The sequence below is a fragment of the Caretta caretta genome, chromosome 18 (assembly GCF_965140235.1).
Source record: "Caretta caretta isolate rCarCar2 chromosome 18, rCarCar1.hap1, whole genome shotgun sequence".
Taxonomy (NCBI): domain Eukaryota; kingdom Metazoa; phylum Chordata; order Testudines; family Cheloniidae; genus Caretta; species Caretta caretta.
In genome coordinates this window covers 20,838,763-20,910,851 of record NC_134223.1, presented here as the reverse complement: position 1 = coordinate 20,910,851, position 72,089 = coordinate 20,838,763, and the positions used below count along the sequence as shown (strand labels likewise).

Genomic DNA, 72,089 nt, shown 5'->3' with positions numbered 1-72,089 from the left:
CTGACCTTGTTTTCAGAATGAAAGCTGAGATTCCCAAGTAATCACAGGGCTCTAGGAGCCAGGGCTTCAAGAATATCATCCAACGACTCATGCTGAAATCATGAGAGTTAGTTGGCAACACTGGCTACAGTCAGTGTGGGGTGTCCTGGTCAGCTACAGATAGGACAATGGCATGATCCATAGGGCCATGCACATTCTGTGTTTGCACTCGGGCCTTATTCCTGGAGACCAAGGCTCAGAGCTCAAGTGAAATGAGTTTGGGGAGGTCTTGGCCTTACCTCTCTTTGTCCATATCTGAAACCCACCCCACCATTTTGTCCAGGGGGAAGAGATTGGAAGAGCTGGGGGTGCTGCATGTCTACAGTAAGGCTAAGAAAGAGCCTGAGCCGGGGCCAGCCGGGGCACTGTAGGTCTGGATTGCAGCAGAGCTAGGGAGGCCCAAGCCTGAAAGAGCAATGAGCGCTGGGCATCAGTAACAGTCAGGTCAGCTGGATTAAATAGCCAGCATTTCCTTGCCTGTCCCGTCTCCGTGTTCTTCTCTTTTTCCCTCCCATTTTACTCAACCAATAAACATCGAGCATCACGGCTTCCGTGCATCTGACTCGCCTTCCCGCACAGGCAGGAAGAGAACCCCTGTGTCTTTAAGGTTGGTGGGCAGGGCTTTAGTCCAGGAGAAGCCATAGCACGGTGTCTCAGAAAAGCCCCTGGAGTGTGCCTGCAGCGGGGAGCTCTGTCAGCTTCTTCTTAGTTTCTGCAAGTTCTCATCTCACAATCTTGAAACAGCGCTCCCCTGGAGTGGCCTTCTGAGTGCTGCTCAAAAGTCCTGTACAAATGGTACTAGACTGCATCCATCAGTCACAAAGCTCACGGCCGCTGTCCTTCAGTGAAGGATGCAGTCATTATTTTCTCATCAAACACCAGAGATCGGCTGTTTTATTTCAAGAACTGTGATACATCAGACAGAGGATGTCTTAGTGATAATAGGTATTATTCTTCCAACTGCCTGGATCACACGGAGTTGCATGTACACAGGCACACAAGTGCAGACTGGCTGCACAAATACAGTCCTGGTCTTTTGAAAGCCCAGGCAATGGACTGGCCATCGGAGTTTAATTCCAGCCTCTGCAGCTTCTTGTGTGACCTTGGGCAAGACACTTAAGCTCTTTGTGCTCTGATTCTGTGCCTGTAAAACAGTGGTAATGGTATTTCCCCTCCCACAGAGCTCTTGTGAGGATCGATTCACTAACCTGTGTGCTCAAAGGTACTATTGTGATAGGGGTCAGAGAAAAGACTAGTAATTTTGTAGCTTGGCAGCTCCTTGAGGCAGGGACCGTCCTTCTGTTCTGTGTTGGTGCAGCTCCAAGCACACTGGGCTCCTGGTCCAGGACTGGGGCTCCTATGTGCTACCCCAATACAAATAAACAATCATATTAATAAACGAATACCTGTCCTGCGAATAAATTCCATTAATAACACTAAGTTCTTCTAAAAAGGGCACTCTACTCCTGCAGGAACTTTAAAGGGCTTCTGTAAGTGGCAGGACTCTGTACAGAATACCCAGCCAGAGATGCATGTGTATATGAGATTTCTATAACTGAAACTTAAAACACTTTTCAGCTGTTGTTGTGAAACTCTGTCCAGGAAGAAAAAAAAACCTCAACAGCAGGGACCTTTAAACACTTCTTTTTAAACACCCTCTGAAGTGAATGTTCCCATGTCATATGAAGACTATCTCATTCTATGTATATGGAAGAGCATGACATGATACACTACTGTATTTTAATAAAAACAATGAGGAATCCTTGTGGCACCTTAGAGACCAACAAATTTATTTGGGCATAAGCTTTCGTGGGCTAGAACCCACTTCATCAGATGCATGGAGTGGAAAATACAGTAGCAGGTATATACATACATAGTACATGAAAAGATGGGAGTTGCCTTACCAAGTTGGGGGGGGGGTAAGGCAACTCCCATCTTTTCATGTACTATGTATGTATATACCTGCTACTGTATTTTCCACTCCATGCATCTGATGAAGTGGGTTCTAGCCCACGAAAGCTTATGCCCAAATAAATGTGTTGGTCTCTAAGGCATCACAAGGACTCCGCGTTGTTTCTGCTGATACAGACTAACACGGCTACCCCTCTGAAACCTGTATTTTAATAGACACTCACTATATGCAAATATTAGTGACAACCCCTTTGCTCTGATTCTGTTTTGAATGAGAAGGGTGGAATTCTTTCTGATAGGATAAGAGCAGAACCAGATTTTGGCACCAATGTCCAAAATGAACCCCAAATATTTTTGAGGTGGGAAAAAGTATGTAGAACTTTTCTGTTTGGGTTCTTTTAATATTTTGTTTGGTTATTTATTTTGTATTGCTTATGAGGTCTTGATTTCAGCCAGGATAGGAAGTGGAATTATTGAAAATTTCATGGAGTCCCTCACGGCAATTCGTGACCAGAGACATGCAGAGTAATATGTAAACATTTGGATGCTTGTCCTAACTGAAGCACTGAACATTTTCAATTTCACCCAGGGCTAATAACCGTAAAGCTTTATTCCCAAAAAATAAAAATGCAACAGGCTAGAGGAGAGAGTGAGTAATGGAAAGAAAATTATTCTTTTGTCTTCTCCTATTTCTAGTTGTAATCTTCTTTTCACAGTACTGGGTGGGACATAGTTCTTGGCACGGTGTGAACATGAAGACAATCAGACTTTCAGATCTTTGCATAGACGCTGCAAACTTCAACCCCCTCAGCAGCAGAATGACTTCCATTTGGCATTTCCTATTCACTGAGCTTGACATGTGCACTCATGGTCCCCTGGAGGGAAGGCTTGTCCACAATCCACTTCATCACGTTTTTTTTCTGCCAGTGAAGTGCAGTTCAATTAATTATCTGTCACGGGTAGATCCAACCAACCAATGCAATGTATCCAGCCAAAGACCAGACACCGAGCTTTTCCTTTTGGTATCATGAAGGTATTCATTCTTCCAGCAGAGATGGCACTTGCATTATAAATATTTGTTAGGGATTACTGGCCCAAAGCCATCCCCAGGCTTTGAAAGATGCTGTCTCTGGACCAGTGTCATGTTCCTTCCCTGGCCTGAGCTCAGATGTTACTGAGATGGAATGTTCGACGTGATACTCAAAGACTCAGTGTAGCTTCTACAAGGAGCTATGTGTTGTGAGATTGGGGAAAACAAGGGTAGCAGCAGAGTACAGAATACAGACTTCACACAATAGTCAATAAAAAGTATCCCATCTGGTTTTTATGGTGCTAGTGTTTACTAGACTTACCCCTCAGATAGCACCCTCGCTGTACACACTTCTCTACAGAACTCCACCATCAGTTTGCACTGGGGCTGGTCTGAAGGAGCTGAGAATTTAATTTGAATGACTACGATAAAGACAGTTAAAAGGATGAGGCATGCGGGTCCTAGTCAATGCGTGATGGGAGCTGGGTGAAAGAGGGAGTGTGTTTTAAGGAGACGGGTAGGAGATGGAAATGGGGAAGTATTGGATGCTGGATGGGGAGGCTGGTCAAGGTGTTGGGGCTTGCTTGAAAACAGTGCAGTACACTGAGATCTGGCATCTAAAGTACAAATACATATATTTTATAGTTCATATATGGACTGTCAGCTCTTTGGGCAGGGAGTGTCTTTTCTCTTTGTTTGTACAGCACCTGGCACAATGGGGTCCTGGCCCATGACTAGGACTCCTAGACAGCATGGTAATACAAATCATAATACATATACAGTTTACACCCATGCCTTTAAAATGTCACCAGACTACATCTACAATTGAAACTGCACACAGACCACATGTGGACTGTGTGACAAAAACAACCAGATAGGAGGAAGGAAAATCTAATAGATAACTGGTAGCAGACATCTCTCATTACACAGACACAGTAAGTAGCTTTAAGAAATTCATTGCAACAGCACCCTTGCTGTGCCTTATTAGTTGAAGTCTAGTTGCACATTTCACCATGGAAGTCAAGTTTTCTCGTAGAGGTATGTAAACTGTTCTCCCAAAATTAGTGTGCATGAAAACCATGCACACGACAAGAGTGGAAATACACAGTTGTGCAGTTTCTGTGTGCAACAGTTGAGCACACACATTTCCCGAGTGCAACTAAGACATTACTCTGCAAATTTGTCCTGTAAAAGTCTCTATCTATCAGTTTCAGTTGGAGCTGGGGATTTTGATTTAAGGCGCTTCTCCTCTCTATCCCGTTAATCTCTGTCTCTTTTTCAGAATAAAAATAATTTGAAAAATAATGCTACAGGATCAACACATTGCTTTCATATTGTAGGACTCTTGAAGGGAAAGTGACCTTAAAGCTGCGGGGCCTTTAAGAGAGAATGAGGTTTGGTTGCTGTTGGAATATGAGCTGCAGCCATTCAGAATCTGCTGCGGGCAAGCTCATTCTCATCAACTCTTATTTTCCTGCCTGCGTGTTCTATTGGTTTATTGCACAAATATCCCCTCCCGCTGTCTAATTTCTACATGTTTTTGTCTGTTAAGGTTCTGTCATGAGCCATCCTAGGAAGCGTTAATTCTCTGGCTTTAAAAAGGTATTGGATTTATACCAGCTGAAATACCAGATTTTATTATACTTCTTGGTCCAGTCCCTTTTCTCTCAAAAGGGATTTCTTTAAAAAACAACAACAACTTGGAATGCTACCAAGCCGACAAGTGCAAAAACAAAATAAAGCCAGGAGACAATGGGATGAGATGCATATAGTATTGGCTAGAGACCCAGATGGCGACTGAACAGACTAGGAGCGTCCCATATTGAATTCTGCACATGTTTTAGCTGTGAAGATGGGCAAGCAGGAAGTGCAAGCTGGCTGTGTCCCAGACACATACGTACTGCTTTGGTCTGGATATGAGGAGGAAAATTGCACACAAATTGGCTTTGCAATAACATTTCCACTTCTTTCTGGGCTAGCCTGGAGCAGGAGAAGAAGGAAACTTGCCCTGATGCTCCTGTTCTGTGGGTACATAAAGGACCTTTTACCAGAGCTAAGCTGACTCACAGTAGAACTGTCTGAAGACGGAAAGCACACACAGCTCCCCTGTTGCGGGGCTTCATTCGTGTATCACATCTCCACGCAGGTTCTCTGAGAGATGAACACATCTTTTCCTGCGAACTGTGGGTCAGTTTCCAAACCTTGTGGTTTCCACAGTCCCAGTGTACTGAAACCCCAGGGCTGTACGTCCCCAGAAGCTAAGTTAGAAAGAGGGTGAGGCCTCGTGAAGGGACTTGCTCCCTTTCACCCAGCTCTTCCAGAAGGAATACATAAAGAAGGGATGGGAGGCAAAGAAAAAGGAAAACTGGTGCCATGATATGGTGCAATGTGAGATTAGAGAGCCAGATTCTCCTCCTGCTGGCGCTGTTCTGCTGGCATGGTGAAGGGGTTGGAAAGCCAGCATAACCTGCCAGATGCAGCTGTCCCTCACACGAATAGTTCTCAGTCTTTTCCCCACCAAGATCCCCTTTTCCATACTGGGATCGCCCTCCCAGCTAGACAGGTTCGAGCCCATTTCCGGGTTTGTGTGATGGGAACCCAGGCCTTAAACCTCCTGATACTTGTCTTTCTCCAACACAGGGGGCATGTCCGGGGTTTGCTGGTGGGATAGGATGTGCTGGAGCATTACAGCTGTTCCTCGGCTGGCACAGAAACTCCTCCAGACCCGAGAATTCGGGCCATAGGACATGCGACATACGAAATAATTAGAGCTCTGGTCAACATTGTTATTTACAAATGTCTTTTGGGGTTAAACTTTGTTCAATTAAAAAGTATTTTCCATTGACAGGTAAGTAGTCCATTAAACATACATGTTAAATATGCAAGCAGGCATTCCCTTTGTAGCTATGGTATGTTATGTACAGATAAGAACAAAGGTACTTGGTGCAGCATAGATAGACCCACTATCTAATGCTGAATTCCTGGGACAAGCATCCAGTCTAAACTAGAGCCATGTTTGGAACAAATTGGCCACCCAGTACTAACTGTGATATCTCAGTGTCCTTTTCAAGTAGGGTTAAAATAGTTCGGCATTCACCCGCCTCATCGTTGTCCCATTTACTGAAAGCTGGGGCAGAAGGCGAAGAGGAGGCCAGCAAGGCTGGAGATGTAATGAACAATCATGTGGCAGAGCAGCCATCTCAATCCGCATTGCTTTAGATCAATCAGCTGGGAGATTACTGCCTGTTGCCAGACTGTACACACAGAGGATTAAGATAATCGCCTGTAGGGAAGTGACACAGGAATGCAAATCCCACAGCTTTTCTTGGACTCTTCAGCAGCTTTCTCTACAGATTCTGAGATTTAATTCAGAGACATATTTGGAAAGAGGGAGAGGGCAGGTGAAAGGAAATTAGCTGTTGTTAATCTGCTAATAAACACAGCTCTTGATCTCTGTGGCCTAATGCAGGGATGTGCTCCAAAGAGCTGTTATTTTATTTTGTGCCATATTAATGCAATTTATTATCTCTCACATGCCTAACACCAAACACAAAATCTGACACTAATAGGATTAATGGCCAGAGAATAGAAACAGCTCCATTAAATTGGGAGAATTGGGTATATCAGGGAGCAGCCAGGATGTAATTTGGTCCATTTGTTAAAATGATATAAAAAACAGTCTAAAGTGAGCTAATTCCAAAGGACCAGAGAAGACAAATAAGAAGGATGATCCCGATCTTCAGATGCTATATTTTTTCATTAACTAGCTGGAAAGAGACCTAACGGAGAAAAAGAGAGCTTGATCATCAAGCTTATTAGCACAGTGTTGAATCTGGAAATGTCGGAAGCTTTAAAGCATGAATTGGCAACCTAGCTCAAATAAAAATAGAAACCAACTAATCTGCAAACTTTGTTTAAGGTCCCTTCACTTCTTTTTCCATATTCATCAGCCTCTGAACTTCTGGGTTCCATAGAGAACTAACGGTAGAAATGTCAGTGTTCTACAAGTGCTTTAAAAGCAACCTGTAGTCACTAAAGATCTCAGGGCACATTTCACAAGAACTGGATGTTCCTCCGAGTTTAAAAAGTGGGCAGTTGTATTCTGCCTCACCAAATGCCAGGGGAAAGGCAAGAAAATGCCAATTGTTCTGGATTCTTTTGATACTGTGTAAGTTTGTTCTGTGCTTAGATCCCAAGGCATGACAGTCAGAGAAAGAGTCCCCCACTAAGATCATGGGAAATATGAGAAATTGTAACCTCATGTTCTCTGCCCTTCCCTCCAACACACCCCTTCATCGGTTTTGCCACAAATCAAAATCTCATCAATTTAATCAATGAGGCAAATGTTTTCTCCCAGCCCTAATCCACCTACAGCTCAGGAATCTTAACCTACCCTGCAGACACCAGCAGGGAGAACCGATTGAACCTGCCACACTCCTACCCGTGTTACCAGCAGATCTTCATCTCCCTTTGTTGTTCTTTGTTAAAACTCTCAGCTCCATTGCCCAGCAAATGCCCTCCCCTACCTGCCCCAACCCATCAGTACTGGCATTTCCATGTTACCGTCTTGCCCTTAAGTCCTATACCATCCATTAAAAGAATGTGCAGTCATTTCTTGCTTGGTCACTTTTGCTAGCGCTTGTCAGCTTCTCTCCCTAATTTTCTTGGCAATAAAGTCATCCAGACCAATTTCGTGTCTTTTAGACATCTTCTACGGGATCTGACCCTTTTGCCTCCTAATTATAAGTTCTATTCCTTGATACTTCACAAGGTCATTCTCTCCCAAAAGTCTAATTATGGCCCTGGGCTTTCCGTATTCTTTGGCTAGCCCAGCTCATCCGTCCCTGCTTTCCCTGCCTCATCTTCTAATCTCGATCATCATTACTGTCATCACCTCAATGTGCACAAAATATCTATGGATAATGAACAACTAGAGTCCCTTGCAATACGCATGACTGTGGGTCACTGGCAGGAATTTAACCAAGGGGAAAGGGGAGGGGGGAGTTCATAATAACAGGACGTTGTATTCATGGTAATAGGATGCTGTATTCTGTGTCTGTGTGTGTTTGTGTGGTGGAGAGCGTGAGCCTGCGTGAGACAGAAAGTTCAGGGTGTGGAGACCCCAGGGTGAGAAGAGCAGGTTTCTGACGTGATGCTGACCACTGGTTTTGCTTGTGCACCCATTGCTGACACCCCGTGACAACAATGACGTAGTTTTCAGAGTGGCGAGGAGGCTATCAGCTGGCTGTGGTGTGGGCAGGGCTAGGATAGGCATGCAGGGAAAGATGGGAAAGCAGGGCAGCTCCTGTAGTGCTGCGGGGTGGGTCTGAGCAGGGCACGGGGCAGAGGTAAAGCAGGAGCAGTCTGGTTACCCTAGAGAGCCAGGCTCTGCAGCACAAGGGATGCAAGGAGCAGAGAGTCATGAGATGGCGCTTGCAGTGTGGATATTCCTCTCTCCTTCCCTCTCTCCCCCTGTGTCTTTTGAGTTCACACTTTAAATCTTGGTTTCTTCTTCAAGAGAATCAGTGAGCAACTTTTATTTGTTTGACATTGGGTGCAAATTGCCGGAGTTCTGTCCCTTCTCCCTCTGAGCACATGCTTATTCTTGCCTGTGCTTCCTCTTGGCCTTGTTAGTCAATATTGCTAGCACATAAAAGCTCTGTCCTAAAGTGGAACATGGCACATGCTTCCTAAGAGTATGGGAGACCTCCTGCCCTCTCACTGGCTTTCCTCTTCTCCTAGACATGTCCAGTGAGGCTGTGTACAGAGGTCTTTGTGATATATAGATACAAATCCAGTGTTTCCTGGAAAACTGCAGCTTTTGGAGATGACTACAAGTATTCCTAAAGGGATCTGTGTGTTCTACTGCACTGAGCTCTCACGCAAGGATCTCTTTCTCTCTCCCAGTCATGCCTTTCGGGGCCTTTCGGGGACTCAGGTTCAGTGATGGTCAGAATCAGGAACTGTGTTGTCTGGAGGAATCTCAGAGAAAACACCAGATCTGGGCAAGTCAGAAAGAGTCGAGAATTTACTGTCTCTTGGGAAAGCAGGGTTCCATCCATGCCCATTCCAATCCGAGGCAAAGGTCTATTTAAATTGCTACGAGTCTACTTCATCTGGAAAAATTGCTGTCATGCCATCAGTTCTGTCTTGTCAGGAAAATTGGGCTGTCAGACTCCAGTTCCTCTGAATGATTGTACGGTTCCTTTTACTCCCAAGCATCTGACTGTCCGAAAGCTGAGTGATGCAAGGAACAGCAATTGCAGTTTACTGTATAGGAGACAGAAAACTGTACTTCATTTCTTCTCCTGGCTCTGTGAAGGTCTCTGTTGTGCAATGCTCCACTAGAGGGCTCAAGTTCATGCAGACAAAGTTCAGCACTACCAGGGAAATGGACAGGTCAGAATGTTGCAGATTATTAGGTGCTGAAAATGAGCTTAACCATGAAGGTCATGGTGTTTGCTTAAGGAGTCCTGCTGCCCCCAGATGCCTGTTTAATTAAAGCTCCATTTACTCTCAGGCAATTCTCCCCATTCCCATCTCCAGGGTTGTAGATTCTCAAGGTCTTTGTGGGTAACATTCCCCTTCAGAACCAGCCCCCACTCTCCCGCCCCGATTCTTTCCGCAATGGTGCAGTGACACCATGATTCCACGCCATGGGAGGGACTGTCAAGCCACAGACCGGTAAATTAGAACACAGAGCTGATCAAAACAAGCACACACATTACAGCCTGAAGTTCTCACGGAACAGGTGGGGGTCAAAGAGGTGGCAAGGGGTGGGTTGTAGCACACAACAGGCTGTGGCAGGCATACAAGGCAACAGGACAGCCCTGGCTGGGATGATTTAACTGGGAATTGGTCCTGCTTCGAGCAGGGGGTTGGACTAGATGACCTTCTGGGGTCCCTTCCAACCCTTATATTCTATGATTCTATGATTCTATGACAGAAAGCAGAAAGTCTAGGATGGGGGCACAGGAAGCAAAGGGACTGGCTGAAAAGGAAGCATAGGCAGACTTCATACTACAGATCCGCTTCACCATTGCCCTGCACCACTCACTCACACCAGTGCAATGGGCTTGCAAAGTGGCTGTAAAAGCTCACTGCTCTGATCTGACTGTGTTTCACACTCGCTTTGCCCATACTATGGGCAAGCCAAAGGTGAGCCTGGCCCTTTGGACAGAGATGTGGTACCAGGTGTGATGGGTCATTGGGTGTGAGTGACAGCAATGCGCAGGCTAACGATGGCTTGTTTCCCTTTAGTCAAAGCCATCAGGTATCTGGCTTTTCCAGCTCTCAAGTGCACCTTGCTGCATTTCAGCTTGATTTCCCTTCTCTCATTGCACATTTCTGTGCACGTATATCTTTCCCGAGCATACGGCCGGCCAGCATCGGTTATCCTGGGAAGTGCGAACTCTAACCACATCATTGGATCACGTAGCTAAAGGGCAACAGCTGGCATGGAATGAAAGGTGCTAGTCACCAGCGTGTGAAAGCAAAGGAGCACCGAAGGGACTTCAGTGAACTGGCAAGTGAGTGGTTCTGGCGTCCACGGAAAAGGGACAGGGGTCAGGAGTCTCCTGAATTCTCCTCACTCCTGAGGCCTTTCAGTGGCCTCCATCTGGGTCACTTGCACCCTGCCCGAGGGTCATTATCTGAAGTGTGGAGTAGTTGTCCCTGAGACACAGACAGCTGGAAGAAAACGCCCTGGAGTTACTCCTGCTGCCCCAGCCTCACTCCAGCTTTTAACGGGCGAGTGCCTCTGATCGGCTACATGATCCAGGGAATCCGCTTGTGTCCACACACTGTCTCTCCACCACCACCAGTGGGGTGCACAGCAAGCCAGCTCAGGGGCCAGGGCGCAGGTGTGGTGGCCAGCTGCCGGTATGCTCCTCTGAGCCCACTGGTCTGTTTCAGCAGCCAGGGAAGGCCAGCAATTCGGGACAGCCGGCCACGTCCCCTCCCTGTGCCTGTGGCTGAGAGACACTGCAGCAGCTCTAGACCAGCTGGGGATCCTTTATGCAAGCCAAGCAGGCTTTAGGGAAGTTTTCTGCCCCTCCCACTCCTCCACCCCGGGGGCTGCACATTGGGACCCTCAGCCCTTTCCATCATGGGAGCTGGGCTTGGTGACCCCTCGAGTCCCTGCCAGCCCGACATTTCTCTGATTCAATGCACTTTCTGGTCCCATGGTCGCTATCTGTGGCTGCAACGGAGCTGCCCACAGGCACATAGTAAGAGACCGCCCCTGCCCCCGTGGACATGACACAGAGTGGGGTGAGAAACAGAAGCGCAGAAAGGGGAAGTGACCGCCGTGGGCCATGGTAGAGCTGGGAACAGAGCCCAGGTCTCTGCCCCCCACTCCTGTGCCTGACCCACGGCATTCTACTGCGGGCAGCATGCCGTTTAGCTCACAACAAGGCAGGAACTGAATGCGAATTCCCAGAGCGAATGCCTCTCCCCATTCCCCATGCCACCCGATCCCTGCTGATGCCCGAGACGTTTTGATCAGGCTCTTGTTGTCTAGGCACACAGTACAAAACTCCTTCCCCTGCGCTGAGCGAACAAGATGTTGAAATGCCATTTCCTGTGATAACCGAAAGCGGAGGAAATTCCGCCTGTAATTCTTGTCAAGCAGAGGGATCTCTTTGTAGTTCAGTGAATAATTGTATAGCCTAGGTTAATTTAAAAACAAACAAACTGAGATGAATACATTTAACGCTGGAATTATTTCCAGTACATTTCAGCCTCTCTTTTTTTAACAGTGCTACTTTAACAATCTGAGATTCAGAAGTGGGGGTTGGAAAACTGTCCCTGCCTGGGTTCTAGGCTGCAGCTCTGTCTCTCACCCACGCCACCGATGGTTTTGCTGCTCACCAGTTACAGTCCAGGGGCCAGTTCCTCATGGCTCCATTGATTTCAGTAGACCTCTGCTGATTTATACCAGCTGAGGATCTGGCCCGAATCGTAGAATATCAGGGTTGGAAGGGACCTCAGGAGGTCATCTAGTCCAACCCCCTGTTCAAAGCAGGACCAATCCCCAATTTTTGCCCCAGATCCCTAAAAGTCCTGCCATCTCTGCTGATCTTAAGGCCTGGGACACTCCTGGGGCTGGTAACAGGATGTGCAGCCTTTTGTCCGTGCGAACGTGGCTCAAGCCAGCAGTAACCAAGGGTCATGGCTGAGGATGGATCAGGGGCCTAAGTGTGAAATGTCCCAGCGCAGGCCCATCACTGCACACCCCCCCCCATCATGGGGCTGATTGGCACCCTCAGGGGCTGTGTCAGGGGCTACGTTGCAATGGGATCCCTAGAAGTGAGCCCTGTAGCAGAGCAGGCAGCCCAGGGGAGAGGCTGCACTGGCCTGTGCCTCACCTGGGGTGGGGCTGGAGCGAGCGGCCGGTTCCAGGGCTATCTGTCTAGCGCTTCACAGCTGCGGCCTATTCAATTAAAAAGAACAAGCCAGAGCTACGCTGAGATTTCTGGGGAAGAGTCGCTCTCCTTTCTCTCCCAGCAGGAGCAATCTTAAACACTGCTATGAGGCCTTTACACATCTCATAAAACAACCACTGAGCCTTGTCCAGTCCCTGGGGGCTCTGGCAAACCAGAGCGTCGCAGAGAAACAAGAGCGCTCTTCTCCCTCCCCTCCCCTTACGCAAAGCCCAAGAGCCTGTCAGTCCAAGTGCAGTGCTGTCCTCACCGATCTGCACCTGGTTCTTTCCTCTGAGCCCCAGGGCCCCGTAGAACTTCAGCAAGAGAGGGAGAGGCATGTGTTTGCAAGGGAGGGCACAAGCCTTTCAGAACCCGGGGTGCTCCCAAATCCCAGAAGCTTTAAGAAAGAATCACAGTCACTGCTCTGTCTCATGGCCCACTGAGTTCTGGCAGCCAGGGGCAGGTGTCTCCTGCACCCCAGAGAAGGGTCCTAGGCTGGCAGCATGTTATTTAAGCTGCAGATTAAGCCTGCTGGCTAGCACACCCAACGGAACAACATTTCCAGCCTAACCCCTGGGTTTGGAGGGCAGGGTAGAGTTTCGCTTCCCCACTTCTTGGAGATTTCCGATCGGAGCGGGTTTCCAGGAAGGCTGCGCAAGAGACAGGGCAGGTGGCCTGGTGAACAGGTGTGTGGAGGGTGCCCCAGGCAGGGGGCGGCACAGGGATTGCGAGGGGGTTGCGGTGGAACGAAATGACATGGGGCATGGGGCGTGGGCTGTGACAGCAAGGACAAGGAGTCTGAATGAGGTGTGATGTGGGGGGGGATCCAAGGCTGACTGGCAAGTGAGAGAGAGAGGGGATTCTGGTGGTGCATTTTGGATGAAATACAGGAGGCTGGTATAAAAAAAAGATACCAATAAGTTTCCTTCCACTTTACCTGGCATCACAGTACAGCCGTTGTCAGGGGGTAGTTTCAGGGTAGTTTTCTCCATCATATAATAAGCCAGATCCTCAACTGGTGTAAACAGAAATAACTCCATTGACGTCCACAGACGGAAGCTGATTTACGCCACCTGAGGATGTGGCCCAGCATTTTTGGCCTCACACACGTTCAGAGACACTCCCTGCCTGGACGTCCGGGTGGGGAATAGGAAAAACCTGAGACTCTGTTTTGCAACATTTTGTATTGAGTCAAAATTTTCATTGTCATCCAAATGTTCCCACCAGTTCTAGTGCTGTGATCCAGCCGACTGCAGCGTGTGCTTTCATATCCCCACATGCAAAGCAACCCCAGAACTCCTGCAGTCAGAGGTGGGGGCTCTTTCTCCCTTCTACCTGTCTGGACAGAAAGCTTGACAGAAAGATAAATTATATTGAATGCAGCAGCTGCTTCTCCATCCGAACTAAATAAACAACATGTGCTGAATTAAATACCTAGCAAAAAGGACTGATAGGAAAACAGTAAATCCCTGATCCATATTCAAGCCTAAATACATTCAGACCTGGTATTCCCCCATTAACAAGACAGATAATAACAGGACCTGTGGATAACTGGCCTAAGGATGACACTACTTTCAGAATTGTACTGTTTAAATGAATTGCTCGTGATAGAGATACTTTCTGTTCCTTTAGTAATAGCATCACGACCATTGTAATGAACAGATATTTGTGGGTGTGCACGCATGTGTGGGAAGAAGAATCAAGATGATGTTTGTGAGACCACCCCTGGTTCCTCTCTTCTGTGTAGCTGTGAGACGGAATATAGTAGCAAATATGCACCCAACTGGATATGGAGTTTCCACGGCAAGAGCAGTTGCTGGACCCAAATCAGACATTTTCGACTCACAGTGAACTGTCCAATGCGCACACTGTAAGGTGATTTCTTATCAGTGTGCAACAGAAAATCTTTAATCATCTTCCAGGAAATTTACTAAATTAAAAAGAAAGTTCCATCTTTGTCCAGTCTGAATGCTGTAATGGTAACAGCCAAGTGAGAGCCCAGAAAGGAAGTCAAGATGCTTCATTGTGTTTTGTTGCCAAGTCTGTTGCCCCTTGTGGTCTCACAACATACATAGAACAGTTTCCATTTTAGAGAAACTGCCCATTTCAGTTTTGCCAGCAGGTGGTTGCTTGTCCACTTGGTAGAGCTGCTGCCTTCATGACCTGCTGGTTCTAGTTTGAGTCAATTGGAGTGATGTTCATGATGGGCCTCTGGCTGTGAGATGAGTGATGGTCCCGATTCTGCTACTGTTAAAGTAGTACCTTATTCATCAGAGTCCTGTTAACCACAGTGGGATTAGTCATGGAGTAAGGTATTTGTGAGGGTGACCGAACCTGGACAAGTCCATTTGCATTGACAGACTGAGGTTAATTTGAGGACAATAACATAATGTTTCTTGAATGTTATATTGTGTGATCCCCACAATTCACTGCAGTGGATTATGATATGGATTGTGATTAATGAATCAGACAACAGGAATTGGCTGACGACACTAGAATTTTTCCTTGAAGAAAAATGTCTTGGTAAGTCATGCCTGACCAACCTGATTGTCTTCTATGATAAGATAACTGGCTCTTTGGATATGAGGAAAGCGGTGGACATGATATATCTTGACTTGAGCAAAGTTTTTGATATGGGCACCCACAGTATTCTTGCCAGCAAGTTAAAAAAGTATGGATTGGATGAATGGATTATATGGTGGATAGAAAGCTGGCTAGATTGTTGGGCTCATCAGGTACTGATCAACGACTCGATGTCTAGTTGGCAGCCGGTATCAGGCGGAGTGCCCCAGGGGTCGATCCTGGGGCCGGTTTTGTTTAACATCTTTATTAATGATCTGTTTGATGGGATGGATTGCACCCTTAGCAAGTTCACAGATGACACTAAGCTGTGGTAGATACACTGGAGGGTAGGGATAGGGTCCAGAGTGACCTAGACAAATTGGAGGATTGGGCCAAAAGAAATCTGATGAAGTTCAACAAGGACAAGTGCAGAGTCCTGCACTTAGGACGGAAGAATCCCATGCACCGCTACAGGCTGGGGACCGACTGGCTAAGCAGCTGCAGAAAAGGACCTGGGGATTACAGAGGAGAAGCTGGATATGAGTTAGCAGTGTGCCCTTGTTGCCAAGAAGGCTAACGGCATATTGTGCTGCATCAGTAGGAGCATTGCCAGCAGATTGAGGGAAGTGATTATTCCCCTCTATTCAGCATTCGTGAGGCCACATCTGGAGTATTGCATCCAGTTTTGGGCCCCCCACTACAAAAAGGATGTGGACAAATTGGAGAGAGTCCAGTGGATGGCAACGAAAATGATCAGGGGCTGGGGCACATGACTTACCAGGAGAGGATGAGGGAACTGGGCTTGTTTAGTCTGCAGAAAAAAAGAGTGAGGGGTGATCTGATAGCAGCCTTCAACTACCTGAAGAGGGGTTCCAAAGAGGATGGAGCTCGGCTGTTCTCAGTGGTGGCAGATGACAGAACAAGGAGCAATGGTCTCAAATTGCAGTGGGGGAGGTCTAGGTTGGATATTAGGAAACACTATTTCACTAGGAGGGTGGTGAAGCACTGGGTTACCTAGGGAGGTGGTGGAATCTCCATCCTTAGAGGTTTTTAAGGTTGGCTTGACAAAGCCCTGGCTGGGATGATTTAGTTGGGTTGGTCCTGCTTTGAGGAGGGGGTTGGACTAGATGACCTCCTGAGGTCTCTCCAACCCCAATCTTCCATGATTCTACTATGATTCTATGAAGAGTCAATGGTTGTAAAGGATATATTGAGGAAAGAGCATGGCAATCAGATGGTGGTTTAGTTAGTGCAGGGCAAATCTCCAAAGGTTTGAGTTTCAGTTGAGATAAAAGTTCAGGTCCCAGACTAATGGAATTGGACACATAAGGTAGAATATAGTCATAGGTGCAAATCTGTACACCTGATTTTGTTTGTGTGTGCATTACTGTGACAGTCTGTGCAGTCATGATAAGTGTGCACATAACTGATGAATAAAAGATTTAACCAACCCTCTCCACAGGTACCTGTGATAACTAGGCATGCAAATTAGTGCATTCAGGTCTGAAAATGCCCACACACTTTTGCATGTGCAGATGCAGATGTGCATTTCTGAAAATCTGGGCCCAGATATTTATCCAAACATATTGAGTCTGCAAAATTGGTCTGGAAAGCTCCTGGAAACCAGTCCCCCTCCCCCCCTCGGTCCCCCATGAATTTCAGTTCCAGAAATACAGCAGCTTGACAGCAATTTGGCTTCCAATAACAGCTGGAAGCCAGAAGTGAAGAAATTAACAATAATGATAAATAATAGGTGGGAAAGTCATTGAAACTTTTTTTGAAATCCCAACAAGATTCCATTCGGGATCTGATCTGAATTTGAGTGAAGGTTCAGGTCAGTTCTCCCGTTATATTAACCAGTTCACCAATTCCGTGTCCTCTGTAAGGTGTGCCTGCGTGTGGCAGGGTCTCTGGGAACGATACAAAGAAGCTTATTTCGATGCACGTTTGTAAGTGTAAAAGAGCATCAAGGCAGCTCTTCTCTCATGGTTCCCCATGCCCTTTGCGTAGCGCTGATAAGAAAATTGAAAATACACAGCAGACTAAGATATGTGCTTTCCATTCTGATAACCATTATCTGATCTAAATTAGACGCAGTGGGCCCAGCCATGATGAACTGGCTCCTGCCTCCTCTGTTCTGTTCACTTTTATCTTACAGTGGTTGGCCTACTGTATCTCTAATCCTCCCATCTTTTCATTTTACACTTCCTCTTTCCATTAAAAGCTTTACCTCCGCAAAGCCCCGGATGGCAGGAATTCAGAATTAACTCCGGATGTTTCCCGGTGTAAGCCACTGCTGCTTAAACCTGACCCCCACTTCTGACAGGCCTGCAAAGCCTGATAAACCTGTGGTAGGAGGTGCAAATGTAGAGCCCTGCCTCGGTAATGGGTTGGAGGCATGGGAGGGGCGGGGGGGGGCAGCGGGAGCTGTTTGTGGGAGGGCAGAAAAATTCTTTGATAACCATATGGCAATGCAAGAGAATGTCACACTGGGAGCTCTGGGGTTAGCCAGAGTGATGGCCTCTTATTGAGCCCGACAGTCCTTCATTTAACGCCCGTGTCCAACTGGCATGAGAGGAAAATCATGACCATTGGAGATTTCAGGACCTTACCTTCCGAAAAGAGACGCTCCAGTGGGTATTTCTCACCTACAGATGATCCTCCTCCAAGCAAAATGGAATGATTGCTCGTGCTGTGGAGTGTTGTCCCTCTCCAGACACACAGAGCAAAGAGACGCTCCCTGCCTGATTTCAAATTAGGAATTTTTAAGGTACCTAGGTGCCTAAAGATGTGGCGAGGCCCCTGTGCCGCTTGATGTCACTTTGGTTTCAATGGCAGATGCTTAACCTGCTTAGGCACTTTTGAAAACCCCACAAAGTGCCTACCCTCATTTTTGGGTGCCTAAATATCTTTGAAAAGCAGGTCCCAAGAATGAGAAAGAATGAAAGCAAAGACTACATGAGACAGCAGACAGTGTTTATGGCTCCTCTGACAACTTTCAGTCATTTGAACACAAAATGGCTGCCCTTCTCTGCAGACAGCTGAGTCCTTGGAGGTTTAAAGGTACAAAATACAGACAGCAAAGGCATCACAGTTGCATGACTAAATATGCCACAGGGGAGATCTCAGACAGTTAGATGTTTAGTTTGCACAAGCATGTGAAAGTTTGGATGTTTCTCCAAGCCTTTTCCCAACTTCCTGGGCTTACAAATTCAGATTGGAAGCCTGATGTCCATATTCTTTCTTGTGAGACATCTGGAAGGCCCAGCTTCCCGTCAGGCGGGAGGAACTTACCCTGAGTATGGGCTTTCTTGTGTTGTCTTAGTACCTCCTCCTTCCAGTTCCAGCCATGACAAGGAAGTACAGGGACAGCTGGGAAAAATGACAAAGGACAAACAAAATGGTAATTAGACTTGTATTGGGTGGAAAAGATTCAGGTTCACATTGGACTTGGCTGTCAGGGAAAGGATGGGGGAATCTAACTTTGGACCTTGAGCCCGGTGGCCAAATGCTAAGATTGCAGCAAGCACTCTCTGTGGAGTACTAAAATGTCCTTGCATCTTTAGGTTCTTCCCCCTAACTCTCTTCCTGCCCTTCCGTGACTCATACGGTTCTATCAACACCCTTCCCCTACCCCCTCAGCATAAATAAAGGAATATAAGATCTTCTCTCTGTTTCTTCCCACCCCACGATGTAAACATATGCCAGGACAGCCCCTTTGCTCTCCCAGTGGAGGTTGCCAGAGTGATTCCTAAGAAGAAAGCCCAGTGCTCTTTGCCTCTAGGCACAGTGGGGAGATCTATGGTCAATCCACTGAGCCAGTGGTAGCCCCCACAGCCCCATACGTATTAGAGTTTCCCCCTGCTCTCTCATTTACCAAGGTGGCTGACATGTGGCTGTGTGAAGAAAGAGTTAAAACTTCCTCTTGAGAAACAGGATCTGCAAACATTAACATTGTTCCACCTGAAAAGCACAAGAATAAATCAGAAAAGGGGCGACGTGCATGCAGAGAATGAATAGTAATAAAAGTGATGTGCAAATGTGCCACAGAAAGGTAATTACTTTTCCCTTCATGGCTTACCCATTAAAATCTCTTCTTGGGAGTTTGGGAAACGGGATTAGAATGAGGAATTTGTTTTATCTGGAGTGTAAACTTGAGCTGGGAGGTAACTGCCCTCCGTTTGTAGTCATCTGCTTTGGCTCCTCGGCCAATGAAAGCCATTAACCTTCCTGCTACACCTGTGAAATGAGCCTGCAGGAAGCTGTGGGGAAAGTGATAGATAGCACACACGTCACCCAGCACATCTGCTGTCACCAGGACCGTGTGGGTGCAATTTGCAGACCTCCCCGCACAGAAGGAAAGGATCGGGGCTGCCAGGGGCTGCCTTTGCTGATGGATTATTTTGTCACATGAATCACATTGTTGGTGGAATCAGCCACAGCTGCATGAAAACCAACCAGCTCGCTGCTGTCCTATCCCACCTGGGTCTCGCAGAGGCTGAGGGCGAGCAATATGAATGACATTGCAAAGTGATGCTCTTTCTTTTAGAGAGGAGAACTCCTTGGGTCCTTGTATCACCTCTCCCCCCCCACACCCCTCCCTTCAGAGGGCCCCATATCAGAGCCACTACAGCTATGGTTCAGAGTGTTGTTGGAAACAGGATGCTACAGGAGGCGGACTCCTGGTCTGATTCAATATGGCAAGTCGTACGTGTCAGCGTCCCTAGGATGGCAAAGCACCCAGTAGAAGAGAAGCCCTGTGTGTTAGCTCTCAGTGTTAGCATACGTCTGTGAGGTATGTTGCACTGAACTAAAGCACTAACTTACTTTTAGGATCATGTTCACACATTCAGTCCCATCAAGTATCTCTGTAGAATTTGTAAGAAGAAAAGAAAACTATCTAAAGCAAATGAGTTTTTAAACTGCTGATGAATCTAACTGAAGTGACTTCAAAATTATTTTTCACTGTGAGAGGAAGGAGATCTTTGTGAAATGACTAGGACAAGAAAATTTCAACTTAAAACTTTTGGAATGATAGCAAAACAGTATATCTATTATGTCCTTACATCTGTACAGAAACAAATAGACGTATAGTATTACTGAAGAGAATCAACACAGTGAGATGCTTTGTCATCAAAAGCAACCTCTTGCTGACAAGCTAAATGAATGTTATTCAGATGACAAAATCAATTCTGCTCTCTATTTAAAAGCCTTTAAACCCAAGAAAGGTGATCTGTCTTCTTTATCGTAGCTGCGGGTTGAAAGGAATGGTGCCATATTAAAAAAAATCTGCGGTGGAAATCTAAGGGCCATTTTCATAACATCAACATAACTTTTTGTGTATGTAGGAAAAGAGTGAGGAGAGGAGCATGGCCTTGACTGACCTCTGAAGTTATATTAATCTTCTGGAAAGTAAAAGGTTTTGATTAACCCTTACAGCGAACTTAAAACAATTGGTTAAGTAGCATCTTCATCCCTGGCAACAAAAGTCCTCTAGTCATGCACAGCAGGAGCAGAAATGGTGCAGGATTCCCTCCACCAGTCTGCTCCCATCTTAGCTGGGAGCAGCCACCTGTAGGAATGAATATTGCAGCTCAGTCTCTGTGGCCCATCTAGTCTTCAGCATCTTTGCTGAGGTAGCCAAAGGAGGAGGGAGGGATGTCTGTTAAGTGCAGTTGAAAATGACACAGGAGTTCACGGAGTTGGAATTTTCTGAATCTTTTTTAAATGATGTTTAATATTTCAGCATGTTAATTTTGGCTAATATCTGCGAAGAGTTTTTAGTAGCACTGTATGTGAACACACCGACTCGTTATGACTTGTATGGAACACTTCTGTGTCCCCATTGTGGTAAAAATTGTCATTGCAACTAGAGCTGAGCAAATCATGGAAAAAAAAATCTGACTGTTCTTTAGAACTGAAAAGTGAATTAGAGACTGGACATATTTGCAACCCTTTTGTGAGCACTTTCCAAGAATATTTAAGTGCCGGAGCTTTATTAGCCAGAATGCTTGCAAAAAACAAATTTTAAGCTTGAATGCCTGAATATTTCTTGACAGCAAATGTTGCTTTGTACATTCAGCTGTAAAATACATGATTTGTGCTGTTACATAAGCCATCCCATCAGGAAACATAAAGAACAGTTTGTGACTTATGGAACCAACCAACACAGTGTGAAGTATGAATATTACAAAGCAACACACCTTTGGAATTCACTTGCTGTTGGTTAGTCACATGGACTGTTTCTCTTCATTGATTGTTTGACACATTTAACTAACCAGAGCAGCCTTTATATACAATGATGTTGGTGGGTAAGTAGAAGATGATCCAGTAAGAGAACAGAAGCATGGAATTACCAGACAGTACACATTGTAATGTTCCCTGGAGAAATTAGGAAACAGTTATGAACCCATTTGAGAATTTCACTGTCTGTTCACAGGCTTTTCACAAACAAAGACAAAATGAACTGTTTAAATGTTTCCCCCTAATGATCTGTTCAGGTCTAACTGAAACCATCCAAGAACTGTGTCGTAGGCACAATAACATCCTATGTTCTATACCAGCATCTCGTAGCTCAAGGAATATTTTTTTCCTTGCTGAACTTTCAAGTTCCAGGGTGTAGGAATACAAGATACAACGTTAGTTTGGTGTGAGCAGCAGGAAAGTCAGAATCTGTTCTCTCTAAAAGAGAACTGGAAAAATTCATGGAGGTTAAGTCCATTAAAGGCTATTAGCCAGGATGGGTAAGGAATGGTGTTCTTAGCCTCTGTTTGTCAGAGGGTTGAGATGGATGGCAGGAGAGAGATCACTTGATCATTACCTGTTAGGTTCACTCCCTCTGGCAGCTGGCATTGGCCACTGTCGGCAGACAGGACACTGGGCTGGATGGACCTTTGGTCTGACCCAGTATGGCCGTTCTTACATTCTCAAATCTCCCACTGATATCAATGGGAAGTATGCAAGGCCGTGCACAGGCTTCTTATTCTGCATACCTGATCATTTGCTTTGGAGGGCCAGACCTTGCAGTCAAAGTGCCTCAGTCGGCATATCGGTATTTCTGGGTTCCGTACATCTACCAAGTTTATAGCAATTCATCCTTGAGTTTTCTGCTTCAGCATGTTGCCAGGAGAGACACTGACAGATAAGAGAGAACAATTGCACATAACCTCAATTACCCAAGGATAACAAGGCCCAGTAAACCTTTAAGATATTGGTAATATTTGTATCTATTCAGCTTTTTCAGGGCTAAAGGCAACAATTTGTATCCATTAAGAGTAGACAGTTGGATGTAAAGTTGAGTCCTGGCATGCACCTCAGCACTAGTTGCTTCTTGATGAGTGCCATATATCAAGCCATACATACTCAAGGATTTTGCCTGCTGCTCATATGAACATTTAGTCTCAGAAATGTCATTACACTCTAACGAGCTGCTTTGAAGCACCAGCTCTTCAACCTGCCCAGCTGCTTCTAGGGCCTTTATTGTTTCACTGGAAAACCATAAACACACCGAAATTCCTGAATTGAACTGAAACTCTGGCCTGCAGATGATGCAGCCTGGTATTCTGCGGCTGACTGATTAAATGGGGAAGGTCACTTTAACAATATAACATCTTGAGGTGACAGGCTGATCATTGAGTCATATCCTTAAATCTCTTCAGTTAATTTCTTTGCAGCACTCTTCAAGATTTGAAAATCAAAACCAAACTCAAACCCTGATGGATTTATCCCCTGGAGTGTTCAGCGTTTTCTGGGTTTCCCTCCCACTGTGCTAAGATGTCACACACCATGGCCACGACTTGAATAAAGCATCCCTTTTTAGGACAGTAATTAAGTGCTGTCCTGAATTAGGAATGGATTTAAGCACATACTTAAGTGCTTTCCTGGATTGGGGCCCATTCAAGTATTGTAGCAATTAAGCACATGCACCAACGTTCCTGAGCAGGATGTATTGTTGCTCTGTGTCTGAGTGCAGTAGATGACTTTCCCTGGAGTATGAGGTTAAAGTGACACTGTCAAGGCCCCAGATTGAGGTTTGTAAAAAATAAAGCCAAGGGTTTAACGAAAGTTAATTTGAAACGTAATATTTCCACAACTGCTTTTAACGTCTGTGAAAGTAGCTTGATGTAATTTAACCAATGCCGTGCAGTGCCTTTTAAGGGGTGGCAGCGGCCTAATCTGTTTCGGTGTTTTTGTCAATCTCACCAGGTGCCTATTTGCATCTCTTAGACGTCAAAATTCCTTTGGGAATCTGGCCTTCTCTCACAACACATTTTTGTTTAGTATAGTTCCAGTTTGAATAAAGAAGGCAATAGGTATTGGGTAGCCCACAAGAACCAAGAAATGAAACAGACCAGTTTGGTTTCCTCATCTCAGATGAGTGAAATGTAAGAAGTAAGGCATAATTCAGTAGATTACATTTGTCGGATTATCTCATTAATTATCAGAGATTCTACTAAGAGAATGGATAAGGTAAATCCTTTGAATTTGTTCATCTTAATTTTGTCTCTTTAATTCGTACATTCTTATAAATTTTCTTCTGGCTCTTGCTAGTTTCCCAGATGCCACTAGATTTCTGATCAGAAGTTGTAATGCTTCCTTTGAGACATTATACATACCTTGCCTTTTGGATGAATATTTGGCAGGTATATGGCATTAACATCAGTCTCGTATCTATCACATTGCAGATAGGTAAAGCCTCAGTTCATAGCTTTAACTTTATTATTATTTATTATTCTTATAGCAGCATAAGTGTTCTGTCAAAGACAGCTCTCTATCCCAAAGTGTTTTCAGACTAATAATAAAAATAATTATTAATAATTAGCTCTTCCATCTCTAGAATTCAAACATCCTTGCTAAGATAAGTAAGTATCATAGTGAATAATACCTACATACCTGGTTCTTCATCCCTAGATGTCAAAGCGCTTTGCCAAGGTGATCAATGTCATTATCCCCATTTAAAGATGGGGAAACTGAGGCACAGGGTGGTGAAATCACTTGCTCAGGATCACACGCAGGTCAGTGGCAGAGCCAGGAGTGACACCTCGATCTCCTGACTCCCAGTCCACTTGCCAATCCACTAGGCCATGCTGCCTTCCCTTACAGCTGATCCGCTGTGATGATGGTACAGTTTTGCTCTTGTGGATTACCTGAGTTTGTTCACCTCACTGGGCAAGTGTGAGGCTAACCACTTCTCATGTTTTTCCTAGGGGAGCCAGTAGGAGGCATCATATAAACTGATTTGAAATATGAGACTCTTAACATTGCCATTAGTTAGCAAATCATTGTTATTATTATTGTTGTTAGAATTAGAGAAGCATCTACAGACTTCAGCACCATACTGCTAAGGAAAGGTATACACACATAACTCAGTGGCAGTCCCTGCACGGAAGAGCACAACACAACAAGAAGACAATGACAAAGCATGATAAGCAGCAGTCAGGGCACTGTTGTCAAGTGCTGTGTAGGGACCAAGGCAGGGTTAGTTTTAAGGTGGGATTTGTAGGGAGACAATGTAGGTGGCTTTGTAGATGTTTCTGTGGAGCTCCTCCTTTGCCTAAGGATCAGCAAGGGAGAAAGTAGAAACGAGCTTTTTAGGAAATTTTGCAAATGTAAATCTATTATGCAATCTTCTTTTGAGTGAGTTAATCCCACCACAATAATTAGGGAGCAAGACAGTCTGTGCTATCGGCACATCTGTATCCCTGCTCAGAGAGAAATCACTAATGCTTTTATATTCTTTTCGACGAGAAGGACAGGGACCAGATGGCTTTGGGAATGAGGTCTCCGCATATAGTTGGGAATTTTGCCTCCTTCCCCTTTGGAATACACAGATTCTTGCCTGAAGCCTCCTCATCTTGGCATCTGATTTTACATCCTCTGAAGGTTGTCGGTCTCAGGTTTGTTCGAGGGCGCGTCACGCCCACTGCAATGCTGCATGAAACTGTGGCTAAGGCATCGGCCCTCCATGTAGCTCACCTCATCAGGCATGCTGGGAGCTCCCCAGAGGAGAGACTACCAGCCCTGTAGACTGCTGAGAACTCCCACAAGCAGCACTTAGCCCACTCATTGTCTCCCTGGGTGCCACAGATGAGTCTGACCACTTAAAGTGGAATTATTTCTGGGTGGCAAACCATAAAGTTAATTTGGCGCTAAACCCTTTAAATGGAACCAATTATTTAAGTGCTAATGACTCTTCTGGAGGTCTCTGCCAGACAGTGGCTGACTAGAGCAGTTCAGGGTCTGAAGCCAGAAAAAGCCTATTGTACAGTGGCCATGGGAGGAGACTGAAATGCTATTGTTGAAGCAGAGGCTATATTAGGTCCCTAGTATTCCAGGTGTTAGAAAACATTGCCTATTCGGAGCTTGTCCCCTGGATTCCTCACATCAGAGAGCCGCTCCTTGACTGGTGATGCTCTGAAATGGAAACAGACATTTCCAAAGCAGGGCACAACCAAATGCACAATGCGCTTGCACTTGAGGAGCCAGCAGAAGCGCCCATTCGGAGCTGCAAGCAGGCATCAAATCAGCAGCAATAACCCACCAAATAGCCATAACTCAGACATAACCAATGAGGATATTTAAGCAGATGCACTGCCCACGCTGTCAGTGTTCAGTTGCCTTTTGCTTTTGCTCTTCCTTATGGTATTCCCTAGCCTTCCCATGTGGCGGGGGCGTCTCTACGTGCGGTCCATCATTGGCACCACAACTCTCCTCATTAATTTCTTAAAACAAAATTCATAACACAATGGAACAGTAAAGAAATCAAGTGTTTGGCAAGCCCAGGCGCCTCAGCATTCAGTCACGCTCCCAACTGCAGTTTTTTATTTTTTAAATTGTTATTGTACAGTTTAGGTTTCAATACACAGGGGAGGAAGCCTGGGGGGCTGGAACAATTTGGACAGTGGGGGTGCTGAGAGCCATTTAACTGAACTGCAAACCCTGTAAATCATGGAAACCACTTCAAGCCAGGGGGTGCGGCAGTGCCCCCAGCACCTCTGGAAGAAGTAGAACGAAGAGCTACCTTTGCCTTCTCAGAAATATTTTAGAGCAAAAATATCAGTCCTCCAATGGCAGGAAATGGAGAACCAGCTGCTTACAACAGCTCAAGATTTTCAAAAGCAACTAATAGTTTTGAAGGTCTCCACTTTTGGGGTGTCCTGATTTTCAGACAGTGCTGAGCACCTGCCCTTTTAAAACCGGGCCCGCTATGCTTACCTCAGGGCACCCGGAATCACTAGTCACCTTGGCCAGGGCCCCAAGAGTTACAAATCTAAGTGTTGAAAAGTAGATCAAAGTAGTGTCTGCTGGTAAAGTCATTGGAATGCTGCAAAACCTCTAAAGCTACTGCAAATGCTAAATTAATAAAGCACAGTTATGCTTAAGCTTTACAAATGACCCTCTGAAATGTTTGCAGCTAAATACTTTCCTTCAGGTTAACATTTTTTGCTAGCAGAGTCTTATATTATTTAATTAATGGAAAAATTATTATGTTCCCATAAATTAAATTTTAAAAGATAGCTTTAAGTGTCCTTGTTCCGGTGTTTGTTTTGTTTTGTTTTGTTTTGCTAAGGCTAGTTCTGTTTCACGTTCCTGGATCGTTTTAAACCCCGACCTAGCCATGTTAAAACATTCATTGTATTTTTTCTTTCTCTTTTTCTCTCTGTTTCACAAAACAGTAAACACTCTTTAAACTGAAATAAATCAATGAAGAGCAGAGGTAGCAGATTTATTGAATTAACTGAAAGCATGTGGGAAGCACACTGGGCTGGGAGTCAGGAGACCTGGGTTCTTTTCACAGCTCTGTCACTGACTTACTGTGTGACCTTGAGCAAGTTACTTCAGGGGAGTCTTTTGAAGATACAAAGGGCAGTGTGATGCCTACTTACAATCGTAGGGCCGGAAGAGTCCTCCTGGGTCATCGAGCCCAGGGCCCTGCTATTGCAGGCACTCATGTAATCCTGTTCTGAAACGTATCTAGATCTATCTTAAAACCAGTGAGGTTTGTTGCCCCCAACCACTCCTGCTGGAAGTCTGTTCTCAAACCTCACTCCCCAAAGTCAATGGCAGCTGGGCGTCCAATTCCCCTTTGCGCCTTTGAAAATATGCCCTTCTCCTGCCCAGGTTTCCCCATCCATAGAACAGGAATAAGGATACCCGGTCTCCTTTGTAAAGTGCTTTGAGATCCCTGGATGAAAGGTTCTGTGCAAGAATGAAAACTATTTTATTATTGTTGTTTTTGTTGTTTATTTTGCCCATCTCTCCCCAGTACCCAGACTAGTAGTTAAATTCTTACAAGGTCTCTGTAGGTTTCCTAAATTCACAGAGAAGCCCTTGAGAAAGCTCCTATGTTTTACAGATTTGTCATTCCTTTGCTTGCTCTAACAGTGTTGTTCCTTCATTTTGCTCAGCTTTTGCACTCATTTTGCTAATAAGCAGCAAAATGGTCTTTGCAGACTCCCAGCCCTGTAACTGAGGGTCGTTCTGTGCAAACGCTGGACCTGACTGTCTCACTGAGTAGCTTTCACACATTCTGAATGACTCCCCTGGCCCAGGGGAGTTCCGATTGACCCAGAAAGGTGACCAGTCAGACAATGGAATGGAATCAGCAGGAACCAGACAATTAATCCCAGAAAGAGGAGGGGGTGAAGCAAAGTAGCCCCCTTTGGCTGCTCAGGCCTACAGGTGCAGTGCTTTTGAGAGGAAGAACCTACTCCAAATATTCCTGAACTAAGTTGGCAGGAACGTTGTAGTTTTCATTGGTTTCTTGTTTCCTGAAAGCTCATAGCAGAGTCCTTCATGCCATAATTCATCAAAGGCATTCATTGCATCAAAGACAGTAGCCAGACTCCTTTGAACCCTCCGATACAACTACAGGCAGCCTGGTAGTGGTGCCAATTTTTAGCTGCTTTGCAAGGCACTCAGGTGTTTTCAATTAATCAACAGCTCACAGAAAAACCCATCTGCCAATATCCACAAGGGTCTCGCTCTGCACTTACTGACTGTGCCCCTCTGCACATTTACCCAGCACAAGGACCCGTAGAGCCTCAGACACTTGTCATGGGACGTGACACAGGAGAACTAAACCAAAGATTTCTGCTGTCAGCCAGTGCCATAGAGATTATAGCTCTGGCTGTTGTGGGAGATAGCACCAGTGCTCAGCTCCAGCACAGGGCGGGAGGGCTCTCCATATACGACCCAAGAGCACGTGGTTATGCTGCCATGGGTCGTTCCTGCTCAGGCAGGCACAGGGGCCCTTGCTAGCCCCCGCTTTCTATTCATGGGTCAATTGTGTTGTTTCAAATCAATAAGCCCTTTCCTCTGACAGGAACCTATTGGCTTCCTCAACACGTGTTCTTGTGTCATTGCTGTTCTGTATCAGACTGCTTGTTCCTGCCCTTGTGGAACAAGCCACTTTCCTTGCTGATGATGAATGAATGGCAGATGGGTCAGAGGTTCGGGTCAGAAAAGTGCCCAGAAGCCCAGCTCTTTATCCAGCGCAACCATCCAGCTGTCCTGATTCCTGCAAGCTCGGGCTGCAAAGCTCATGAAAACGTGCTTCCTGAGAGCATGGAGCAAACTCAGCCCTGCTCCGCATCAGCCGCTCGAGGGATAGTCCCAGGCATAGGGCCCCTAGCAACAGCAAGTGCGCCCTCCGCTTGTGCCCGCGGCAGAGTGTGCCCCCAGCTTCCATTGTACCAGTGAGCCCTGGGGATAGCACAGCCCTGAGAAGTGAGAGGTGCGGGCAGAGGAGGGGAGGAGCCAGGGTAGCCAGTGGATGTATTTGATTTAGCGACCTTAGCAGACTTTGGCAGCAAGTCTCCTATGGAGCCTGTTTGGGATTAAACCTGCTCTCCTCTGGGTGAAAACCTCCACAACCCCAGGATGGCCTCCTGGGGTGAGTCTGCATGGCTCTGTGCCAGCCAGGTTGAATCTGGCTCTGTGTCTGTGGTTCTCCTTCAGTTTCTGGTCAGAAACTCTGAGATCCACACGTGGCCAGACACATGCTCAGTAATAATAATGGGATAACATCTGCCTTGAGCTCTGAGGACCAAATTCTGGAGTCCTGTCAAAGCCTGGGTAAAAGCACCATGTGCAGGCTATGCCTGCCGAAGTGAGGGGGGGCAGAACCCACCCTCCCCAAAGAGAAGAGCACCAGCACAGCTACGTCTATAACCTTCACACTTCACGGCGACAGGGGCCCCTCTCATCCCCCCCGATGCAAAGTTTAGCCTGTGGATCTGCAGAGTTGCAGCTGTAATGAACATGAACCTGTCCTTCCCCTGCCCCCATAACGCTCCTCTGCACTGCCAGGGAGGGGCAGCCAGTGGCCCTGTTCTGCAGCAAGCAGTGGGGCAGAGGAATTTTCACAGCCTGACCTCTAACCCCATCCTCTGCACGGCAGTTGCATTGTGTGTAAGGCTCTCTGAACCCCTGGACTAGCAGGATCTGGCCCTAACAGCTGGCCTGAGCTGATCAGCAATCGTCTGTGTCAGTAACCCCAGTTCAGTGTTCCAGATATCAAATGTTAAAAGGAGTTTGATGCAGATGCCAAATATCCAATAAAGAAGGAAATTCTGCTTCTCACTCACTCCCCCCCCAGCCCGAATCCAAAGCAAGAGCATCAATAATCCTCTAGTCCAGAACTCCATGTCCCCTGCGTGTTCCCAAACACACATTAGGTTTGTTTTTTAGCAAAGGTATGGGAGAACAAACGGGTTTAATCAAAACCATCCCCACCTCCCACTGTTAATAATAATAATGTCATTGCAATATTAAGCCCGTTAATTCTCACCCTCACTTTACTTGTTTTTGTTTTTGCACTCTCACGCTGTATTTTCCAATTTAATTAGTTTCAGTATTTTTGATGGCAACAGGTCTTGGTTTATCTTTGCAGCTAATACTCCTAATTGTTTATCCTTCCTTCAGTGCTATCTCATTAACTTTATAGGCTACCATTTCCACTGCATCTGCAGAATTAATTTCTTCTGTGTGGTGAAGTTCAGCCTTAAAGTACGTTTCTGAAACCTTTCCCCTCTGTCCTGTCTCATCCTCATGTGCCTGAAGGAAGTAAATAGGATCTTGAAATGACCATTCCCCTGATGAAAAACCTTGGCAATTCATCATTTTCATAGCAATCTGTGCCCTTTCCAGGGTCAGAGGTAGAATAAATGCAGAGCTGGCTGCAGATGTGAGGGCTGCTCATTAGCTCTGTGTAGATTTATTTATTTTACTCTTTCTGTTAACTGACATAACACGTCAGTCATGGACAGCACACACCCTGCTGTGGCAGGATGCCTCAAACCTGCCTGGGAGGGGCCAATTATGGAGAAGTCCAGTGCACTAGCCCATTCAGTCCTTGGCATGTTTGATCCGGTTGCCAGTGGCAACCAGGAGCCCTGCAACCCTGCAATCTCATGCTACGATAGTCTTGGAAGCTAAGCAGGTTTGGACCTGACCTGCGATTAGATGGACGACCTGGGTAGTGGTATTGGTCATTTCCTCGGAGTCAGTCCTAACCCAAAGCCCCTGCACTGTGCTAGTGGCTCTAAGCTGCTGGCGGGGCCTTTCTGGGATGAGACATAAAGTTCCGGTCCTGACCACTTGCTGCTATTAAGGAACTGAACCTATTGCTCTTTTCACAAATGTCCTGGCAAGATTCTGCTCCAGGCAAATCGCATTCAGCCCACTTGAAATCTCCCTGGGTAAGGCACCAGGCCGGAAGTATTCATTTCCCTATGGAATGTGGAGCTCAGAAACATTCCATAGGAACTAACCCCCACAGCCCTGGACCGTGCTCCGAAGTCTCTGCTGAAGTTAGACACGCAGAGTGCGGGCTCTTGCCAACAGGCCTCTCCCTTGGACCAGAAAAACTGGTGGCTGACCACCGGCCCATGCTACCGAGCACTCACCATTAAAATGCATCTGTTCAGTACTATACGCATGGGAGCTTAATTAAGTATGTGGTTGTATGTAACCATGAGGCAACTAGCTAGTGTTATGTATGCACAGAAAGGGGGAGCCTGGTGGGGTCTTTGTTTGAAACTTTAAACACCTCCAGATTATTTTGGGGCATTGTGACATTATTCAGAGCTCCAGCTTGCCTAGTCATTATTTTCTTGCCAATTTAGAAAAAGATGGCTCTACCTGAATGGCAAAGAAACTAGGAAGTGAAGCCTTAAGCCTTGCCTGGGGCTTGACAGCTGCACCTGAGTTTAGAGGAATCCAAATTTATGTCTCAGGTTGTTAAGCACTTCCCTTACTTTTGAATCCCATTCTCTTGACTCCAAACTAGAAAGAAAAGGGTACAAGATGAATTAGCAATAGCTCCCTCTGCTTTAATAGAGTGATAGCACTTTCCATTTTCGCAGGAGGATTTTCACCATTTAATTTCAGATGACAGATGAAAATGGAAAAGAAGCAGCTTGCTGACAGGAACGGAAAAAGGTGTCCAGATATTGCCAGCTGTGGAAGCCTCTATTATATAACAGCAGTGAAAATATACGGCAATGTGGCTAAGTAGCGCGACATGCATTCTCATCATGGGCACATAATTCTTCCATTGTTTGCAAATGACACACAGGCGGTGAGTGATGGGATGCAGCCCAGCCTCCAATGGCAAATGAGGTTTCTTACAAATGAACTGGAGAGATTCACAGGCAGGTGGCTATACAATGATCAGTGTTTAACAAGGAAATTGAAAGGTCCTGTCAGGCATTTTTTACACTAATGATAGGTCATATCCATAAAAGGAGCTTGGTTCTTCAAGGTATACTTTTGATATATCTAATCAAGGAGGCCATTTAGAGGAGAAAACACATGAGATCCTTCATGAATACAAATATTCTATCAACTTCTTTCTGGTCGGCATTCATTATTTAAAATATAATAATAATAGTAACAATTTCATCGGGTAGGTGTTGCTCTCTGATGGTCAAATTTATTCCAGTGCAGGAGCCGGCCTCATACCATGCAGCCCTCAGGTCACAGACAGAATTCTAGGCCCCAGTTCACTGCCTCTGCCCCAAGGATTGTTGCAAGGGCTGTGGAAGGAAAAGAATTCTCCTCCCTAGCTACAGTTGAGGATCAAAGTCAGTGACCCCTTGTGTGGGTCTCCAAACCCTGTCCTGTTTCCTCACCTCCCTACACCCACACCAGCTCCACTGGGTCAAGCCTCATGTGCTGTGGAACCTGGGGCCAGATTTGGCCATATGAACTAGAACTGGTCAGTTGTTCTATAGGAAAATAGCAACTGCCACAACTGGTGAGACCAGAAGTTCATGTAGTCCTATATCCTACCTCTGACAGGCCAGTGACACTTATTCTTGAGGCAGGTGCAAGAAACCCCTGAATGAACATTTATAGAATAAGCATCTCATAAAGGAAGTGTGATCCTAATGCCTTCAGATAGTGGTTGGCTGGAGCACTCCAGAAGATACCTCTTTTTCTTTCTTTCTTTCTTTCTTTCTTTCTTTCTTTCTTTCTTTCTTTCTTTCTTTTTCTTTTTCTTTTTCTTACCTTTTGTAACCAGTGATGTTCTCATTATTTAATTATTGACTGCAAACACCTTTTTTGTATCTTGTCTTAAACTGATCTTGATGTCTGCATATTCATCTTTGAAAGCATTTGATGTAAAATTTGGCCCACACAGTTTTCAGGCTGTGTGTGGTTTGTTATCCATTCTCTAAGGCTATTCACCATATGTAATTCATGGCATGCAGTTGGTGACCTAATTCACATGATCCTGTGAATTCTGCACAACTCTTTGCATTCTATTTTAGAGCAATTATTTTTAGTTACTGTTAGTGTCGCTAATTAACATCAACTTCTCCCTCCAGTAAAAGGACCGATTAGCACCCGTTGACGTAAATGAGTGCAGAATCAGATCCCCAAAAGAAAAGACTGGGGGAAAATGGGGCACTAAATTGCTCCAGGGAGAGATACAGTCTTTCACCTCCAGGTTACTTGATTCAGATGCAACTCAGTGGGGGCGAGGAGGTTAAGTTGTAGGGCAAAGGATTCTACAACACCCAAGGAGCTCCTTTGAGGGAGTGCTGGAGTGGGTAAAAATATCTGTTTTGTAGAAATGAGAGAAATAGAAATTAGACAAGAATAAAATAGATTCTTTACTCCTTTAGTTTCTTTTTATGCAAAACAGCAAATTTCAGAAAAGCTTCTAATATTCCCACTTCAAATGGGCATCACGTTAGGACTGAAAAGCACCTTCACAATACACTTTTGATGGCACTCTTGAATGTCCTGGCTCCTTTGGAGTCTGAAGCTGAAACAAGGCTAAGGTTTGGTACCATACATATTGTATGTGTTCAGTGGAGACAAGAATTTAAAGCTAGTTTTAACACCATCTGACATCCACTTTTCAAACCCTTTTAGTGACGCCGCTAATGAGTCTGTGTTCACAGATGAGATGTTCTAGCTGGCTGGAAACAATACCTTCCATTGATTGTTTCATCCCCTACATATGATTTGCACCAGGAAACGGCTCTGAATTTTCATTTTAAATCAAACTCATACAATAGACTCAGCACATGAAAATATGATTACAGGTTTAAAGGTTATAGCAACTTCACGTTTTTCTCCAAGTTCTCATTTCTACATTAATTTTCACTTCCAAGTTGGCTCTCTTTGGCTTTCTTTAGCTTCCGAATAAGATTCATAGCAAAAAACAGGAGGAGGTGGCATTTGAAATTAACTTTGCTCAGCCACATGCATTTTCAATGGTTGGTTTCCCCTTTCAGAGTAGAGGAAGCCAGGAAAATGGTGAATATTGATTAGAGGTTTTCTTATTTCATATCTTGCAAAAGCACACAGAGGAAGAGATCCCAGCACCCCTCCTGGCACATCCAAAGCTGTTGAGCTCAGCTCCGACTCTAGCTCCACTATGAAATAGCTGTGATCTGGAGAATCATTGTGAAGATTGATATGTAGACTAGCACATCAAGCCATTGCTCTTTGCTTCAGAATTCCAGGATTCAGTACAGCCAGCACGTTTACCATTTTTTTATTTGCTGTTCTGAATATAGGAGTTCACAAGCATTAAAGTCTAAATTAAATTATGCTTAGAAAAAGCAGACACTTCCCTTTAAGTCATAGCGTCTAATGATTATGAATTAGTTACATCATTTGCCGATTTTCTCTTGTGCACTAACCACTAAGGGACAAATTCCAGTCAAATCTGTAAAGGTGCAACTCCCACTGATGGCATCTGTAGAGCTGAGAGAAGAATATGGGCCTAAAATAGATTTGTTTTCACCCTAAGGATACCTGCTCGCAATGTAGGTTCTATACAGGTTCTGTGCTGTTCAAATAAATGACAAGCAGGCAGAGGAGTGGGAGAATGATGTAATGCATCTTTAATATTTATTTTTGCCAATTCAAATGTTCATGGCCTCCAGATGTTGAGTTCAGAAAAGAAGAGTCAGAAATTCTCCAGGACTTGTCTGAGTGAAGTGAGGTGCATAAGTGAGCTTTGCTGCAGGCCTTGGTAGGTCTGGGCCAATGTTTACTGAATTATATTCTGTTCTTAGGCAGCTGTTAAAGATTCCAAAGGACAAACAGTTTCATATTTGGGGGCAGGAGAAGGAGAAGGAGAAAGGGTGTGCTGTTGTACAAAGCCCATGCAATTCCCTGTGAAATCAAGACAAATAGAGGGGTCTGATCACCACACAGAATCTCTCTTTATTTTAGCTCAAGGAGCAAGTATCACCCTCCTAGCAACTGTTGAATTAACTGACCAATTAACTAAGCAATTAGGCCAATCACAAACGAGATAGTAACTTCTCCTACCCAATGCACACACTTCAGTGTGCATTTCATTACAGTGAAAAGTGCACAGAGGCCCAGTATTGTTACAAATGTGGAGAAAGTGCCCATCACCGTAGCATCTGGGGACACTCCAATAAAACCAAAATCCATTTACCAAGTATAAGGAGAAAATATATCATGTTCCATCACAGCACTGCAATGCTAAAAGACTGACATACTTACGGTTAATGCACCGGGCTGGCACTCGGGAAATCAGGCTTCAATTCCCAGCTCTGCCACACACTCTTTATCTGACCTTGGGAAAAGCCTTTAATCTCTCTGGGACTCTGTTTCCCAGTCTCTAGAATGCAGGTAATAACCCTGCTCTATCTGACTCACAATGTTCACTAATGCAGGTGAGGTGTTCAGCTACTAAGGTGATGGACCCTTAGAATTATCTCACTAAAGAGACCAGGCCTGTCAGCAGAGTACTGAGCATTCCAGATCTGGCCTTTACCAAGAAGCCTGGACAAAGTGCTCTGACGACATTTCCTGAACCTGCCCAGGCTCACGCTCAGATACGTTTCTCACTGAAGTGAATACTGGAGGTGGGGACCTCCTGCCGAGAGTGCCCTGCTCCCTCAAGCTTCATTTTGGGGGATAGTTATCTTGAGCATTGCAGACAAATGCAGTTGGCCTGGCAGGTCAGAGAGGCAGAGACACAGTCTTAGAAGAAATCCCCTGTCATAAGCCATCACTTTACAGCATCCCCATAGTTTTCCGTACAATTTTGTTTGACCTTTAGTTTGAGATACACTTCTATTAGGCAACCAATTTTTGTCAGCCCTTTGGAGAAACTTCCTTAAGACACATTTGAGTCTCTAGCATTTAGCTTGAGAGAGGCCTCAAGTTAGCCAGTCAAACTGAGAAATATCAGGTTATTTAAAAGCAAAGGCAAAGATGTACCATGTATAACAGGGGAACTCCATGCGGGATACTGACTCATGGTCTGCAATTATCCCAGAGCCCTTCTCCTAGATATGTGTTAGATGCCCAGTTTTAAAGTAAAGTTTATAATATCAAAACAACTAGCTTCAGTCTCCTTCCTGTGATTTATATCTATGACCTTTCCACCTACCTTTTTATTGCACTTTCTGTGCTCATGTGCTTACTTGGAGTGATTCATGCTGCGGAAGATTGATGGACAGTGTGATAGCCCACTGATTCTAAACAGAGACACAAATGCTTGTACTGGTTTCACCACCACCTCACAATTTACAATGGGTTTTCTAAGCACCGTCAGCCTGAAGAACAGTCATGTGTGTCAGGTTTCAGAGTAGCAGCCGTGTTAGTCTGTATTCGCAAAAAGAAAAGGAGTACTTGTGGCACCTTAGAGACTAACCAATTTATTTGAGCATGAGCTTTCGTGAGCTACAGCTTATGCTCAGATAAATTGGTTAGTCTCTAAGGTGCCACAGGTCCTCCTTTTCTTTTTAGTAATGTGTGTGTGCTTGTTTGTTAGAAGAAAGGTATTGAGGATGCTGTGAAGATACTTTACATTGCATTAGATACAGTCTAGAGTCATATTTTTTCCATTTGGACTACTACATGGATAGGTCAAAATATGGAGTATTGTACGTGCCATATTTTATAAAATAGCTAATGATCTTTTTGGTGGTAGTTTTAAAAAGACTCCTCTATTGATAGACATCAGACACCAGCAGGGTCAGGGGAAGGGGGGACAATGCTTCCTTTCTAAGCAAATATGCCACTGCTGTGTCTAAGCTGGCTCCTTATTTTATCTCCTGCTGTCCCTTTGTAATGCAAACAATAAGGAGATGAATTTTTAATATACCCTGACAAGCCATAATGCTTCAGAACTACTTAGAAACTTCAGAGCATGTAAAAGCCATGTCTGAAAGGAAAGAGTGAAGACTTTGGTTGAGGCTTTCAAAGCAGTCTTTCTGATTTGGACACATGACCCATTAGAATTACTGGAATTAATGGAAGACATGTCTCTAAATCCCCTAGATTACTTAAAAAATCTCAACCTCTGAGACAATTCCTGTCCAACATATACTGTACGCAAGCTGTGTAGAGACCAGTGTATATGTGCATGACATGTAGACACATATGCATAATATGACCTACAAACATAGGCCTAGATAAAAACTTTTCTACCAAAGTTACTTTAAACATTTCACCTGTGCCTTGTTTCTTATCAGCAGTAACTGTATAGCCTCCACCAGCTCATTTTTCTTGGTCCTCACTTTACCCTTCAGTTTGCTAGGGACTGAACCCAAGAACATCATGAGTTCCTGGGATCGAATGAACTGTGCACTCAGTACTCAGGAGTGAGTTCCCCATAGCCCTGTGTCAAAGTTCCTTCCCCACTCTGAACTCTAGGGTACAGATGTGGGGACCTTCATGAAAAACCCCCTAAGCTTATTTTTACCAGCTTAGGTTAAAACTTCCCCAAGGTACAAACTATTTTACCTTTTGCCCCTGGACTTTATTGCTGCCACCACCAAGCGTCTAACAAATATAACAGGGAAAGAGCCCGGTTGGAAACGTCTTTCCCCCAAAAATCCTCCCAAACCCTACACCCCCTTTCCTGGGGAAGGTTTGATAAAAATCCTCACCAATTTGCATAGGTGAACACAGACCCAAACTCTTGGATCTTAAGAACAATGAAAAAGCAATCAGGTTCTTAAAAGAAGAATTTTAACTGAAGAAAAAGTAAAAGAATCACCTCTGTAAAATCAGGATGGTAAATACCTTACAAGGTAATCAGATTCAAAACATAGAGAATCCCTCTAGGAAAAACCTTAAGTTACAAAAAGACACAAAAACAGTAAATTGGAATAAGTATGAACACAGTGGGGGTCTAACTAGCTAGGGGGAACACCTTGAACCTTACCCAGCAGGGAGCTAATAATTATAGGGAGTCTGCCCTGCTTGGGAGGCATGGTATGGTATCACAATATCAGAGCAAACATGATGACAGAGAACCTCCTGACGCAGAGCCTTTGTAAATGCTGTGGTGTTTCTCTAACCTCTTATTGACTTTGGCTTCCAGAATCAATTTTCTTTATTAGCTGATGAATCTCTTCAAAAGACTTTCTGTACTGAATCTAGATAAATTATTTAAGCAGTAAATTGTTTCTACTCCAACTGTGTTACAATGTGGTGATTTAATAGGATATAGCGCTAGGTTGAGGTTTAGGAACAAGGTCACCCTGAACGGAACATCTGAACATTAATAGGAACACTAATAAATGATACCTAAGGCCAAGAACTGGTATACAACAGAGGCAATTAATAGGAAATAGGTTTGCAGCAGAATACTCGGATCTGGCAGCACGTCTAAGAGGAAGAAGTCGTAGGAGACCATGGCATTAATTATTTATGCAAGTGAGTAGCTGTGTTTGAAAGAAGAGTGCAACATTTGAACTGGACAAGATGTGGTATTGTGGTAAATGATTGTACTCTGTCTATTTCATACCTGGTGAAAGCTGAGCTGCCATCCATGTCTGTGGAACGTATCTAATGTATCTATGTGACCTTGTGGTCTTACCCTGAGACTCCCAGAGAAACAGAATCTAAAGTGTTCCAGTGAAGGGAACATTAGAGCATGGTCAGCAATTCAAGCAACAGTAACAATGGTCCTCAAAGACATTAACCACTAACGGCATCACCCTGCTATATATCCACATACTCAGGAGAACAGCACAGCTTCAAAACAAAGGGGTAGCTACTGGACACAGGCACACACGGGATCTCTCATCAGCAGTGATAGTGATATCCATCTATGGGCCTGATTCTCATTTCATTTATGCCCGTGACTCCATTGATTTCAGTAGAATTACTTTTGATTTACACTGGTTCCACTTGTCATGGGCTGAGAAGCTTCAGAGCGAAAATTCTAATATGAGAGAATTCTGCTTCTGAGAGTAATGTTGGCCTAACAGGTCATAGCATTTGAATCCACGTTGATAGCTCACAATGGGAAATAATTGCACTAAATGGCAGCTGAAGTGCATGGAGACCCAGAAAGGACTGCTAGCTACAGAAACACCATTATTCGTACCAAAAACATTATTACACACTTCTGTGCTAAAATCCTAAAAACAAAGGGCCACGTTCTTTCTCAATAGCCCATTTCAGAGATCAAAAGGCTAATAGATGTTTTCAGCAAAACAAAATACCATGCAGAATTTAATTTTTCCTAACTTGTAAACTCAAGTTAAACCTCCGATTTAAAGAGCTGTTTTGACCCTATGGAAGGAATGCAACAATCCCTCTACATAAGGGTAGAAGTCAGTTGAATAAGGGATCTTGATTGATGTCTTGCTTGAGCTCATCCTTTCCCAAACATGCTGGTCTGTATACATGTGAGACAGGAGCTGACAAAGGGCCTACTAAATGTTCCTGCTCTTGGACGGCCAGTATTTTAACACGAGTCAAATTGGTTGTAGTAAATGTAAATTTACTGATTGTAAGTGTGCTGGATCAGAGTCTGTAGTCAGTAACAATTGCTCCGCGCTGCTTTGGTAGTGCAAAGCAGGCGGAAATGCTGTGCCTACTGCTTTTCAAGATGACCGTTATTATTTCAATTTTTCCTCGTGCTCCCCCTGGCTGTTTGCTGTACCCATCTGTTTTCTTTTGTCTTCTGCTCACAAGCTAAACTCCTCTGTGGTTTTGTTCTGTGATTGTATGGTGCCAGCACAATGGGCTCTTGGTCTTTGAGTGAGAACCCTAGGCACTGCCATAGTACAAATATATTAATCATAATAATAGCAAGGACATTCCCAAGTGCCACGTGGAGGCAAAAGGCCTGATTCTCATTTGCACTAAGGACCTTTTACGCCAGTTTAAAGGGACCTTAAAGTGGATGTAACTGGACAGCTCTTTTACACTGCCAGAGACTAAGTGTAAATGAAAATCAGGCCCCAAGTGTTTTGAGCTGACTAGTTAGTGGCACGGTAAATTGTTGTATAGATGGAGCCTAATTATGTAGGGGAAATAGTGAGACCAACTCTGTGTGAATTGGTGTCAAATGGACAAAGAAATCAAATTGCAAAAAACCTATTCCCCTGTTTTTTAGCTACTTCTTTGAGTTCCAGTAACTGAAACCTCTGGATTAAAGCTGAAGGTAGCAGCAATATGCTCCACATAATACAAATGAAGAATGGCCTTTTGGGCTCTTGGGAAATCATTTTTGAGTCCTTAAACTGGGAGAAGTTTGTGCACCTCAGCTTACACAGCCCCTGGCTCCCTAAGTATGGAGAGTCTGTGACTTTCTAATTGAGGGAAATAGCAAGTGTGCTCTACGCGCTTCCTAAATGAGGGCTATGCACTTGGCTGAATTTATGATGGCACTTTTGTTTTGCATTTTGGGATTAATGTAAATATATTGACTTGTATCCGCAACAGGGCTGCTTCAGAGAACTCTGCTTGCCCTTGGCAGAGGGGATAAGCTGCAGGCAGCAGTGTCGATTCATTAATTCATTTCTCGCATACTTATTTTCTCTATCTAGTGAATTACTGTGTTTTTCTCAGACTGAATAACTAATACCTTATTGATTAAAGCATTTAAATATTTACACTTACCTTTCCTGGGTGCCTGTGCCCTGCCTTTTCTATTAACCGTTTCAGATCTCAAATGACATTTTTATTCCTTTCTCTATACAATACAATTATATACAATCATCTACCTTTTTACATGTAGCTATCATGTCACTACTTAAGGCAGTGGTTAAGAATGGGAAGCTGGAAGTCAGGAAATCTGTTTTTTATTCACCTCTGTCGCTCACTTTTTTTCCTCTCTTGGACAAGCCACTTAATATTTCTGTAAAAAGAAAAGGAGGACTTGTGGCACCTTAGAGACTAACACATTTATTTGAGTATAAGCTTTCGTGTACTATATGTTCCATATAGCACTAAATGTTCCATTCTATGCATCCAATGAGGTGGGCTGTAGCCCACGAAAACTTATGCTCAAATAAATTTGTTAGTCTCTAAGATGCCACAAGTCCTCCTGTTCTTTTTGCAGATACAGACTAACACAGCTGCTACTCTGAAACCTGTCACTTAATATTTCTGTGTCTCCATTTATTAAATGATACTTAGGTTGCTCTGCACTTATCAGATGTGTCAATATAACATTTCACTTGGGGGTGTGATTTTTTACCAATGTAGTTATACCTGTAAAAGCCCCAGTGTAGATGCAGTTATTACCAGTGTAAAGGTGACCTAGAGTGATGTAATTATTCCCCTTCCCATATGGGAACAGCTATATCTGTATAAAGTAACTTTATGCCATTATAATTATATCCATACTAAGATACTAGAACTATACTGGATTAGTTAAGGCAGTTCTACATGCTAGTGTAGATAAGTTCTTATCTACTTTTCCAAAGCACCTTGAGATTCTTAGATGGAAGGTGGTTTATAAGGCTATTATTATTACCACCAGAGATTATTAATTAATTATTGTGGGTATTATGACACTAGCATAAAAATCATTCTGTAATCTGGGGCTGAGCTCTCCTGAGAGTGAATTTGGACCATGTGATGGACTGAAATTAAAGGCCCAGGTGAAGTTTTAGTGCTCGTTCTGGATCTGTGTGTTACTTTCTCAAGTAAAAAAGGAAGTTTATGGGCTGGATAATAGAAACCCTGGCAGTGTCACTTCATAACTCTTTATGTAAACTGCATGTAAATGAGCTCAACCTGGTTCCAGTAATCAGCTAGGAATAGAAAATTCAAAGAACACAACCAAACAAAACAGAATATAGATCTTTGGGCGGGAGAGAGGGGGGGGTAAATCTAATGTTTTAAGTAACCCCTCTGCTCCTGGGAGCATTCTCACCCATTTATTTTATTGGTCATTCTCTGTAAGTCTTTTCATATTACTCAAGCATCCGGTGTACGTGGAGAGGAGTAGGGGTCCGGTGTGTGAATGTGGAAGGATTATTTGGGATACTAGGAAGAGGAAGAGGTATGTGTTATGGAGTTGAATGTGTTGGTTGTTTGGAGCAAAGGCACATGTGCTGTGGCAGAGTCTGTGTGGGTAGGTAGAAGTGAATGAAAATTTAGCCCTAAGTGCTTTGCTTTGTGCTAGTGGATCTGTGTCTTGTGGGGGTGTTCTGTGTGTGGAGCAGGGAGTTCTGTGGGGGGGGGTACGTAGTGGGTGCAGAGCGTGTGTGTTATTAGGGTGTTTTGCAGTGGGGTGTATGGTATGGGGGGGGCATGCGATGTGCACGTAGGGTGGGTGCAATGGGTTGTATGATGTGGCCTGTGGATGTGCCATGTGTTATGTAGGGTGGGTGTGTCGGGGGGTGTGCTGGGCAAAGCACACTTTCCTTGTAACTTTGCTTGCCGTTGCTAGAGCAATAAAGGGGGCAGGGACGGGGGGGCGAAGAGAGAAGGATGAAGGGTCTGGGAGCAAGAGCAGGGGAGCTCACTTCTGAGTGCCTTTCCTATCAGCTGCTGCTAAGGGCAACCAGCCCCTTCTGCTCTTCCTGCCAGAAGGAATTAACCATGGGGAGAGGAAACCCTCGAATGACACAGCACAGCAGCCACATGCCCTTGTATGTGCCTGTCCCAGGGCAGCCGGTCCCTGTGGACAGAGGAAGCCCAACACCCCTGGACCAGAGCAGGTGGGCCCAATCCAGCCGATTAAAGAGAGCTGGGCTACACCTGGCCTATAAAGGGCTGCTCGTGGGCAGATGGGGGAAGGAGACAGGCTGTGCCCTAGGGAGGGAAAGCCACCCCAGAGCAGAGCTAGCTCCTGTGCTGGGTCCCAGGAGCAAGGGACGACTCAGCCCCAGGGCGGGAGCAGAGCTGACTGAAAGTGGGAAGCTGCAGGGAGCAGACAAAGTGCAAAGGCCCCTGGGAGGGGTGGCCCTGAAGCCTGAGGCTAAGGATTGAGTTAGTGAGGCAGCACATGCTTTGCAGAAGCCTGGCCCAATGACAGTGCCTCCTTCCTCATTGTCTTAAAGCCTCATCAGTGGAATATAACCAGCCCTTCATGCAATTACCCAGGGCCTGACAGCGGAAGCAGAGCCCCACTGGGAGCATTCCTCTATGCAGGGGCTCTAGATTAATGAGACATTCTGGCTGCAGACTGCAGGGCAGATATGGCATCTCTGGCAGGGGGTGCGATGGGCCTGCTTTACCCCCTTCCCTGGGGAACCTCAGGGGTATGGAAATGCCTGGTTCCGTTTTTGCACAGAGAAGGTCCCAGCCTCTGTGTGGACAGCGTGGGGGATGTGACCAAGATGAACATAAGAACATACGAGTGGCCATAAGGGGTCACACCAATGCTCCATCTAGCCCAGTGTCCTGTCTCTGCCAGAGGCTGCTGCCAGGTGCTTCAGGGGGAATGAATAGAACAGGGCAATTTCCAGCGATCCATCCCCTGTCGTCCAGCCCCAGCTTCTGGCAGTTGGAGGTTTAGGGATGGCTCATTTGTTACCAGCTTTTGTGCTGAACTCATTGAGGCTCTCTCCATGTAACCTCTGGAGTGCTTTTCCCCCGCTCCCATTTTCACACTTCCTAGCCAGGTGCATGAGCAGGCTCCAATACGGACTCCCAGCATTGTCCCCCAGGCAGCATCACAAGCCGGCACTGCACTTTCCAGCAGGAATGCTTCATTTGGCAGGCATCCCACTTTCCACACGCAGCACAGCGCATGCCAGACATTCGTCCATGCTCAGATTCTGCTCATCCCTCAGGCACTGGAGCCTAATACACACAATGACCCCCTGCATGCCTGTTACACGCCCCCACCCTACTTGGAGCTTGTTATCCCTAAGTAGAAGGCTGGCCCCAGGCTCAAGTCCCTGCTTTGGTACAAGCTTCCCTTGGGCAAGTCTCTTATTTTCTCTGGACCTCAGTTCCCCATATGTACAATGGGGCTAGTGCTTCCCTGCCTCTTCAGGGGTTGTGAGGGTAAAGATGGTGAGGTGCTCAGATGCTGTGGTAGTGGGGAGCATGTAGATGCCCGAGGCTGTCTTGTGGTCCCTTCCCCCCAAATGTGACACTTTCTATCCTCTGGTCCTTTCCTCCTGATGAAATGTTTCAGGGTAAATATTCCTAGTCCTGCTCTGAGGCCCATAGGGATCCAATACACCCTCCCCCTCTGGTGACCACCTGTGAATATTCACAGTGTGAAACATCCCTCTAAATATTACCCATGTTAGGGGGAAGGAGGACCAGTGGACTATCCTGAGGATAGACATACAGTTTAATCCTCACCCACTACTCTGAACTGGCTCAGCATAGACCTTTGTGAGTCAGTTTTGCCTCCTCACTTTCAGATGTCATCTGCCCCCGCTGAGGACGTATAATACCTGTAGTTTAAAAATATGGAAAGATGCTGGCTCAAGAGCTCTTTTAAAGGGCTGAAATACCAACTATAAGGACTCTAGGTGCGTGGGCTCTGTTGCTTAGCAGTATGTGTGGCTTTGTTTGTGCGTGCACGCCCAGGAGAGTTAAAAGAGGAAACAGATTGCAAAGATTCCAGAAAAAGTGATATTATGAGAATACATAGAAACGACGTACTGTCAAGATCAGGAGGGGGAAGCTCAAGTGATGGAGACACACAATTAAGAGATGTAACAAGCAGTGAATGACAAACATATCCCATGTCAATAGGATTCCTGCATCTTTATACTTCTCCTTTCTATCCATTCCCTTCCACAGCTTCAGCACCAGCTTGCCTCCTGTACTTCACTTGATTTCATTGCAGGCACTATGTTAAAGACAGTAATCTGAGGCTGAAGACCACCCCAGTGACTTATGTGAATTTTGGTTAGTTCTTTCCTGTACATTTCCCAAACAAGTGGGCAACCTAAGCCACAGAGAACTGGGAGTGCCTTCAGAGCCAGTATAGAAGCTGTAAGCCCCGCCAACCCCAAATACATTTTTTATTATTATTATTTCAAGCTCAGACCTGTAAGGCCTACAGAGTCTTTCAGGCCTGGACCTTGTGCAGCTCCTTGGCTCGACTAAAATGTAGTTTTCTGAGCAAAACCCACCTTTCCTTCAGATTCAGCTGTTATGTGCTGTGGATTCATATTCACGACCAAATATAATCTGGCATGCTATACTCATTTTTCATAAGTGTTTAGCAAACAAAACATTTTTAAAAACCCAGCCAAGTGAGGCCAACAAGATTTCTCTGTAAATATGATGCACAACCCTAATTATCACTTTAGGGGAAAGCAGTGCAAGCTACCTGACTCATCAAAACCCCAGCCTATCGTGGGTTTCAAATCAAACTGGTTCAGAGGTTATCCATCTGGATATCTGGCAAGTAAGATTTGCCAACAGAGGAAAGCTGAATATTTCCAGCACTAACACTTTGGATTTCGATGTTATGGGAAATAACAAAAGTCTATTTTCTATGAGACCTTTTACTAAAAGCAAGTGCATTTCGCATGACCTTCAACTGCTTATTCAATTAACCTTGAAATAGACAGTATAGCTGTTGCCAGGTTATTTTGTAGAGATCTTGATCAAAAAAGCAGTGAGGAAACATGCAACTTATAAACAGAAGACATATCCTGATCTCATCAAGGGGTTTGTATGCCTTAATCCCTTATCACAAATAGCAGGGGTATAAATTCATCAGTACTGGTGATACATATAATCTTGCAAGTTTCAGCCATTTGTTAATTAACAATAGGCCTCCATGAGCAGTCAGCAGCTGGGTTCCTGCTCTCATTGCTTTAAATTCTTCCTTCCTGATTTTTTGTTTAATGTTTGCACATGCGCTGAAGGGCTCTTTCACTGCAAAGTCCCCTAGAGGGTTTCAGATGCATCTATTTTCAACTAGCAGCTTCTCAGAGATGTTTCACTCACCACGGTTTAGAGAAAGCGGCAAGACACATGCCAAGGCAAAACATTATGAAGTGAATAAAGGACCCTACCTGCCCTGGAAGCAGCAGAGGTTAGCAATTAACTTGAATTGAAGGACTAAATTTAAAAGTATCTCTATATATCTAGTTGTATCATTCAAAACCAATTTATATGACAACAACCACTCAGACATGCCAGCAGCAGCTTTGAGTGCGTGTTCATCAGCTAGGCTGCTTGGGAGATCACGGCCAGTGATTGCCATGTCACTGTCACTTCTGGGCCCACTCGGAAACCAGAGTGACAGAGACTGAATGATCAGAAATAAATGTCAAACAATGGGGAGTCACCGTGGGGTTTTCAAAAGAGAGGGCCAGGTGTGCCATAGGTTCCTGGGGGAAAAGATATTCAGCACCCAACTGTTGTTTTTTTTTAAAGAAGCTAGGTATTTAAAGCTCTTGAATTTGGAAAAGCAGCAGAGTAATGAAGTGCTCCCTCAGAGTATACGTCTCTGTGCTCATTTGAGAGACAGTGAAAGCCTTTATCACTATTGTTATTTATTATGTATGGCTTTTTATAGCACCACCCACAAGCAAGGCCTTGCTACAAAAACTAAGTTAGTTAAGGAAACTAAAACAAAACAGAGGCTCCGTGAAGAAAAAGGGGTTCTGATTGGAGAGGGTGCAGAAAAGAGCCATACAATGATTTGAGGGCTGGAGAAAGTGCCTCACAGGGAAAGATAAAGAGCTCAATTTGTTTTTCTTATCAAAAAGAAGATAAGAGATGTGGCTATGTTGCGATATACAAGTACCATTAGGGGGTGAAAACACGGCATACAAAAGGGTTCCTTAATCTGGTAAAAAAAAGGCAAAGCAAGAACCAGTGTCTGCAAGTCGTAGCCATGTTCAAATTAGAAATGAGACCCAAAATTTTAACCATAAGGGTGATTGACCATTGGAACCAATTCCCAAAGGAAGTGGTGGATTCACGACCTCATCATGTGGTCAGATCCAGACTGGTTACCTGTCTAGAAGATAGGATTTAGTCACACACAAATTACTTGGCTCAATACAGGGGTAACTGGGTGAAATTTTCTGGCCTGTGTTATACAGGAGGCTAGACTAGATGTTCTAATGGGTCCTTCTGGCCTTAGCATCTGTGACTCTATGAACCTATTTCTATCTTAAAATAAAGAGCTTGATTCCCACAACATCTGCACTGGATTCTACCAGCACAGACCGTCATACAAGGACCCTGGCAAGGGACGTCCACCCTGAGAGAAAGGGGGCCTCAGCAGCCGAAGATACCCATAAACCTTGCACTGCCCTCGTCCCAAAAGTGGGCAGAAAAGTACATCCACTGGGCAGTCTCTGCCAACAGGGGCTCCGGATGTAACTCCAAGCTGCCCCACCCTGGCAGGTCCCCCAGGGAGAGGGACAATGCAAAAGCAGGACAACCCACTCCTTTGGGACCAGCTGCTACTGCTGGAAGTCTGCTAAGGATGCTAAGGATGGAAAGTGTGCCTGCAAGGAGGCAGGTCATGGGTCTAGAGGGGTCAATTCACACAGCACTGAAATGCAGCTACCACTGGGGTACAGCTGAGTGTTCACACAGTGCAGCTATGGCATACGTCAGCTTAGGGCAAGGAGTGAAGAAATGTGCTGTAGCCAATAAGGGAACGTCTACACAGTGAACCGCCCAGCCATGTCGACAGACTCGGATAGCAAGGCTTGTGCTACCAGTGCAGCTGGTGCTTTGAACCTAGCTGTGCAGACAAACCCCAAGGGTCCGACTTTCAGAGCTGATGTGCACCTGCAGTCACTATTAATCATCAGCAGCAGGCTTAGTTCTTACCTAACACCGAGCAGCTCTCCAAGCCCTTTACAAAGGAGGTCACGCTCATTATCCCCATTTTACAGAGGGCAAAACTAAAGCTAGTTATTTCGGGCCCGATTGTGTAAAGGGCTGAGCACTGACGATTCCAGCTGAGACTGCAGGGGGATTTTAGAGAGGCAGAATAAAATAACCTGCACTGGGACTTTTCCAGGGCAATGGAGTCAGCACCACAGCTCATGAGAAATGCTGGAGATGGCTGTAAACCATCAGGCTTTGTGCATTGGCATCTTCATCCCACCCAGAAAGACAGCACCACGTTGCACCCCAACTGAGACACTGGGCCAACAGCAAGGATCCAGTGCTGTCACTGGAGGTCTCCTCCTGAAGGTCTCTCCTCCAAGGACTGATTCAATCCAGCTTGGTATATACGTTTGGGGGTTTGTGCAATTCCGAAAGCCTGAATTCTCACCTCTGCTCTGCCTGAATTTAAGGAGGATTTTTCATCACCACCGAGACAGTGTGAAAAATGTTTCACACTGAAGATGAAAGCAAAGAATGTTGCTCATCTGAGGACTTGGATAATACAAAGTGATTTTCCATTCTGACTGGAATTTGGCTGCTATTTCAGTTCTCTGGACTCACAGTAGTGGGAAGGCAAACCGTTGAAAACAAATGAACTCATTAAAAGAAAGAGAGAGATACACAACAATTAACTGAAATTCTCAAGAATGAAATTATCACAAAAATAATTTGGGTTTTGCAATCTCAGTTGCATTTTTTGCTGATCCTGTGATCAAGCACTGCTGTATCATTTACTCACTGTACAAACCTTAATTGTAATGGTTGGATGTGATCCAAAATCCACGATGTAGAAATGATAAGTAACTGGGTGCACAAATTAGAACAATTATATCTAAATCAAATTCAATTCATCATGTAATCACAAAGATCAACATAACAAAGGGCACTTGTAGTACATTAAAAGCCTGGGAGATAACAATTGAACAAGGTTCCCTACGAGTGTGACTGGAGATGAAAAAAGTGATTGATTGATTGATTGATTGATTGATTGATTGCAGAGTTTGGCAGAGCTCTGGGAACTCTGAAAAAATGTGAACTTTCATTTTACCTGTAGGAAAGCTTTTCGCAACCTAAAATTCCTTTCAGCATACATGAGATGAGTCGACAAGCATTCTGCTGAGACTGCCGTCCCATCATTTTGGCAGCTGGCAGATAGAACCCTGCTCCAGCCTACTTCTACCCCCTTACCAGGAAGCTCGTTGAGAAGTGCAATACTTTGGGCTGCCTGTCATCTTTCCTAATGAAGAAGCAGCCTGCTGCGTGAAGGGGACTATATCTAGATGCATATCCAGGGGTGGAAAATGATCGGCTGCTCCATCAAGATGGCACAACATTGCAATTCCATGAAAGGAAAAGTGACTCCGAAGGTGATGAGTATGAACACAAAAGTCAAATGGGGGAGAAACTTCATATACTCGTGCTGAGCTGACGCTCTTCATGTCTGTCAGCTTTGCGCTTCATTTGGTAGCTGCATTCAAGTTTCTCGCCATTATCCCCAGGGACTCACCGGCACTCACTTACTTTTTGGATTTTTTAAAAATGTTTTTACAGTATTTTTATTTTAAAAACATAAAAGGAAAGAAAGTGGAAATTAGTGGTGTCCAGGCGTCCATTAAGTGAATTCTTCTTACCTTTTGCCTTGGCTTCTGTGATACCTAACAAAACCCCTTCTCTGCCCCACTGCATCTAAAGAGTTGGTTTGAATTCCAACTCTCAGCCACAGACCCTTATTCAAAACCCTGTCCCACCTTTAATTGCAACAAAAACAATGATTCAGCCAAGTGAACAGCAACATGTGAGGAGGGTTCATGTCACTGGGCACTGTCACATAGGGTGGAAATTCTGGGGTCAAGGGACACCTCCCCACTATTCCACAGGCAAACAATTGTCAAATCTGATTTTTATTTTTATTTAAATTTGTTGGTGCTTGTAAAAATGCAAGGGGCTCATTGTGCTGTCAAGAGCCAGGAACAGTGCACCAGAGACACTGAGCTTTGGCACACTGGAAATGAGCTGTTGTCACGAAACTGAAGTGGAACTCTTGCACATGGAACTCGTGATTTCAGATGCCACCATTTTTAGAGGCCCAATTTAAGATGTCTGACAGGGAGCTGATTGTCAGAGGGCAAGTGCTCAGCACTTTCTGAAAATCAGACCCCTTCATCAGACTCCTTCATGGTGTTTCAAGCAGCTGGGCACTGCAAAATCATTAGACGCTTTTGAAAATCTTAGCCTACGTGCATGAGGCACCCTCTGTTGTTATTTCTCAAACTGCCCTGAGTGAATTCTCAGGGTCTACTGTGTCTCCACCAGTTTTGATAGGGAGGGTGTCACCCAAAAGCTAGAGACTTCCACCTGTGCTAACAGGGCTTGGGGGGTTGTCTATGTAAATCGGGGTTCTATTGCCCTTCAAAATGTGTGTCCAGTTCCCACTCACGTGCCGCGCTGACTCAGTGCATTTGACCCAATAGGATTACTACATGCAAATTAATGAAACACAAAGAATTGAGGCCTCTTCCAGTATCACATCCGATTAGTTTGCCTATTTACATGGGATTGGCTGGGGGGATTGACAGGTAATGTCACAATGCCACCACCAGCCATGAGCTGCTCATACTACAGTGGCTAGGGGGAGATGAGACAGCACGCGCCTTTTGGTTCAGAAATAAAAGATCTTCCTTTATGTTAATACACAGCCGGGATCAAACTTCCATCACATTGTGAAGAATCAAATTAGAGCAGTTCTAGAGACATAGCAGAAGGTAAACAAGTAACGTGCTGTAGGGCTTACTCAGTATGCAAAATCTCTTTTATTTCCCCTTAACCAGTAACCACATTCTGTTTGATCAATGCACAAGAAAGCATCTTTGCTCTGGGGCACAAAACAAGTGGCATATAGTAAAGGCGAGGCAATATTTATCACAGTTAAAGATATGCCTTCTGTAGTTTAAGCCGTTAATAAGAGCTACATCCAGTGTTTTGCTATAGGGTACTTACCTGGCTGTTGATTTGCTGTTTTGTATGTGCTTTTTTTCTTCTCTTTCTTTCTTTTTTTTTGTCAATCTCCGTGCTGCCATTAGAAGTTTATTGGATTCTTGTGTTTAAAATTGCAAGCAGGTACTTTGAATGAGTGTTAGTTCTTTAAATATATGCTGTATCTTCATGTGTCATGCAGCCAAGCACATCAGAAGCTGCAAAGTAACAGGCAATTACTGCTCTTGAACAGACAAGGCACTCACTAAAAGAATGTGCTGCATCTTAAATTATCCATAAACTCTCTAATCGTGCTTCTATTAATACCTGATTTCTGGCACGTGCCTAATTATCATGTTCCTTGTCAAACTGCCACCTTCCTCGGACGAGTAAGTGCCTGTGCCGAGGAGAAGAGGGCAGGCAAAACTGTGAAACTGAAATCTGTTCAGTAAACTTGCAGCGAGGCTGCTTGAAGGCCTGCGTGGTTGTTGAGCAATACGAACCACGCTGTGTTCCTGTGCCACAACCTTAGCTGCAGGGTGCGTCGGGGGCGACCGCATGGGAATTTTTGTCTCCACAGAACTAGAAAAGCGTTTTTGCAGCAGCAGTGCTGAGCTGAGCTCACACACAGAGCGAACCAGGCTTTCCTCGGGGCCACCTCTCAGCACTCTCTCGCCTGGCCTCCAGTGCCTCCCCCATTATCACACAGCATGTCATTTTGCATTCCCCTCTAAGGGTTTACTTCGGGGAGGAATTGTTTGGAAGCATCACAGAGAGGGTAGTGAGAAGCGACACCATGCTGGCCTGTCCAATTCACCATGGCTTCCCCTTGCGCTCTTTGGCAGGAGCCAGCCTCTCTCTCTCTCTCTCTCTCTCTCTTTCTCTCCAGAAAATAATAAGGGGCTATCCCTGGCTCCCCCCGAGGTGCTTTCTGCTCTCTGCATTTTACAAACATGAGCCTGATTTGGAGACTGCAACATGAGAAGGAACAAAGTCACTGACGTTTGGCTCTGTGCAGTCCGCGGTGCAGAGCTGTCAGCAGGGAGACAGTGCACGCACTGTATTTAAGACCTGGTTAGAAATGCCATGCTCCCTTCCTCTTGAACCTTTACACACTCCAGCAGAATGAGAATGTGCAATTCATGTCTCATTAAATTTTTTTTGAAATATTATCCTTTTGCCTTCTCTGCATTTCCTCCCTCTTAAACAAAACTAGAGCTTCCTTTGGAGAATACAAGCAATTTGTTACCATAACAACACCTTTTCTCTCCCACTCTGCAAAGTTTAAATACCAGCTTCCCTTTGACTGTATTTTTCCCCCTCTGGAGACTAACTGCCACCATCTCGCTTGCAGAAGTACGGTCGCTGTGGTGATAAGTAAAGAATTCCCCTCCAAATGCTGCTGGTGCAGGTGCCTGCCAGTGTTAATTCAAAGTGACAAATCTCAGGCTGGATCCATCTGTACATGCAATTATTTTCCATGTTTTCTCAGTTTCACAAACTGGCTCTTAGCTCTCCTTAGCTGCCCAGCCACTTCGATAATTTGCGCATCAGGGAACAGAGCCGTCGAATGGTGTTCTGCCAATGTGTTACCTGGCCACTATCACCACCAGTCTCCATTGTATGGTTTACATGCTGAATGCTTTCTTCTGCTATTTGACCAGCTTTAGTGACAAGGGTATTAATTAGTCTGCACTTTTCCATTTAGCTCATTCACATTACTGTGAGGGCCTGTCACAGACTGGAAGCTCACATCTATGCTTTCCGGAACCTCTTCAGGATGGGAATCCGGATGGAAAACCATTTTTCTTAGACGATTTCAACTAGTTCCTGAATTCTGTTTAGTCAGAAATGCTATGAGAACAACTTCCTATGACATTCCTGATCCCATCTGAAAGCCTAGTGCAGAAGAACACAGATGTTTTAAAAAGGGAAGAGATTTACCAGACATTTTCAAACTTCAGAGGAGTTTGGCATTTAGTCTGAGTTAGGGGGCAGGTTTGCACTAGGTTTTTACACTACCTGAACAAGGGATGGACCTGGTTCAAATAGCCCCCAAATTATTACGTATGCTTATCCTCGTTCAGTTGTTATTATTATTAGTAGGGTTTGTATAGGGCCAGCACCCTGCCAGGGGTTTCACAAACCCAAGGTTAGTTGTAATAAAGGAATTTAACAATAGTTTGGTCAAAGGGCCCTCATTTCAGTAACTTACTTGAGAACATATAATTCCACTGAGAAATTGACTTCCTTGGTAGGCAGCCTCTATTTTTCTCTGTGTCATGCAATCATCTTGTCTCCACTCCTTCCAAATTACCTAGTCAACATATTTATCTAGTGAGGTGCCAGTTTCTTATTTATAATTTAGTCCTGACAAAACGGTGGTTCTTAAATGCCAGTAGCTTTGATTTTTTTTTCAAATCAAGTTGAAAGCTCCCCAGACCACTGAGATAAAATATAGCTTAAGAACTTTGTTTTTAATGTACTTCACGTAAGAATTTTTAATCCTGCTGTCTGTTATAATTCTAGATCCTGCCTCTGGGCTCTTGCTGTGCAATTATATAACCTTGTTATGTAAACATCAAAATTAAATGCACAGGATGAATCAACTAAGCTAGATTCACTTACAGAGCTCAAAACCATCATAGCACGGCCAGTGGGACCAAGGCCAAAACAGCACAGTGACGGAATTCAGTTCAGTCTCTAGCAATCAGAATCTGAAAAAAAAATAGATATAGATATCATTTTAAATATTGAGAGCCACTGAAGAATTTTCATGAGATGGCTGATTTCAAGAGAGACTAGATAGTAGCTCGGAGGGTTGGAAATGGCCACGGGACCCTTTCAGCTCTATTTTCCCAGTTCAAATCCAGCCTAGGACAGTAGTGACTGACAATTGTTAGCTGTCAGATAGTTCTTCGGCTGGCAGCCTCAGTGCAGCTCTTGGAGGACTGGTGTCCTGGCAGATCACGAATCATTCCTGCTGATTCTCTTCCTGGTAGCCTGAGGCTGAGGACCAGCTGACATGGAAGGTAAGCCACCCTTTGCCAAGTCACTCCAGCTCAGGGATAAGGCTGTGTGTGCAGCGGTTGTGTACAGCTAGTGTGTGCAGACGTATCTTGTTAGTCTGCTCTCCCCTCTCCAATCTCCTGCCTGTGTGCTTGTCTCATCCACCTGTTACACCCACGTCTTTCCGACTGCAAGCTCTTTGGCATATGGGCTGTCACTTATTATGTGGCTCTACCATACCGACCGTGATGGGGCCCCAATGAAAGTGCGGCTCCTTGGCACTACAGCAGTCTAAGTGAACGAATGAGTGGTGAACTTGTGCTGTTATTGACCATACTGTTTATGAAGAGAGCGGGGGGGCTTCCTTCATCCAGGCTGTCACTTTTCACCTCCACTATATGAAATTAATTTTATTTCATGATGGGCCATGCATTAACAGCCATGTAAACTATAGTATAGTATTATATTGCTTTATAGGACAATTTATTTGGTATAAAATGTTACAAAGTCCTGCGGCCTGTGAATAGCTCATCATTTAGGGTGACATTTTTCCCTCTTCACAAGGCCAGAAAAAAGGCCAATGCCCTAGTTATTTTATCTCCGAATTATCTTAGCTTTGGTGGATTTAAATCAAACTCGTAATGTTTTCAATGATTTGTTGATATATGAACTTGTCAGTGCATGACAGACTGCACAGAACTTCTAGGACCTTGCTACACTGGCCAGGAATGGGATCTGTAATTCCTAACCAGTGGTCACTGTGTTGGAAGCTGTAGTGTGGACAAGGTGTAGACTTTAGGACCAGGCTTAGAAGACACTGTGGTAAAAATGCTGGAGCCCTGTCCACGCTCCCAGCCAATGGGAAGCTTACCAGACAATGAGATTTACACATATGCAATTATGGGAGAATTGGACAAAGGGGTTGAGACCCACAGAATCAAAACCTAAGGGAGGGTTTATGTGAACTCCTGCAAAGTGAAACCTCTGGGTTAAATGCAGTTCTAGTTTGAGACTGTCCAAGTGGTCTAGGGATCTAGACACACAGCTCGCATTATGGGGGTCATGTGTCTAAATCCCCTCGTCAGTTCTGACAATCTCAATGCTAGTCTGTATCAGCTACACGTGTGGATTAAGGGCAGTATACAACTCTCATAGCCAAAAAATGTAGGATGTCCTGGTCAGAGCCTCCCTCTATGATACCATTTACCCAAATGAAATCAAAGAGTATTGCAGAGTATGGGCATCAGTGTGTGACTGATCCAAAAGGACATAAAAGGGATTGACAGGAGGAAATATTCAAAATGTCAAAGGACCTGACATGAAATTTACGTGGGCAGAAAAACTGATACAGAATATCAGATGCTTAAGAATCTCTCATGTAAAAGAAAAAACATTTCTGAAAATACAGAAGGCAGGCAAACTGAGTAGAAAGAAAGAAAGAAGGAAGTCTTCCTAAAGCCTGATACAAAGAACCATAAGAAATAAGAAAATAGAATTAGGTGTTTTCAACATCTCCTTTTATATTATCAGATTATATTGATTTGCTGCAATCAATTATCAGCTTTTCACTTTCAGCAGTCAAAGAGCCTGCATATAATATGCAGAAGTGGGGAAATACTGCCAAACAGCTTCCATCCATATTCATTCAAATTATTAAATAAATTTGCTTCAGCTGTGTTCACACTCCTTTTGTGTTTGCTTTCTGCAAATATCCTAGAAATCCATCTTTGCTAGTGTGAAAATACATAAATAGCTCAAAGCTTGAATATTTACAAGAAGCAAATTTGGAATTGCAGAATTAACCAACAACTGTGCAAATTTTGAATGTCAAATAGAAAATTTTATGCTTGAAAATACAATTTGAAACTGGAACTTTTGTTGGTGTATTCATAAGTCATCCATTCAAGGAATGGAGACAATGTTATGTGACTTGTACAGCTAGGCAGCACCACATAGATTTTTAATATTTTCAGCGAGCTGCTTGCAAATGATCTGGACACCAAGAACTATTCTCTGAAAATATTCATGAATAATTTTGAAGAATGAGTGAATTCAGGAATTTAGCGACATGTTCACAGACAATTCCCAAACGGAAAAAGGTGTGGAATTCTGTGTATAAATTGCTCACAATCTATTGGGGCCCCATTTTCAAACTTTAGGTATCTAAATTAGGGTAGTCCATTCTTCATTTGGGTACCCAAATGCCTATTTTAGGCACCTAAGCCCCAGTCTCTCGAGTGATTCCATGCGGAAAATCTTGCAAGACTGAGGTCCTTCATGCTGATTTGAGCACCCAAATTGGGAATTTTTATCTAGGGCTTCAGCCAACTCCAGTTGAAGCCAATTGGAATGTTGACTCAAAGAACAGTTGGACCAGGCTCTAGGGACCAAATTTGAAAAATAGGCTCACAAGGATTTTCAAGATCTTCCAAGTGATTTAGGAGCATAAGTCCTCTGGAAAGTCAAAGGGACCTGTACTCCTCAATTATTAAGGCACCCTTGAATTCAAGCCACCATCTCCTCATGAAAGAAAGTATTTGTTCAAAAATTAAAATAATTTATTATGTTACTAGCTTCCCATCCCTATGAGACATACACAACTTCTGACAGAAGTTTCAGAAAGAAAGAAAGAAAGAAAGAAAGAAAGAAAGAAAGAAAGAAAGAAAGAAAGAATCTGGTCTTTCCTAAGCCTGATGATAGGTCCATAAATTAAATTAAAATACAGTTAAAATGGAGGTTTTTTTAAGTGAACTCATAAAAGTCTTTGATGGAAAAACACTTTATTCTTATAACTTTTTTATCACATCTATTCACATTTTTCCTTTCACCGTGAATTTTTAATGACTTGTAATTTTTTTTTACTAGTTCATTTTTAATCCTCCACAAGACAAATTCACATGCCAAGGAAACTCCCTTTTCAAAGCCAACTATTGATGGCACCATTAAGAAAGATGGTCTACCAAGACATACCTCAGCACACAAGAGTGCTCTGATGCACTAGGTCAATAAAATGTCTTCCAGAGACCGTTGATAAACAAGAGGCTCCTTTTTGCAGGCCAGAAGGTGAAGGAGAGCAGCAAGCACATCAAGCTGTAATCCCCCAAGACCACAAGGAGCGCTGATGCCCAATCCCCAGGTGCCCAATCTGTGCCCAGTCCCCAGGTGAAGTGCATCTATTACAACTTTCTTTTAGATCTGGAGGTAGCTGGTTCAGTCCTGAGGGTGTGAGCCAAGATTTTGGCCATCCCTTTCTTTCACCCTCGCCCACGCTACCAGATAGTCCATGCCCATTATCATGGTGGTTTTTGCGATGTGAATATTCATCCATTAGGAATTGGACTGAGACCCTCCAACTCATTTCGTGCACCATAGCACACCAGAAGACCAGCAAATAGGAACAGTTTCCCATAGTGCTAACCTGGACTGAATTTACATTGGTAACTTGTGCCCTGTGAAGCCATCTAAGCTGTCCAATCCTCCGTTCCCACATGCCTCTACTTTTTATTAACAGGCTTGTTTAATGTTATGTAGTTTAAGAATTCCTTAGTAACTGGCTACATCTAGTCCATAGCTGTGGATCAGGCCCTAAAAATGCTAAATATTACTATTATTGAATTTGCCAAATGCCTTCCATGGGCTTTACCTAGAGCATCGTTCCTTCAATGACATGTATTTTGTGCCTGTGTGTTGGAAAGATTGGCAGCGCAGTGAGGAACGCGTCAGGTCCCAGGGCTTCAGCACCGCTGCCAACTCGCTGCTGAAGTACAAATAAGACGATGAAACCCAGCAGCCTGGCACCACCGCAGTCAGGTAAAAATGATTAAGGAGATAGTCCGTTTTTTTTTATCCCTCGCTAAATGTCATGCTTCGGGGGACTATAGCCAAGAAAAGTTCAAAGTAATAATATCAGAAATCTGCTTCTCTTTTTCTTGTGACATTTTATTGTGATATGAAATAGCAGAGGATAAAAACACTAATGGTGATATTTGGTTCCTTCTTTCAGTGAGCATTTTAAATGCAGACTGGCTATGACTCACATTTATTATGATATATGCAAATCTTTAAGGGCCTCATTCACAAAACCAAGCCAGGTACATGCATATTCTTTTGTGGAATTTACTCTGTGTGAGGAAAAGCCTAAAAGATAATTACTGCCATCCAAAGTTTCTGCTTTCCACCACCCTTTGAGTCATTATACCATTAGGCTCACATATAGTGGAAGACCTATTCCCTGGCACGGAACAAAAATCATATTCCCAGCAGAGACTGATAGTGTATGGTTTCCAGAAATGTCCATAAAGCTAGAAAGGGAGGATGGTCTTCTGGTTAACATGCTGGCTTTCTGTTCTCAGCTCTGCCATAGACACCCTGTGTAACACTGGGGGACTCATTTCATCTCTGAGCCTCAGTTCCCCATCTATACAATGGGCATAACAATCTTTCCTTTCTCCCATCCTTTGTCTGTCTTGTCTATTTAGATTGTAAGCTCTTTAGGGCAGGAAATACCTCTCCCCTACAATGGGACCCTGATTTCAAGGGATCTCTGACTGCTACTGTAACACAAATAATAAAAGACAGTGATACCAGAGGGTGACAAACATGTCACATTAGTTATCAGTGTGTCTGCCCTGAGGTCCTAGAGATACAGATCTGCTTCCACTGCGAATGCTATTTGAAGAATGTCCTGCGTGCATATATTCCAAAAAGAAGAAACATATTCTAGCCTTATATCCCCAAATATTACAAAAGGGTGCCAAGAAAAGGGGTTTTAATTATTGCACAAGTTCTTCTCTATCATCTCAGCCTCTATTAAAATGTTTCCCGGAGAGTGTGAGTCCCTGTAATAATTGGATGCATATTTTCTCTTTAGTGTCTGAAGTGATTAGCTTTTCTGCTCTTGTATCTCTGTATCCACGTAGTTAGTGATGGAGATGGGGATCCTTTTTGGATGAACCTTTCCAGTCGGCACTCTTCCCTGGTGACCGAGCAAGGCTGAGCAAGCCCTTAGGGAAGTAATTAGTTCATGTCACAAATCCAAAGCCACTTCAGAAGCATTAGACCAAAACGCATAGGGAAAAAGCACTCCCTACTATACTGAGGGCAACAATCCCACACGGGCATGTGGAGAAGATGAAATGCATGTGACTTTAGAGTATATAAAGGTCTTTTCAATTTCTACAGGATCAAATCCGGTCACTGTCATGCAATCCTCACTTAGGCAAAACTCCAACTTGGCCACATATTTCTTTGATTACATGTATGTGCTTATTTTAAATCAAAAAGAGCAAGCTGATACACAATAGAAAGGAGGCAAATAATTGAGCTATAAAATATAACTTTAATAAGATTTGGTTCCCTTTAATGTTTATGGGGTGAGTTGATTTGTGGGTTTTTTTAACTTTCATTTCAGGTTGAGTCCTAGCCTAATTAGATGCTATTATTGCACTCCTACAAATAATCTTTCGAACCAAAGTCCATTGCGCAGAGAGTGATCAAAGGATGGTTTAATTAAATTTTCATGTTTAATTCTCTACTTTCATTTCTGCTGTCTCTTTTTGTCTAATAAATGCTATCAGAGGAGGAGGAGAACTAGCTGAATGATGCAGACCTGTGCTGGCTGCAGTGTGTTTTAGGGTCTGTTCCAGAGCCTACTGAAGTCAATGGGAGTCTTTCCCTTGACTTCATTAGGTTTAGTATCAGGCCCTTGGACCCAAATTCCTTGTGCTGTAAATTATAATCTTTTCCTTCCAGGGGCTGGGCCAGTGATGACCTAAAAGGATTTCCTCCAATTTTGTCTGTGATTCCAAGCTTCAGTGCTCCCATCCTCTGCCAGCTTAAACGTTATACTTAATTTAGGGCAATAACTTTTAAATTATTAATTGTCTGCCTCACCAATAAATTATACATTTTGTAAATGAATATTCAAGTCCTAATTCAAAGCAGCAGATGCAAAATGAAAATGTTCATGCACAGATACAATTCTAAACCATGCCTTGTTTTTATTTTTATGGGAAAGGTCTATTTGCGAGGAGGCAAAACAAGATGAAAATAATCACCAAAAAGATGGCGTGGGAGGCAGGAGACCATGTTTTAAGGGGCTTCTCAGCTCAGGCTCCAATTTTATGTCAGCAGTTTGATTAACATGAACCCCCAAATGTTTGTGTGAAAGTGGCATCTGAAGGCATTGTTGGTGCAATTTTGGAGGAGGTCATTAAAAACTTTAGATTTTGCCCACCATCTCTCCTCTATTCCCTGGACCACGTCCCATGTGGGATGAGATGGGTATTTAACCAAAGCATCAGGGTGAGCTGAGGGTTTTATAAAAGGAACCTAGGGGAAGTAATCGAAATGACAGACATTGTGTCTGACTGCTAGGAAGGTCTCGATGACTGTGAAGATCACTTACATGTGCAGCTGTGGACATTAACAAGGTGGGGCCATAATCACCCCTGCCAGATCTCCACGGGCTTTGTGACAGTTATCCCAGGGATGCATTTTGATCCATCGCTAGGGGAGTAACCAAACCTCAGGCTTCAGCACTTCTGTCTGTCCCCCCAGGTGACTGAAAAGAGATTGCCCCTCTCCTGATCAGCCCTGCACAGATCGGCGGGGTTCATTGTGATGGCTCTTATGAGGCTGGGCTAGAGGAGAATGCAGGTAATCTCCCCTCCCCTTGCTCAACCTATGTGAAGGTCTCCCAAAATATCAAGTCTTGTGCAATGGGGCATGTGGTACTGGAGACGGTGCCTTTAAGGGAGCACAGGGTCTGCTCACTCCTTCACTCCCTCCTCTTGGTGGTGCAGATCTGCACAGCCCCCTATGTCAGGTGGTATGAATGTCACAAGGCGCTAGGGACAATGGAAGGTTGAATTTCTGACGCCCCCGTGTACAGATCACTGCCGGAGATGGGATGCAGGATTAGATGGACCTACAGTCTGAGCTGTTATGGCAAATAAACTAAGCCTGTGCTTACAATGATGCTATGCAAATATTTCCATCCTTGGAAATTGGATTGGAAAGGTCATGTTGCTGTCCTGCATGGGGCTTTTCATTTGATTCGAGCTGAAATTGTGTGTGATGCATGTATTTTGATAAGGAGGCAAACTGGTTCCAATCTGAACGGTGTCACACGCAACTGTTTAGTTTTATGTCTTGTAAACGTCCAAGAAACGTCCCATTCTGTTACGTCTGGAAATTATCTGGACTTTATAGGAAGGGAGACCCCAACCCCAGGAGATGGAAGGTTTTGCAGACTGCGTACTGTTGTTAATGAAAAATAAATTACAGCCCCATACTGCGCAGTATGCATGCAAGCCCTTTTATGAGCATCTCTGACTTATGTTGCTTTGTGATTGGCTTGCTGGGTAATTTTTGTCATTTGCATGTTCTGTATGTTGATCATTTCAGCCTTTCCACATGGATTAGTGACACTGTATACACCGGAGAAGAGGAAGAGCTAGTCAAATCAAATTAACTGTCTTTGACAAGATCAAGACAATGCAATTACTATCATAATTCACTGAATATATGAGGGCATTCCAATCACTCTAGCAAAAGGCTGGGAAACATTTGTTAGAGTTCGGGGAATACTTTAGAAAAAAAATGTTTGCAAATATTTGCTGTGCTGAGTTCATGCCTCCTTTATGTTTCTCTGCACATGCAAGTGATTGTATTTTTCTTTTAGCAATATATATATATGTTTGCAAAAAACTAATTTTGAAGTCTGGATTGCTGACACAGACCTATTCACACACAAATGACTGTGTTAAAAAAGCTTAACCTGTTTGTGGATATCCCAGGAGAGGAACAAGAGGCTACTTTCGGCTCATAAATTAGTCATTGCACATTTTTTCACTCAGCTCTACATTTCACCTGTCTTCAAACACAAAAACATGTAGAGACTCACAAAAAAGTTGCTTATTTATGTCACCTTCCCATTTGCTTCCTAAACCATGAATGAGATCACAACAGCAGGCCGTAGAGCTTGCCTATTGCTTCGACAATTCCATGAGCTACCCAGGTATCCACAAAACCTTGCTATTGTTGGAGGAATAGAATGTGATCACAAAATCAATATGCATTGCTCTCATCAGCTGTCTCCGAGGGAAAATGCAATAATTGAAGCTGAAATATCTTCCAAACCTTCAGTGCAAACGGCACCTCACATGCCTTGCTGGAATTGTATGGTTTGGGGGGATAATAATAAGAGAAATTCCAGGGAGCACAAGAATATTACTAGGCTTTCAGATAATCTTTTCTTCAGAGAATAGAATGTAAGGCACATGTTCAAAGAGTCTCCTTTCTGAATGCAGCCATTGATAAAGAAAATCTGTTTTTGACATTCAGGGAATATTGTTTTAAACCCTATTTCCTGATGTTCTGTAAGCTACTGAGGAGCCCCCTCGGAGTGATGCATGTTCGACTGTAATAAGAGATTGCTTTTGTGAATAACATGCATGGTTAATTAGAAAATAAACCCTACTCCGTATTGATTCACTCACTCACTCACGCCACACTTCACAACCTTTGGGTTTTTAAACAAAAATAGTTCATGTTGCTTTCCTTCTTGAGTGAGACTAGAGTGAACTCAGAGTCATCTTTGCCAGCTAGTTTCCTTTTGCAATAGGCCAGAAAGCACAGATCACAGGGAAATACACTGCACTGTAAAGGAATGAATCAGTGGCTCCTTTTAACAAATTTCCCATTTGCAATTTTTTTTACAAGACAAAAAATATATTTCTGATTAGCAGAAAACACAGAAATTAGGCCTTCTGATGCCAACCTGAGTTATTGTTCCATCTGGTATTTAATTGACAGAAATGTAGAATAAAGCAAGAGTATCCTTGCTTTAAAGGCTGACGTTACTCAAGAATTCATCAAAGTGACAAGACTACAAAAGCCATGCATTGCCGCTTTACTCTTCCCTTACCACTCACTGGAGAATAATGCCTGCTCTGAGTTGCATATGATCTGTTTCAATTATTTTTTAATTTACATTGTGGTAAAACTTTGACAGTCAGGGAAAAAATCATGTAAAATACTTTCTATAGCTCTTGCCATATTAAAAAGCTTCCCTGCTATGAATACTCAGTGTCTTCTGTAGCAACTGATTAGTTAACATGCATTAGAAACAACACATTTGCATATAAGTATCATTTCAACTTTCAATATGTATTTTCTTTCTCGATCACCAATTGAATCTTGCCAGTATCGATATGGACCAGGGGATAAAAACACGTGTCAATACATCACTTATAAGACCACATGTAAATAACCTGGAATCATTCTACTACAGTGGTTTTCAACCTTTTTATTTTGTGCACCCCTAAAATATTTCAAAAGAAGGTCCAGGCCCCTTTGGAAATCTTAGTCAGAGACTGCAGAACCCCAGGGGCCCACGGACGACAGGTTGAATGCTACTGCTCTATTATTTGATACCCTTGTTTTGGTTCTTCACTCACATAGCTCCCATCACTCGAAACGGGACAAAAGATAAAGGAAAGAAGATGTTGAATCAGCAGAGGAAAAGGAAGAGCAAGTAGTTCTGCCAAGGAGACTTTGGGTGAAGTTCTGGAGAAGCAGGGTCTCAGAACTGTCTTGCCACAGAAGGAGTAACATATGCAGTGGGAAATTGTGCAGGCTCTATATGCTAATCAGTTATTGCTCATCATTAGTTCACAGGAACTATTCATGGGAAGAAGCGCAGTTACCTCAGCAACTGTGTGTCCGTGCACAGTGCTTGGTCTGTGTGAAATATGCAATGAGCAACTTCAGGCCTAGACCAGCTCAATGAAATTCCTACTGGCTCAGCCAGCGGAAAGTTGCCTTTTGCTTTACCTCGTAAAATTGCTGCCAGTGGACTCCCAGGTTCCCAGATGAATCTCAGCTGAGGTGAAAAACAGAGGGCCCCCACACAGCAGTGTGTACTAGGGGGTAACCTCCCTGCAGAGTTTGGCCATAGGCTTCCTAATATGACTAGAGCTGACTGGAAATTTTTAGATGAATCTTTGTTGTTGAAAAGTGCTGATTTATCCAAACCAAAACTGGGCGTGAAACAAGGTTATTTCTGACAAACTTTCTGACTCAAACCATGTCGAGGGAAAAGGTTTAAAATGTTTCAGCACTTTCCAAATAAAAAGTTCCAGGTTTCCAGTTTGAAATTACATTTTGTTTCCAAATTTAAGCTAATTAGATTGAAAAACATGTTGAAAAAAAACCCACTGAAGTCGAATCAAATGATGATGGCACTTTTTGATTGCCTGAAATAAACACAAACCAGGTTTTGGTGCATGAATAGTTTTGAGAGTTTGATGTTTCATCCTGATCTGAGTTGGGGAAAAACATTGAACTCTAAAAATATACTCAGGGGACAAGAATGCCATGTCCCATCCATCTTTAAATTTGACAATCTGCAGTTAAACAGCTATCTTCCTTGAGAAATCAGACGCTCCTATCTGATGTGCACAGCAGCACTTCATCTCTAAGGCTGAGAGAAAATGACCTTTTTTGCAAGGAATCATGCTGGCAAAGCTCTGAAATGTGCACAGAAAGCGAACGCAAATCCATAATCACTTCCCAATATCAGTGAATGTTCATGGAGTTTGCTTTTCACCACATACTCCCCTCTAGTGTGGCAGCATCACGTCCCATGGCATTTACTCTGCACTGTTGTTCCTTTGTCATCTCTCTCGGTGTAAGTGGGTATCACAGGACAACACTGGCCCTTTAAGATGGAAGAGGCTGGTTCAGCTGAGCTTTAGAGAAGGCACCTGTGCCCTAGAGGGTACAGATTGGCAGGTGAGAGCTGCTAGAGGTCCGGAGGCTGCAGAAGGTCCTTGAAGGAAGCTGTAGGTGGTTCCTGCGGAAGGCTAAAGGCAGGAGAGCAGCAGAGGGGTTTGCTGGCTGGGGTCCTGAAGCCAGAGAGCCAGGGCCAGAGGGCTGGAGAAGACTGAAGATCAGACAGTAGCAGATGGACTTGCCTGCTGACTTCTAAGCCAAAGAGCAGAAGGGGGCTGTGGGGATTCCTGCTGGAAAGAGAGGAGTTGCTCCTCAGCTGAAAGTGGAGTGGCCGTCCCAGTAAAAGGAGATGAGAGGTCCAAAGAAGAGTCCAGGTGTGGTGGAAGATGCTGGTATGTGCTATGCTGATGGATTAGAGAATGTGGGGTTTTAAGGCATGTGTGTGAGAATTATGTTTGGGACTTTTGTGGCAGTTTACTTGAACTGTTCATTGGTAATAAACCAGATCCAGGAGTGTATTGCTGAATCAAGAAAGCTTGCACGGAGTTACTGGGGATTGGAAGGAGGGAAAACTGAGGTAGGCACACTTTTCATGCAGCAGCCTGCTGCAGGAGTGCACCCTAGCTAGGGGGCAGAGGGACAGCACCCTGTTACTGTGGGATTGTCCCACTCTGGTGAGGAGAGGAGAAGGCTCCTTGTTAAATAGTGACACTTACGAGCCTTTGTGAAGTCAGGTCCAGTCTCCCTGTCCCACCACACGCCTGAACCAATTGCTTAGAACAACTTGCATGCATTTATCAGGAGGAGCTCTGTGGCAGGTAGGGTTCCCTGGAGGGCAGGATAATCTGCTCAGAAATACCCCAGAAGACCTCAGCAGAGTCCCTGAAAATATTTGCAGGAGGCTAATTGCAGGATGCAGCCAGCATCTCCCTGTATGAAGGTATGGACTTGAGGAAACAGGGAATGGGGAGGAAGGTGTTAAATCTATCCTAGGTTTCAGAGTAGCAGCTGTGTTAGTCTGTATCCGCAAAAAGAAAAGGAGGACTTGTGGCACCTTAGGCAACTAACAAATTGTTCAGTGTTCACTAGGGAATAAAGTATAACAGGAGGCATCCAAGACACTATCTGCTTTAGCAACCATAATGCTTGTCTACTGAGCTGGACACATTTATCCTTCCCAAATGTACAGCATGTTCCATGGCAATCTAAGGCATGCTACCAAAGCCAGGAGCACGGGGCCTATTCCATAGTATCTGAGAGACCAAAGGAGAGTTTTGTGCCCTGTCTCAAGATTAAGACACTCTATGCAGGTGCCGAACTGTGGAATTCTGTGAAAACTCTCTGGCCACCGCCCATGGAAATGGCACTTCTGCTGAGTTAAGCCCGCATTGATTTTTGCTATTAACCTTCCCCCTGGATTTCCTGTCCTTTGCATCGTATTCCTCGGCACTCTGGTTCACTAATATTGATTTTGCACAAATGAATTGTCACATTCTGTTTCAGCTAAAGATAATTCCATCTACTCAGTTGTCTTTAAAATTGTTAACTGTCTCTCTCCCCAGTCTCATCTTTCTTTAAGCTTTCTATTAAAATTAAGCCGCTATCACACACACACTTTAATTTTCCCGAGTTAAAGCTGATATCTCACTAGGTTTGGACATCTCATGAGATGCTGGGCTGTCCCCTAACTTCTTGCTTGTTTGCTTTCCTTCCTTCCTAACTAACTAAACTAGCATGGAGGAATATCTCTATAGTTGGCTCTACATAGCATTCTGAGGCTGGACGAAGATGCAAGGGTTATATATCCTGGATCTATCCATCAAACTGGGAAGTGTTTCCCTGTTTATAAGTCTCTGCTGGTAGTGGGCTGAGATTGAAACAATCAAAAAAAGACTGACAGGAAACAGCTTCCCTCTGCTCTAGTTATTTGAGTGCTAAAGATTTTAAGGATGGCCCAGCTCAGTTCATAAAGAATTTGAAATCGTCTGTTGGCAGTTCTGGTCTGCACACTGGCAAGAAACCGAGAGCCCTGTCAGTCAATGTCAGAGCTGTGCAAGGAATGATACAGCTACAGGGAGAAATTATCCTTTCCCAGCGGGTTGGTGCTGTGTTTTCCACGTCAAATTATATTATATTGTCATTAATGCTAATGCTAACAATACGTTAGCTCTGTAGTGCCCCTTTCACCCAAGAATCTTAAAGTGATTTACCAGCATTAATGGTTTAACCTGCACAATGTCCCTGGGATGTACTTACTAACCCCATTTTGTGGAAATACTAATGCATTGTGGGGAACATTCATCCCTGTGCAGAATGACCAGTGCGCTATTCGCATTACATGTAGGGTTTGCCTCGGATGTAATTGATGTATAGGCTTTGTGCTGACCCTCTCTGCAGGGGTGAGTTCTGCCCAGGGAGGTTAAGTGATATGCCCATGGTCACAAAGCTAGTCAGTGGTAGAGCCGGGGGGAGCAGAACCAGGGAATCTTGGCCGCTAGGCATGCACTCCAAGCTTCAGACAAGCTGGGCTTAGTCCTCTGCTGTGCTGAATATACACTTGGCACAGCTGAGAAGAGGCTGGGGGTAAGGGAATCTAAGGGCACCTCTATACTGCATTTTAAAGCCCACGGCAGCGAATCTCAGAGCTCAGCCCTACAGACTTGGCCTCATAGGGCTTGCACCATGGTTTCAAAAAGACCTGTGTAGACATTTGGGCTTGGCTCTGAAGTCCAGGGTGGGGCTTAGCTCTCCTGAGCCACTTTTCTCTTTCCTTGATCCTGGGCTGGCCAGAGGCCAAACTGGTCTCTGTGTAACTTATATCAACACTTAGGTGTCTCCAAATTATCCCACTCGTGGCCAGTTGCTGCACCAGCTGGGATCTAGCAGAACAGTAGGCACCTCTGCTTCTTCCTGCCCCTGGAGCGCCCCTCTCCACACCCCATGTCTCCAGAACCTACTTTGTTTTGGAGAAACTTCAGCTCCCACAGGTTATGGAAACTCTGGTTCTAAGCAGCAAGAGCTGAGTCCACCACTGAGCCTGGTGTTTCATCACTGTCAGTGCTGTCCTGTCTGATGTGGCAGAGAGCTGTTAAGAGAGCCATACATTACAGAAATGTTCCAGGATCCTAATTTAACAGAGATCAGGGTGAAATCCTATATCCATTGAAGTCAATAGCGAACTCCCCATTGACTTCAGTGGGGCCTGGATTTTAGCCTAGGGCTCAGTAATTTATCAATTTGCTAATGTTCTGCATTTTAAATTTTAAAATGTTTCTCTGATGCTTCAAAGCATTTGCATTTCTACAAAAACCCTTCTCTGGTAAAAGCAGAGCTAACTTTTATTTTTACTCTTGCTTTTTACTTAAAAATCAAGAATTCCCTTTGGATCAGTCTGTAAGCAACGAATTGCAGAGAAACTTTCTCTCCAACCTCATCTGAATGATGCACATCCCAGGGGGTGGAAAATTACTGAAAACTATAATAGTATGTAACAAAGAAGTCTTAAATCCAACCTTTATGGCCATTTATAATCACACCAAGTGTGATTCATTTCACAGGCAAATCCTGCCTCATTCTCTCAATGCTGCTAATATGTACAACTTCAAAACCATTGCAAGACAAAACCGCTGCAGCAGAAGACAGAAATTCAGATCTCAACCAACGATAACCTTGAATTTTAATATTTGCTTTGAAATTGGGATCCCTTTTGGGGAGGGGGGAAATTAGGCATATTTGACAAAGCCCTAAAACTTAGCTTGTGGCTCCTCTCTTTCCATGACTGTAGGATCAGGACAAGTCTGGTCAAGTACAGGCTTTTATTGTCATAGCAGTAATAATCACGGTCATCCTTAGCACTTCCATATAGTTCTTTATGTTCCAAAGTGGTAGGCAGACATTAGCTAATCTCAGCTGTTGGCAAACTCACACAGCAAGCTGCTTCCATTCATCTCTCAAGCAAAATAAGAACAAATGGGTCAGTCATAATAGTGGCTGATGTGGGCCCCAATCCTGCAAATGTTTTTGCCTATGCTCAATGTGACTCCTATAAGTAGGCCCATCGATCTCAATGACTCTTCTTATCTGTGTAAAGATAAATGTGTGGGAGGGTGTTTGCAGGATCAGAAGTTAGGCTGTAATCTCTCTGGGATGGGAACCTGCCTTTGTATTGCAGCCTGTATAAATAGTGCCTCGCTGACCTCAGTTGGGGCTTGTATGCTGTACCGTAATGCTAATAGTCATAATGTTTGCCTGTATTGGTACCAGCAGAACTTATGTAAAACTTTATCCCTGCCCTTTCTCCACTTCCCTACACATTCCTCTGGTGTTTTTGCACTTCACCACGATGGGCAGCAGATGCCCCTTTTGTACAGGAATGCTAACTCTCATTCAGGCCTGACACACCTTTTCCACTCTTATTTCAAGTGTGCAGAGTTCATGGAGTCTTTGTTTATATTTTCAATTTTTAGGAGGTAAGATAATCACGCTCACCTCATTCTGCTCCACACATCACCGCCAGATAGCGGACGGCAAGGCCAGACCCCGAGGAGTGACTGTGGAAGGCAGCTGTGAACATTGACACATGAAGGCAGTAGCTTGGCCAGAAGGTCCACACAGTGAGCTAATAACATGAGAGCAAACGAAGGCAGGACTCCCTGCAGGATGAAGATGTGGCCTGCATGCCTCAGAGGGCCATAGCATCATGCTGGAAAAGTAATGTGTCTCATTGACGACACATCAGTGATATAATGATCGCTCAGGACATTCAGCTATGGGAGGCTTTGGTATTTTGCCCTTTTTTAAAGGTATAGTAGAATACTCTTGGGTTTGTGTGTACAAGGAGGTAGTTAGCACCCATGTTGATGGGCAGCCCCCTGCCTAATAGCCCACCCCATTCAGTATTGGAAATAGGCTGGTTTTCTTTTTCAGTTTATATGTATTGTAAATATTGGATGAGACCAGCACGCTGGCTTGTCGTGGACAAACACACACGCACCAGGGGAATGGGAACAAATGGCTGTAAACATTGCTGTCAGGAAGGTTTTTGCTCAGTGCGTATTATTTTCCAATTACCCATTTTTAAACAGTCATTTAGAAGGCTGTATTTTATTCCCTTCTTCCAACCTTCAGTAGAAGAGGAAGATGCCTTTGGAAACGAGCTGCTACTGTTCTGTACCTGAGATGCCACAGGTGTGGGGTGGATCACTTTGGGCTCAGACATGGGCTCCACATGTCTCAGTGGAACTGACATTTGATTTAAGCTTTACATTCCACTATCACCATAGGGTTCCCATGAGATTCCCAGTTTGAGCCCCAGGCTTAAATAGTCCTGCTAAGTCTGGGGGCCTATCAGAACCTTTGGAAGCTGCTTCAAACTGATTCAAACTCTGGGCCATTTGAGGCTGGCCCATTGATGGTTAATATGTGCCAAGTGCTGATCTTCCATCAGTCAATAAATAGCAGATTAACTGAAAAAGTGCTGAACCACGGAAGTGATGCTGCAAGGCTTGACACCTCTTCTGTGGATGTTTGCAAAGTTCAGACCTGATTCTCCATCATCTTCGACCTTGCTCCTTCATTTACACCAGTGCAGTTGGGTGTAAAACTCTGCCATTCTGAGCTGATGTCGCCTTTCACACCCAGTGTGCACGAGTGTAAATAGCCACACACGGTGCAGGACAGGAGAGAATCCATCTCTCTATCTCTTTACCATTATCCCTTTGACACAACTGGTCATGGGGTCCAAGTTTAGTACATTCTCTTGGTCTCATTTCGAACTCACAGGAAGAATGGATTGAAAGCTGAATGTGAATGTTCCTTTCTGCACAATACTTTCCCCCACATCCTTCCTTTGCTGGCTTTTTCAATAAAAGCAAAGGTTGTTAACAAGGCAATAGTGATCTAATGAACCTACCATTTTCCAGTGATAAGAACGTGACTCCAGCAACTTAATGTGACTCTGGAACCTCAGACTTAAATGGAGCAACCACAGGGTCTGTAAAACAAGGATAGTTGCCTCTGACTCAGAGTCTCAGTTGTGCGTGATTCAGCGAGTGAGCCAAAAGAGAGTGTTTGCCTGCAAACAGGTGTAAATCTCTGATAAATGTTCAGGATTCTGTGTGTCGGGGCCATGCACTACAGCTTAGTCATGCTCCTGAAGGGTTTTTCCTCCATAAATGCATGACTTTCCTTTACAGTCAAGTTAAACAGAGACTAAACATCTGAAATGTAAGGTAACCATAGTCTAAGGGAAAATCTGTTAGGTTAAACTTGAGAAGAAAATCAGACCGATCACTGACCTAGGGCTTCAAAAAAGACTCAGTCCAGCCCCTATTGAACTTCCTGCAAGAAACTCCATTGACTACACTTGGATCAGGATTAGGAAAATGTAATATATATATTTAATATATTTTCTGTGATTTTTTAAACCAAACAAATAAGTTTTTGTTTTTTAACAAAAAATTCATAAAATGTTCCGATTCCTCAGTGAAACAAAAACTTCTTAAAAGTTCAATCTTTGTTCTTTTGTCTCCCCCCCCTCTACCCACCCCTATACATTTGTCACCCTTTTTCCCCTTTCCTTTCCACTGGTAAAAGGGAGAAGGAAAAGGAGAGAAATGCAGAGAAGAGGAGCCGGGGATAGAAAACTCAATTTTTGTTTTGATGTTCTGATTGAAAAATCAGAACATTTCAACTAAAGCAAAAATTTTCTGTAAAATGCTTCATTGTTGGTAAAAAAGCCATTTTCACTGAAAAAAATGTTTTGATGAAAAAATGCTCAACTGGCTTTGCAGATCTGCAAACACTCTCAGAGAGAAGAGACGCCCTGGCAAGGAATTGCAGGGCCCATCCTGCCATTCCTGAGCATGTTCTAGGATTCACTGGAGACACAGCAGGGTGGGAAATGGTTTTCCCATCCCTCAAATATTTTTCTAGAGTCCAACATTTTTTTCCCATCCCAAATCAGGACAAAAAGTCAAAATCTTGACAATATTTGCATATCAAAACCCCAATGTTTTTTTCAGTTTGAGTGAACTAAAATATTCCATTTAGATACGTTTGAAATGTTTCATTTCAGTGTCTGTCTAATTAGCTTACATTTCAAAAAGAAAACTAATTTTGCCTCAGAAAAACATAATGTTTTGTTTAGAAAATGTCAGAGCATTCTGACAATTTCAAAACTTTTGTTTCAACTTCTTTTCATGTAGGGAGATTTGCCAAATCCAAATTCATTTCACAAACGGTTTCAGTTTTAAAAAATTGACATTTTTGACAAACGTTTTGTTGATAAATTTCCAACCTACTCTAGTTGGAGACAAACTGAAGAAGACAACTCTTCAGCCCAGCAGCTTCTGGAGGGTGCTCAACATCTCATAGAATTGAACCACAGTATCTAAGGGCCCGACCCATAGCCCACTGAAGTAATTCAAAAGACACTCATTGATTACAGTGAACTTTGAAGCAGACTCTAAAAGCGCAAGGATCACGCAGTTAGGTGTGCGCTCTTTCTCTCTACCATGTGTTATCCTAACTCCCAGTGAGACCCACTGATACCAGTGGGCTACTGGTAGTGTCAGGTACTATTCAACTTGAGTAAGAGTATCTCTCTCTGGCTCAAAGTGCTATCTGCTTTCCTCACAGAGCTGTGAAAAAGTATATTTGTACATTTTTCACTTTGAAATATATTTTAAAATGTTTTAAGTGAGCACATCCTGAAGAAACAAACAGAGGAATATTTTATTGAGGAACGTTGACTATATTGGCTTAATATTTTGCATAAGGTGTTGCACTGAAATAAATATAACGACCAAATCCTGCTTTCAGAAACACTCATGCAGTGCTCAGTGGAAGATGTACCTATGTAC

The 72,089-nt window shown here is 44.1% G+C and overlaps 1 long non-coding RNA gene across 5 annotated transcripts; it reads right to left on the bottom strand.

Moving 5' to 3' along the window:
- Positions 1-17,926: 17,926 nt before the first annotated feature.
- On the bottom strand, positions 17,927-51,004 carry LOC142069532 (uncharacterized). 5 transcript variants are annotated; one of them, XR_012665402.1, is made up of 5 exons: positions 50,506-50,797; positions 23,860-24,169; positions 21,960-22,101; positions 18,845-18,930; positions 17,927-18,339 (listed from the first exon to the last, which is right to left on the bottom strand). It is a non-coding gene; the product is annotated as an uncharacterized LOC142069532 (long non-coding RNA). The 5 variants fall into 5 exon arrangements; XR_012665403.1 differs by lacking the exons at positions 21,960-22,101; positions 23,860-24,169 and adding an exon at positions 50,809-51,004 and having other exon boundaries at positions 50,506-50,699; XR_012665405.1 differs by lacking the exon at positions 21,960-22,101.
- Positions 51,005-72,089: the final 21,085 nt, after the last annotated feature.